This window comes from Cryptotermes secundus, unplaced genomic scaffold (assembly GCF_002891405.2).
Source record: "Cryptotermes secundus unplaced genomic scaffold, Csec_1.0 scaffold1920, whole genome shotgun sequence".
Taxonomy (NCBI): domain Eukaryota; kingdom Metazoa; phylum Arthropoda; class Insecta; order Blattodea; family Kalotermitidae; genus Cryptotermes; species Cryptotermes secundus.
The window spans coordinates 304,124-376,212 of NW_019733349.1; the positions used below are offsets into that span (position 1 = coordinate 304,124).

The 72,089-nt window shown below is 37.9% G+C and overlaps 2 protein-coding genes and 1 pseudogene across 4 annotated transcripts in view; 1 reads left to right on the top strand and 2 right to left on the bottom strand.

Moving 5' to 3' along the window:
• Positions 1-5,156: 5,156 nt before the first annotated feature.
• LOC111868135 (ras-related protein Rab-1A) lies at positions 5,157-29,730 on the bottom strand. Its single transcript, XM_023858542.2, has 7 exons — positions 29,576-29,730; positions 19,227-19,299; positions 17,543-17,590; positions 15,348-15,395; positions 13,000-13,227; positions 9,260-9,470; positions 5,157-7,012 (listed from the first exon to the last, which is right to left on the bottom strand). The coding sequence occupies exons 1-6, from the start codon at positions 29,596-29,598 to the stop codon at positions 9,273-9,275; spliced, it is 618 nt and encodes a 205-aa protein (XP_023714310.1). The 5' UTR covers positions 29,599-29,730; the 3' UTR covers positions 5,157-7,012; positions 9,260-9,272.
• An 8,159-nt stretch (positions 29,731-37,889) lies between these two features.
• LOC111868134 lies at positions 37,890-38,764 on the top strand (annotated as a pseudogene).
• A 3,723-nt stretch (positions 38,765-42,487) lies between these two features.
• LOC111868136 (DNA polymerase alpha subunit B) overlaps positions 42,488-72,089 on the bottom strand; it is a 37,614-nt gene continuing 8,012 nt past the window's right edge. For 2 of the 3 annotated variants that reach the window (XM_023858543.2, XM_023858545.2), the window contains exons 2-10: positions 62,540-62,765; positions 61,386-61,443; positions 55,561-55,661; positions 55,080-55,356; positions 53,889-54,147; positions 52,758-52,989; positions 47,153-47,356; positions 45,498-45,684; positions 42,488-42,757 (exon numbers count right to left, since the gene is read on the bottom strand). In XM_023858543.2, the coding sequence (XP_023714311.1) occupies positions 42,626-42,757; positions 45,498-45,684; positions 47,153-47,356; positions 52,758-52,989; positions 53,889-54,147; positions 55,080-55,356; positions 55,561-55,661; positions 61,386-61,443; positions 62,540-62,765 (1,676 nt within the window). In that variant the 3' untranslated portion in view covers positions 42,488-42,625. The remainder of the gene's footprint in view (positions 42,758-45,497; positions 45,685-47,152; positions 47,357-52,757; positions 52,990-53,888; positions 54,148-55,079; positions 55,357-55,560; positions 55,662-61,385; positions 61,444-62,539; positions 62,766-72,089) is intronic. The other variant, XM_023858546.2, reaches the window with a different exon arrangement.

Sequence of the window (72,089 nt, forward strand, 5' to 3'; positions counted from 1 at the left end):
AATAACTAATTCATACTTCAGTGTAATGTAAAAAAAGTATTAAGGTAGGCCTATAGTATTATGAAGGTACAGTATTACAGTACTACTTTTAATAAAATTTGTCTTAACCGGGTTTTCGATTAATCGTGATTTCCATCCCCACCATTATCCCGGATAATCGAGAGTTGAATGTGTATATATATATATAGATAGTTGTTTACTTGGTCCACTGATTTCTTGGTAATAAATATATTTTGAGGGCACTGAGTTTAACTCCCTGCTTACCCAGTAAGGCTGCTAAGCAATTCTTAGTAATGCAATAATGTGTGTGACCAAATCTATCATACTCCTGGAAAATGTTCTGTAACTGCATTACTGTTCTACACATTTTCTGCACTGTGGTATACCATACTACAGTGATCAAAGACTAGAATGTAAATAATTTCTATTCTATACCGCAACTTGCCCTACACCCTTGTTACCAGGGTCAACGGGATGCATACACAAGTGTATGGTCCTTTAAATGAGTTAACATAATTTAATATTTTGCTGTCTTCATACCCTGAATTAATAGTATAATTCATTTATATGAGATAAACTGTTATTATGTCATTTTAAACCATCATCCTGCTAATCACTGCAAATAAAATGACTTCAGTTGTCATGACATACATACTGACCATCAACAACAGTACACTTCACCTTTTGCTGTGTAGTAATTTCTAGATCTGTGGCTGTCAGCATGTGATGTAACAAGCACTAAATCTGACAAAAGATAGCTGTACTTTTGTCAAATCTTCAAGAAAATTTATCAGCAAGGATCTTTCAGGACTTCCAAACCTAATACAGAACCTGAAACATCAATTCCCCACTGATATACAGTAACTCAGTATGCTAAGCTGTAACATACTCATGAATAAGGCATAATGTAGTCTTATGAATATTATTTAACAAATAACATTAATAAGAAATAACTATTTTGAACTTAGAAGACTTCTTATAAAAGCTGTCCACTGTGTTGTAATTGAGTATAATGCTGTTCTTGACCAAATATCCCATCCTACTCAGATATACAAGCTCTCAAGAAAGAGCAATGTGTTATGAAGTCTGTTCTGTAGTCGTTTACGCCATGTAGCATAATTTATATTATGCTTGGTTTAGAATTATCAAGTACCAAAAGCATTTTTCCTCCATTCTCTGTTACTGTCATAATTTTCATAGCACATATATACATAAGTTCAAAGCAATAAATACAACCACCGGGAAAGGTTAGCTCAAGCGGTACCACAGCTGACTTCATGTTAAGCAAATACCCAACCTAAATATTTTCCACAGCATTTGCTACCGTGTCAGTCTTTTCAATCTTCCTTAGTCTCTTTACGGGAATGCCAAGTTCGTATCTTCTGAGAAGTAATGCCATTCCTCCCACAAGAGAACAGTTACTGGCATGAAGATTTTAAAAAGAAAGTTAATAAAGACAATCAAGAGTGTCAAAGTACCAACCTTTATACATCTGTGTAAATCTCTTCAAGGTAATGAATTACATCACACTGTAACCATCTAAGAGCCAAGGGTTGAACACAGAGGCTCCTAGGCAAAAATCTGTTGAAACTGTTTCTCTTTGTACACTTTGATGTAGTCCGACATACTTGTAGCTTTGATTCTAAAGATGCCTGCTTCATGAAATACAGATAAAAACTGTCATTTTCGAAAACTTCTGTAGCTATACTGAACTCAATTCCAGACAACAGATGCATTGAGCAGTTACAATGTGATGCTATGGTGGTAAATAACAGCATATTGGCGAATGGGAACTACCCATCTAGTCAAGAAAGATGAATGCATTCCTGATGCAGGGGTCCACACATGGAAAATTATGTTCCATTGCTAGTGTGATCATGCTAATGACAGTGGGTCAAAGGGGCCTATAGCTTAATCCAGCAGAGAGGATGGGAGTATCTGGTATTCTTCACATCCCCAAGTTTTTTCTTTTATAGAGGTGAAGATTTCAATCTGAACAGAATCATTCTCATACGTGTAGATCCGAATGCATATCAAACTCACAATCCTCCAAAACAGTATTAAGACCCATCAGCACCAGGTCCCCTCTATACAACAGTTATTCTGCTGTTGCTACGAGGGAGAGTTATTAAACAGGTCACAAATGGATATAAAACGTAAAATATGTGATATTCGAACCTGGAATAAAACATTTATTTCTTGACATATCCTCCACAAACACTGATACACTTGCCCTATCGCTTTACCAGTGCGTCGAACCCGCACATAGAAGCTCTTTGACTGTTGTCTCAGCCACTTCCACACCTCTTTTTCAACCTCTTCATTATCAGTGAAACGTTGCCACCAAGGTGGGTTTTCAGAAGGCCAAACAGACAAGTGTCACTAAGGGACAAGTTCAGGTTGTAAGGCAAGAAGGCAAGGCATTAGTTCTTGAATTTTCTCTTTGAGTTGCTTGGGCTGTATCAGGTTTGGCATTGTCATGATGCAGTACCCTTCTTCCAGTTGGTTTGTACGTTTTCTGCCAATTGATTCCCAAAGCTTCAACATAGCTTCATAGTAAAATGGAGAATTCACATTTTCATCAGGCTTCTGAAAATGGGCTAACAGTACTCCATAAGAATCCCAAAACACAGTAAGCATTACCGTCCCAGCTGATGGTGTAACTGCTCTTTCATTGAACAAGACGGTGAGGATGTTTCCATTGCATTGGCATACGCTGTGATTCAGGTTCATAGTCATGCACCCATGACTTGTCCCCAGTAACAATCATGTTAAGCTATCTTCTCCATCATCATCATCATCATACCATTACAGATGTTGCAAGGACAGACACATTCAGTTCATTTTTTCTCAAACGTTTTCTGGGCACCAACCATGCACTTTCCAAAATTTCAAACGATCATGCATCACCCTTGTGCAGTTGCTACACTGTCTACGGTTATCCTCCTGTCAGCTCAAATCAACTCTTCCACCAGCTGCAGACTTTTGAATGTCCTTAAGAGAATTTCTCAATCCAGCTGTGCACACCTTTACACAGCAAAACACTTCCTACCATAAACAGGAAGTATCCCTTTATGAATACGCTTTGAATTAATATGAATATCCTTTTGCCCAAAAAAATTGCCCAACAGAATGGTCTTCGGCAGTTCACTCCTCAAACACGGTTGCCATTTTTACTACTGAAACCAGCTTCTTAACATCCGCATGCGTGTCTGCTACCGAGACCGTCTCTTCCTCTCTCTCTTATATTGACTGACAACCTTATAATGTGATAACTGTGCAATGACACAGCAGGAATACACAACTGGTAAATGAAAATATATATTCAAAAGACTGTCATAATTATTTAATTATATCACTAACAAATGTCTGAGTAACGTATGGGCTCTTTTGCTAATTCAAACATAATTTTATGGAAGCAACGATTACAGCGAAGTGCATTATGTAACAGATCTACAAATGCATAAGACAGTTTTATTATCTGACTGGAATCGGTAGCTTATTAACATGCAGGGATAAAAAAAAACAAGCATTCAGATTTTGATTCTTGCACTTCTTACAAAATGGCAATACACAGTGTGATGGGCTATACTGTGCAGAAAATAATGAAGAATAGTGAATTTTCCTGGAGTAAATACAAACTTAGCATGTTCATGCTTTGAGCTTTCATAACAGAGTAACGTTTTTTTAATTCACAGAGAAACATGAGAAAACTCTAAAAACAGGTTAGTCAGTAAATGATATGAAAGACCACACCAAAATAACCTTCAACTTAGTTTTGCAAGGGACAAATTCTATTTGAAAAAAAAAAAATAAAACACTTGGCAGCATCAGAGTACATAAAAATTAATACAACAGATCTCATGGGCATGAAGTTGGATCATAATATGTGAATGCCTGGGAACTTCATTCACACAGCAATTTATATTAACAGGCATTAAGAAGACAGCAAATCTGGAAACCATTATGCTACACAAGGTGTCTAACTGCAGGCTGTGTTGTAAAATGCTGAGGGCATGAAGAAGAAACCTCAAGCGTGGACCATCAGCATTCAAATCCTGACAGGTTTAACATTTTCTTCTTTCCTGCCACATCTAGAACTAATCTGGGCCCTACCCTTCTATCCTATCCCAAATATACAAAAGTATCTTCCCCTTTTGGTTAAATGGGCATAGCATGAACTACCTACATCTACTACCAGGTATAGAACATAGAAGAAAGAATAGTTTACAGCAAAATTCCACGTAACACGTGCATCTCACATAGTGCAATCAAACCCATTTACAACATTTCTGAATGATCACGCAAAAAATCTTACGGCCAAAGAATCTTATATTGGGAAAGACATTGTATTCAAATAAACATAAGCATCAAGAAAAACATTATCATCAAAGAATGTATTATACAAGAAAATTATTAACTTAATTTATAAAATCTACAGCTCTGATTTTATCAAATGCTTCTGGTAGGAGTCCAATAGTTTACACAAGTTCTCTATATGTTTTCCTTTCTTAACACAGCAGATAACCAAACATTCAAATCCTACTAAGCATGTGTTTACTGTGACCTACCCCAACACGTGACATTACTTTCAGTATGTCTCCTTTAACTTGAATCTTCAAGGCATTAATGCTGTTTGTCATATAAACAACATCCCCCACAGAATCCAAGCAAGCCTGCAGACTGTGACAACTGCAGAATCTGATCTGCAAACCCATTTGCATTTTTCAAGCATTTTAAATAAATATGCTACCAACTGCCGACTTAAAAATAAACTTGGGAATATACTGCAGATGTTGGAGAGGGTTTGTTTTCATTGAAGTCACATCAACACTTTCTGAAGTTGTTAAGTTTCAGACATTCTGATACATCCCATTGCTAAGAATATGAGAACTGGTAGTTAAAAAAACACGGGAACTTTGATACAGCTCATCACTAAGAGATTCCTGGTATTCTGATTATATTCCAAATGATATTGCATGTTGTCTTCAGATCATTCCCATGCAAATTATGCACAAGTGAACTGGAAAGCAAAGACATCTTAGGTGCAAACAGTATGAGTAAAGTAGTTACCACAGCTAAGGTAATGCTGACACCCAACAAGGTTACTTGTGCATTTTTGAGTTCATAATCAGGAAAAATAAATAAGAAAACAAAACTGTTTATCAGATATAATTTTGAACAAGTACAACAAAAGCAATAATTTATTACATTCTGACTTTTCAGAACAATCTTTTCCTATAAATACAATATTCAAAAGACAATGTGGATCATTATCAAATTTTATTCAAAATTAAGAAAATGTGGACAGTGTCAATTTTTGAAAATGGATAAAATCTCCCTAAATAAGAAATTGTACCACTTGCAACATTACCACTAGTAAGTAAGATATATACTGTTACAATATTAAGTTATAATTTCTGAGAGTATAACATCAAAACATACTTTCTTCTCTAACCTGTACTTTCTGTAATTCTCATTCAGTCCTGCAGCGCTTGTTTTCATTAACACAAAGCCATAATAATAAGCATATTCATATACCACTCTTAAAAATTAATATCAAGTACTTGACATACAGACAGAACACTTTTTGCGGATTGGTGAGAAGGCAAAACAATTTTACTAATTAGATACAATATCACGCAAGCAGACCTGTTAAATATTTAGATTTACAATGTACTCTTGTGAAAACCAGGACTCAGCACTGAGCCTCAATTACCTACAAAACTGCATATTACTCAAGTATGCTCCTGATTATAAGCACATACCCTTTTGGCATGTTTTCAGTATTTCCTATATATATATAGTGATAAAACTAAAACAAATTTTTAATTTAACTAAATGTGATATACTTAGAGCCACTATTTTATTGTAACACACACAAATACATATTATTTATACAAACACCAAAACAGATCTGAGAAGTATTAAACTAGCAGCAACAATGCATACAATGTACACTTTTTACACATTTTCGATAAATAAATTTAACGTACTACCAAATCCAGAGACAATATGTGAAATTTGCATTCAGTTACTCTAACACATTCATTCAACAACATTTAAGGGATGCTTCTAGTATAACACTTGCAAACTTCAAGACCCACGTCCTTTATACAACACCCATTTCTTAAGATCTACATGACGGAGCTCATTTTAATTATGAATTAAACGCAATAAAAGAATGGACAATCCGGAAAACGGCTGTTTCAATACATTTAACAAAATGTACAAAAACACTGAATGGGATCATTGTTAATGAAAAGACAGCCTATTCTATATATTTAGAACATTTATTTTACTTCAATCAGGAGAAACAGACAGTTACAATAGTTCTTATAATTACGGAATGACAGACTTTTTAACTGTTACTCTGTACACCTCCATACAACACAGATTCATGAAAGAAAGCACTCTGTAGTTATATCCACTGGCAAAGATAAAGTAAACAAGATATAAATATTATACATAAAAAGCATTCAGACTGTGCAAACTCCCCCCCCCCCAAAATTGAATCTTAAATCTCCAAGAATGGTTCCTAAGTCACAAAAAGAAAGTTGTGTGTATATTATTTATATATATATGTATACTATGTATATTATTTTACATATGTGAAATGCTTAGAAATATCAACTTTTCTTACTAAATACAATTCAATAACCATACAATTTGGATGATGATCTTCAAACTGACATAAATTATGGAGTTATTCCAGTAGAAAGCACACCTCCCCCACCAGCATGATTTGCTCCAGATACAACTACAGACACACTTTGGAATAATAATGACACTAGAGCTAAAATTTGGTGCACAACTGCCTTCACTGCTACAAGTAACACTCCAGACCAAATCCTCCTCTCAGTTCATTATAAGTGGTAATCCAGTTACTCTTTGGACCGAATTCTATTTATGAAAATCTTTACACAGTTTGCTTAAATATCTGGAAAACCATGCCCCCTCTCACTTCTTGTATGACACTTCAGTATGGGCAACTGTTGCATCAGTTGTAAATCTGCAACAAAAATTTGCATAAAACGGGAACCGAGCACAAGGCAGACATGATACCAATCAAATAAATTCTTGTTATTACAAAAGAAAACATTCTCTTTGGTCCAGAAAACAAAATGGTAAGTCAATTGTCCATAATAACAAAATTTTGAACTCTGAATATATATAGTTATTCTCTGATAGCAAGAAAGACAGATCCTCAAGTCACTTTAAATGTATGGTGTACACTTTTAAACTTTGGTAGCATGTAACTATGACATTATGAATAATTTTGGAAAAGTGAAACAAAACTGTATGGAAGTCAAACTTTGGTAGCATGTAACTATGACATTATTAATAATTTTGGAAAAGTGAAACAAAACTGTATGGAAGTCAAACTTTGGTAGCATGTAACTATGACATTATGAATAATTTTGGAAAAGTGAAACAAAACTGTATGGAAGTCAGTATTATAACAATGTGCATCAAATATATACCACCACAATGGTAGCATCAGATGGCAGAACGAGTGAGACACGTTTACCATTATTACTACAAAGCATATGTAAGTAAAAGTATTGATGCACAAATAGTTCTAATAGCTGAAGTGTCTCAAATACCTCAGACAAGCCTGGTTCAAGCCTGATCACAAAATATTAAACTTATCACCAAAACAAACGTGTGAAGCCCCCAGGACAAGTTACATGTGCCTGTTTTCCATTATTTAAGAAGCATATTAATTTTTAAACATCTGAAAGACAGCAGCTAGCATCGATTTTGATGAACTTTTGATTGTTATATGACACTGTATTGTATTCATATATGAGGTCAGACAATAAAGGTCACAAACTCACATTGTGCTTGCAGTGGGAGCAGTGGACAGAAACCTCAATATGGTTTGATGATGTTGGCATATCAGCATCAACCAAGTTTACTGTTTGGAAGTACTGAAAAGCTGAATGAAAAAGTTAGATAGAAACCACCTGAACTTTCTGCCAACAATTCATGGATCTTGCATCATGAGAATGCACCTGCTCACATGGCACTGTCTGTGACGGAGATTTTAGCTAGTAAACAATAACTGTGCTGGAACACCCTCCCTATTCACTGGACCCAGCCCCCAGTGCCTTTTCTCTGTTCCCAAAGATGAAGGAAATATTGAAAGGAAGGCATTTAGATGACATTAGGAGTAATATGATGGCAATTCCACAAAACCAGTTCCAAAATTGTTTTGAAGGGTGAACTAGGCACTAGCATCGGTGCAGAGCTTCCCAGGGGGAGTACTTTGAAGGCGCCCACAGTGATATTCAGCAATAAGGTATACAGCACTTCCACCGTGATGAATTCGTGAACTTTATTGCCAGACCATTTATGTGGATATAAGGAATGAACTGTGGACAAACATATGTTGATCGATTTAAAATGTTCTAATACTTTACTATGTTTTCATTCAAAAACAAAAACAGCCAGTAAGTGTTCATATTCTACACTGCAACAATGCAAGAACTATTTAATTCAAATAAAGAAATAACAACAAAAAATTGCAATGCTTTTTTCTTCATGTTAAGTTTAACTAGTGATCAGACACAAATAACTACAGCTTTGTGTGAAACCAAATATTTTACCATGTGGTGAGCGGCACTATCCGGGCATAAAAGAGTTTTAGACAAAGACACCAAAGTTGTTTCCATGAACCACCTTTCCTCACCAAACAAGTGGCAAGTTTATGGTTATTTTCTACTGCAGGGAGTGTAGTGACATCAAGAAGAAAACTTACTTTCAACTAGTGTGAATGGCTTGTTCTCTTGAAGTCAAGGATATACAAAACATCATAAAAGCATTCCTATTTGTGTGGTTGTACTACTAAGAGTGCATTATTTATCTTATGATTTTTAAAACGCCAATTATGACAGGAATCATTTCTCAAGCCGACACTTCAATATCTGGCAAGAGTCATCTTATATGAATCTTTTATCATTCATAAAAATGAAGTTTTACATCCAGTACTCAATATATACACTATTTACGTTACACAAAATTCAGTATAGTATTGATTTATAATTTCATGTTTCACAGACTACAAATGAGTTGGAAGTTCAAAGAATAAGCCAAAGTTCAAAATCATATTCAGAATGATAACTGATGTCATCTGCATTTGAAAATTTCTAAGTTCACACATCCCTTGTATGAAGCTTTTATCATGCCTCGCTAACGACTGTAGTTTCAATCATCTGACAAAACTCCGCAAGCCAATTCAAATGACCTGACTCACATTAGTACTAGTTTCAGCAGCATCCAGATTTGGTTGTCTCTATTGGTTGTCCTTGGTCTATCTTAACTTTCTGAGCTGTTTCTGCTGCAGATGAAGGTGGTCCCACTCTGTTCTTGATTTCAGCAGCCATTGTCATGAATGCCTGTTCTACATTTGTTGCATTCTTAGCTGACGTCTCCAAAAATGGGATTCCAAGTTGGTCAGCATACTCCTAGAATCATTACAACCAGTACTATCAATTCTTCACCTACTACCATTAAAATTACCATGCACATGCATGCAGGTAACATTTACAAAATAAATTAATACTGCCACGAATTTAGGGGTGTGACCATAGACAGGGTATGGACTGGACACTGAATTTATCGACCACTTCACTTGTATGCACCACTTAAACCTACATTTTACAGATCACTGACAGAGAGTAGTTTTCTCAGTCTATTATAGTCTCCACTAGCCATTTTCTGGAAACAGATTTAACACAGGAACTGTAACAGCCTCACTGAATTACACACTCCAAATACCACACATGAAGTCTTCTTTTCACAGCAGCACTCTTGCAACTATCACTTCTCTTCACAGCCTCCCGTACAGAACTCCACTGAACTGCCAACCCTGAAGTAACTGGGAACCAGGCTGGTGGTCATTTCACACCTCCTAGTCTTCTTTTCACAGGCTGACTTTCAACTAACAAGTGAACTCTCTGACTCACCAACCACCTACCTACTTCACTCAACTGACCTGTACCACCAATTGTCTTCAAGATAACTCCTTGGCAGAGTCCACATAGAAAACAGAACACCTCTATTGCTGCCTGTAGAGGATAGTTTACTACACCGCTGTATGGCAGAAACAGTCACGGTGCGAACCACACAGAAAACACTGTTCTTCTATTGTTGGGTTGTGTGTTATGTTGTGGGCATTATTCAGAAATGACTGCTGATTACAGTGTCACTGCTTAGCAATATAAACTAAAGAAGGTGTTTCAGAATTCAAGAATTTAAAGTCATACACTTTTTATGTTCTCAAAACATGTAAACAAAGTCAGCATTTAATTTGTTTCATTCTGGTCCATCAAACTAACAATATTATAAAAAGTTAAACAGTTCGTCCAGTGTGACTGGTGAAGATTTTTCTTATTTCAATTCTTCATGCCCTTACATGTTTCAGTGTATATCCATCAAAACAATTCACACTATAGGTAAACTAATAAATGAAAAACAAGAAACAAACTCCTATGAACAAAGTGGGATATACAAAATAATCTGCCAAAGCTGCCATAAAGTATACATTGGCCAAACTGGTAGAAATCTAACAAGGTACAAGGAACACATAAGAAACGTAAGACTAAACAAAGATGAATCGGCATTTGCCCAACATATACTAAACACACCCCACCAGTACGGACTGATGACAGTAATCATGGAAATGGTTGAGAAAGCCAAAAAAGGTAGCATCATGAATATAAAAGAAAACTTCCACATACATATATATATATATATCTTTAATAAGCTCAACAAATTGATAGAACAAAAACACACAAAGGAAAGTAATAACCAGCGTAACATGTTTGACCTCATAATACATCATCAGTACACAACCACACTAACGTCATAGACACAAGTAGTATAAATATGCAGCACAACACACCCTAGAACAGTAAAAACAACACAGCACACCATGAACACCCACAGGACGACATCAAAGGTAGGACGAAACAACAAAAGCTCTTAAAAAAACATAATAGGGTTGCTGAAATAATAAAATATACACATAATATATTTGCAGAACCCTCTTCTCAAGAACAAGGCAGCACATGTTCAGCCCCTGTCAAGAGAAGTAATAAGAAAGAGGACATGAACCTACTTGGTTTATAAATTCTAACAAAATCTCAACAAACCAACTACAAAAAATTGTAATATATTAAGACAGCCTCTGTAGTTGTAAAAACTTTAAATTTTATATCCAATCCTATACTATCAACATTATATGTATATTTTAACACTCAGAACATATATTGTAACAGTAGCTTCCAACTGTACTGATGTCCCTCTGATGATGGTCTCTAAAGACCGAAAAATGCAAGGGCATGAAGAATTCAAATAAGAAAAATCTTCACCAGTCACACTGTACGGAACTGTTTAATAAAATCAACATTCTTTGCAACTGGGCCACAGAAGTTAACAGCACACATCAGCTAAGGAACTTATTATTCGCCTGCCCAACTATGGAAAAGTAATAACGGTTTTGCAACAAGAAACAATGTTATCACATAAAACATACATTTTATCACTTACATCTGTAATTATTGTATTATAAAAATAACAAATCAATGGTGCTAATATACTTTCAAGGTATTGTGATCCAGCAATTCAATCAATGGTTGGATTGTGGCATTTAAGCCTTGACACGAATACCTATGAATGAAACTCAAACACAATAATACTCATTTAACAGAAATACCATACTACAGTTTCATAAAAATGTGATGATGTGTGTGAAGAATTTGCACTTGTTAATTATATTAGAAGAGCTGTATATCTAACTTCTGTCAAAATCTAAATCCTTGAAAGGTACACACAAGTTCAAGTTCAATGGTGACCAGAAATAAAAAAAATGGATCTAAATGGCATGACATAATTCAAAGAAGTCTTTGATACAAACTTATCTAACCTCAGGTTGTTTGAATGCTCATACCCGAGATAAGTCGGGATTTAAAATATACTTTCCAAATGCATGTAAAGCCCAGTAACATAATATAAAATTCATGCAATGTCAAGCTATACCTATGTAACTACATATACAACAAGGCTATTTTACAAAATGAGTTTACTTCAGAAAAACATTTTCACTGGAAAGATACAAATGCCAATATGACTGAAATACCATAATTACACGAAAATATCACGTGCTGACTTAGAAACCAACAAACTGAAGCTATCATTATCTCTCACAATTTAAGCCTCAATTATAAAGACTAGTGAATAGTGGTGAGTGTTCGTAGCCTGCTGCATGGTACTCTCCTGAAGTGTGTCAAACAGGGCCAAGGAAAAGCACAGAAAACATCAATGTGTTCTCCAATAAGGATAGAATATTTTACAACTCTTGAGATGTGTAATACAGTTCAGTTACTAGAAATACAATTATTTTCATTACCTGTCCAATATAAATGCTTCCTTAAGAACAGATTTTTGTAACCTGCCTTATATAATTCTCATACAATTACTGTATTGCCACATTACATTTAAGCTATTAAATTCACCAAAACTTTGTACAGCAACTGAAATTTATGACTACCACCATATCAGCATATTCAGCAAATATGATACATTATATTGAGGAGCTGGGATAGTGACTAGCAACGGGCTGGACGACAGAGGGGTAACAGTTCCAAGTTCCAAAAGGGTCAAGAATTTTCTCTTCTCCACATCATCCAGGCCACCTCTAGGGTCCACCCAACCTCCTATCCAACTATCCAATAGGTACTGGGGATCATTCCCTGGGGGTAGAACAGCCAGGGCATGAAACTGACCACTCACCTTCAGCTACTGCCAAGGCCAAGAAAATGTGATCTATATATCCACTCCCCCCTACATCTTCATGACATAGTGCTTAATCAGTTAAGCACAGGGACAACTTTACTTTAATACATTATATTGAATTCAGATGGTATACAACACTACGTAGGAATGGACATTTTCTCCAAATTAATTGTGCTCTGCAGTAACAGTCTTACTCACCTTTGCGGTTGTATAATCGACAACCTTTTTGGTTGTGAGATCACATTTGTTTCCTACCAACAGTTTATTTACATTGTCACATGCGTAACGATCAATTTCTTCTAACCACTGCTTAACATTGATGAAAGATTCTTCATCTGTGCAGTCATACACCACAATAATACCATGTGCACCTCTGTAGTAACTTGATGTAATTGTTCGGAACCGTTCCTGTCCAGCAGTGTCCCACTGAAAGTCAAACCAAAAACATCAATATGCCTGATAATTTAACATCCAAATGGTGCACAGAAGTACACCATTTTTGTTAAAACAATTAAGCTGCACCCAGGGTACTACGTGGGGAAACTATGCCTGTCAACTACAAAGAAATCAAGATTAACTGAGAAGAGAGGGTTCGAACCAGCAGTTCAGTGGAAGCAGTTTCTCTCATGGGCAAATACACCTACATCAGAGTACATTAACAAGAGTTGTTCTGCCTAATGCAGTGGTTTCCAGATTTCTTCAGGCCACTAACCCTTGGTTCCATATACAAATCACAAGTGCCCCTTGATCTACACTACAAAAAGCATTCTTCAGAACAGCAGTTACACAACCCACTAACAGAAATGACAAAAGAAGATTCCACATTTAGTAACTACTTCACTGTCAGTCTATTCTTAATGCAATGGACAGGCCTGATGAAATGATACCAGTTTCTCCAATGTCTGGTCAAAAGTCCCTTCTATAAAAAATAAGCAAACACGCTCAGAGGGGCCCACCTGAAGCACCCCCCTCACCCCCTAGGAAGCAGTTCAGGCCACTTTAGGAACCACTGGCCTAATGGGTGAAGTTGGACATACACACAGGTTTTACACAAATGGCAAAAGGTACAATATACTAATGAGTGTAATTTAAATATAATAACAGCATATGTGAAGAATAAAAGCAGACAGACATCTGATATCTATATTTGTCTGCAAAATCACTTGGAACAGTTTATCTTGCAAAAAATGACCTGAAAACACTCCCATAAATGACGACCAACATCACACTTCCAGCAGTATAGAATTTAACTTGTTCACTGTCTGCCTCTGTACATACTGCAAGTTATCTGAGAAAGGCCTCACTTCAATTTATGGTGCCAAAATTATGTACAAAGAATGATCCCTTCTGTTTCTGATATTCTTATAGCACATCACTACGCACACATTTAAAACAATCCTAAAGAATAGTTACAGCATAATTTTTTTTACTGTTTTTGGCATAAATATGAGAATTCACTACTGCCAAATACTTTCCATTGTACTGTACAAGGGAGTAGGTAAACAGGTCACAAATGGAAGTAAAACAGCTGTAATGGACATGATAGGTTTTCAGTATGTATCACTAGGCAGCAGCACAGTCCAGCTTCATTATGGTCTAGGTAGCAAGAGCACGCGCGTGTTCACGGGCTGGTTTCAGTAGTCCAAATGGCAAATGTGCTTGAAGACTGTACTACCTGAGCAGTGTCTTTTATTGGCAAAAGGACTCAATGCAAAGCATATCCATAAAGGAATGATTCCTGCTTATGGTAGTGTTTGTCACATAAAGCAATTCACAGCTGGATCAGCATATTATCTCAAAGACATTCAAAAGTGACAGATGATGCCCAACCAGGTCCCCCTGTTAAGAATGCGACAGAAGCAATTGTGCAGCGGGCACTGAGTTGATTTGAACTGACAGGAGGATAACAGCAGACAGTGCAGCAACTGTATTAGGGTGTTCCAGTGGTTTAGTATACATCATGACACACAATCATTCAAAGTTTTCCAAAAGTGCACGCACAGAAGATGCCCAGAGAACTGAAGGGTCTGTCCTTGCAACATCTCTTACAGTATCCAGAGGAAGGAGATGACATGCTTAACAGGATTGTTACTGGGGACAAATCATGCATGCATGAACTACCTACCCAAATCAAAGTGGGCTTCAATCCAATGGAAACGTCGCAGTTCACATTCTCATTCATCCAAAAAGTTTAAGGTTACGCCATCAGCTGGGAAGGTTACGCTTACTGTGCTTTGGGATTCTCAGGCAGTATTGTTAGCCCATTTTCAAAAGCATGCTGAAAATGTGACTTCTTCATTGTACTGTGAAGTTCTGGTGAAGCTTCAAATGCAATTTGCAGAAAATGTACATGCCAACTGGAACACGGGTACTGCTTCATCATAACAATGCCACACCCCATACGGCCAGAACAACCCAGGAGAGAATTCAAAAGCTGTCCAATTAGAACAGGAAGTCCCACTTGCATTGCTCTTCAAACATATTATCAGCTTAAAAATGTACCTCTCCTTCACCAACTAAGCAAATAATCATATACAGATACTTACAATTTGGAGTTTTATCGTCTTTCCATCCAAATCAATAGTTCGTATTTTCTGAAACAAAGACTCACAGTCACAACCCACATATATAATACATGGCTACAGGTATGGTATGTTGAAAATGTTTCTGTAGAAGATGGCTTAGTCCACATTAAGTCATCATGTTATCTGTGGAGGATAATGATGGAACACTTGAACTGATAATTTAATATCACTCATCTAACATTATACAACACCAGGTCATTAAAATTTTCTTTTTTACATTCTATCCAACTTTTACTGGAAAAACTCAATGTTTACTATGTGCTTCTAGTCCATTTCCACAATTCTTGTGGTTTTAACTTCACAAGTACTGCCTGTGACTGTTCTGGAATTGAGATGTAAGATCTGCTAGCCTTCAGTGTCAATGTAAGTCTTGGGGAAAAAAAATCATATGGAGTACTGTGCGTGTCTCTGCAGTTCTTCTTGAGGGCCCTGAAATAAATACTGACTTAACTGTGTTTTCTCTTGTCAGTCAGCAAACAAGGAACAATTCTGCAACAATCCACAACATGTTCAGTTTTGTGTCAAAACGCTCTGGCATGATTCAAATGACACTTCCACCTCAATGGCCAAGTTGCAGCTAGTCAGTCTGTTTTCATGAACAAGTTCCTTGACACACATATTTTCATCTGTTTTGCTGAGGGACAGACTATAAGCATCCTTAACTGCCACTCCAATTTTTTTTGGCTTGGAAAGCCAACTAAATATTAGTTTGCCTTGATATTTCCTCTTGAAATCATCACAGAAATTTGTACCAGTTTTATCTAGTATGAATCAAAACTAATGTTCATGCATGTTCTTTGAAATTGCAGAAAGCACAACACACAACCTCATTTCACAAGATATTATTTCTGAATGACAACAATGGCAAACAAATCAGCACATTTTATTTTACCCCAATCTAATAGAGGAATTGTGTCATAAGTGCAGTACTGTCCAGAAACTAACTGACCACACCACATAACACTGTTAATTTACAGACACTGTTAATTTACTGACAGCTGTCGATATAAGAAACAATGAATGGAAATATATACCACTTTAATAGTAAGTTCAAGAATTCACCCGAAAGTCTGAGAAAACTGAGTTTGCATAACCTGCTGTAGGATTCTATCCAGTATCCACAAGAATGTAAGGCATTCACCCTGCAGAACAAATTCCCTCCTAATCGTACTGCACCGATGAAAATCTACTTCTCTATCATGTCCCAACATATATTTTTAAACAATTCCATCCAGCATTCTGAAATTTAACTGTTAACGTCACTTTGCACTTCTTAGTCAAAACATGACATCTTTCTTCCTCAAGAGAGCATCCATTCTTGTCATTTACAATGTTCACAGAAAGTTTACTTTAATTAGTAAATTTTAACTTGCACATTCAAAAAAAAAAAGTTGTATAAGATGCACATCTCCAGGGATGTGATGCTGAGAGATATGTAGAAGTTTATCAACATTTTTGATGATGCTCGACTGGCTTACTCTTTAACCTTTAATATGCAAGATATAGGTGATGTTCTTCTGATATGGCAGTAAACTTGTGTAAGACTACACTGTCATTCCCAGGCAAGCAACAAGATCTTCAAACCTGAATATGAACATGAATTCCTCTAAACTGTCAGTAAACTTCTACCAAACTAAACAACACCACAATGCAGAAGACAGTAAATACCCTTCCAAGTCACTGCTGTGAGAACTTCAAATCTAATACATGTACAAGATATAGATACAACTTGGTTTGGTAAGTCTTCTTAATATTCGTAACTGATCCATTGTTTTTATACTATGACTTTCCTTGAGCAACAAGACACCATAGCTGTCATTTACCAGTATGTTAACTCTTTTCTTCTTTTCAAGCAGTTTATTAGAACAGCACAATACATTTACAATATGAACAGTGCAGTGCAAAATATGGAAAAGCTGCATTCAGACTCAAATCATGACATCCAAAACACATCTAAGAAAGAACAGTGACAGCAAGAAAGTTATTATAATCTCACATCTTTACAGTATCAATCTTAGGAGAAATGAACAGATTCACACCATTAACAATCCCTGTTTAAGGGGAACAACCACACTGTAAAACGATACAAAGCATGAAAAAGCTGATAGCTTCCTCACTCTAAATATACTTCATACTGACTGATTCCAAATACTTACAAAGTCCACTCCAATTGTACTGATGTAACTCTCTGTGTATGTGTCATCCTGCAACAAACAAAATCTCACATCAATATCCAGACATAAGGAAGTCACAAGTGTAGACAGCCAAGGAAAGCCAAACCAAGCCAAGCCTTTGCTTTCTTCATACTGGTCACTTAACTTCTGGAAGAAATTGAATTAAAATATCTTGAATATACCACATTTATGTCCTGTCTTCTAATGCTCTGAAGACTAGTGACAGCTCACAAGTGACAGCTCACAAGATTAAGTATCAAACAGGTTACAGGTGTGACCCTGACCACTGCCCCTAATCTCCAAAATAAAATAAAATAAAAATATGTCACCATAACAACAAGGGGACCAAGCCACCCCACCTCTCCTCATGGCAGTCCCATGAAGCAACAGATTGGGATGGCTGACAAGTGACGGTGCCCTAAAGTAAAGTGTGAGCTACTGTGCCAAGGCTTGAACAGCACTGAGGAAGCAATGTGGTGAACAGTGCCCTTGAGATATAAGGTGACATCCCATTGTAAGCTAGCCTTCCCCCACATGCCAGGCCATGTGGGGGTGGGCAAATTTCCCTGCAGCAGCCAAAACCTCTCAGGGACTCTAATGATGGTCAAATGAGTGCAAGGCTTTCTGTCTGAGGCAGGGCAAACATCTTAACCACCAAAAAGTGGACTCTGATTGGCCAGCAGAAGCAGCAGCCAAGAGGATGAAGGCTCCCCCTCAAAAAAGAGAGAGAGAGAGAGACCTCAGCTGCGACTTGGTTACAGATCAAGTGGGGGCGTCAGCCGTCCCTATCAGTGACTGACAACTGATGGCTGTATACTTTCCACCACCAGTAATCCAAGAGGAAATGATCCTCTTGGACCAAGGGGCAAAATTATTAGCCCTGTTCTGAAGAAGCAGCCATTAGCTCTCAAGGGCTTTCATAATGGGCCTATATGGGTAAAACTAAATTAAGTGTCTTGATGGGGGAGAACAGACTGTCCATCAAGAGGAAATGTCTGACCAGCAGAAGAGGTCTGTTTGAGGGAAACAGGGTTTGGCTAGGGCCCTGGTGTGGGTTCAGCTGGGACCAGCAGTGGGGGCTCTCATGTCCCTGCTGGTCAATGACAGGAGGATTTCTTGCTGCCAGAAGTCCAAAAGATGATGGCATTACATCAGTGTCCAGCTTGGTTGGACATGCAACTACGACCTTTAGTTCTGCAAGTGTGGAGCCAATGGATATTAAGGGAGCTTTAATCTGCAGGGATTTGGCTCTAGATAAGTTGAGGCCCTTAAGGAACCCAAGCAATGCTAGTTGAGCACAATGGACCCCATAGAGGTCCAAGTGCTCAAGAGGGGCCTTGAAGTTGTTACCCCTACGTCAATAAAATACAATGACAACAAATATTAAAGACATGAGTACAGCCAACTTCCTAAATGTTGCATTTTTCATACATAGTTTAGAAAATGGCTACCTAACAATTATGGTATAATGAATCAACCACCACTACAAATGCGATGTAATGTAACAATCAGTGAATCAGCACTTTGCATATAGTAGTATTTACAACAGCAAAGTGAATAAACCTCAAAACTTTATACTGGACAAATAGGTAGCCAATTCTAAAATATACGCACTCTGTTCATTATGAATATGTAGAAAATGAGAATACTTATTAACTATACTTACTGCAAATCTAAGCAAGAGACAAGACTTTCCAACTCCTGAGTCACCAATCAACAGCAATTTGAACAGGTAATCACTAAAACAGAGTAAAGTTCATAAGCTACTGACAAAAAGGTATGAACTGCAGACACTACAAATGTGACCACTTCAGAGGCCATATAGGGGTACCACTTAAAAAACCTAACTCAAAATACAACAGTATAAGCAAGCTTACTGATTACATCAACATAATACAATGATATGGTAGTTTTTGTTTATTATCGAGTCACCCCTCTTCCTCACATTTCGGCCATATATGGCCATCATCACATGTCTATCTTGCTAAAATTGTTGCACTGTATGTCAAAATTACATATCAGGTATGAACACATTATTTCCTAATTAAAATAAATTAACATCTTATGTTGTGAACTACTCCAGCAACATGGATAAACCTACAGCCAATGGTGCATACATAAAGGAACTGATAACACCACATCAACATCCTTACAAACTGCACAGGTAACACACATAATACCCACACCACAAAGAAAATGCTGTGCAAATGAATCCAAAACAAAAAATACTCGAGCAAATATCTTTTAAAAAAAATTGATTATGACCACAATGAAGAACATTAAGATGTTAATCAAGAGTCCGTCTTCGTGGTAACTCATTCCATATCCCGTTGCCCAACAACGGTTTGACATGTCACGATATTAATTGTGGTTAATTTATTCTGATTAGGAAATATCATGCACACATGCAATATGAAATTCTGACACACAATGCAACAACTTTAGGTAGACAGACAACACCTGATGATGGCCATATACAGCCAAAGCATGAAGTGAGGAAGAAGGGTGGCTCGATAATAAGATGCATTTAGCACAGAAATGTGTGTACAAAAGATATACTAAGCAACAGGTTGCTTAAATACAATAATGCCAAAAAATGTTTGACGATGGACATGTAGACCACCAATATTTTCTGTATCCCAGAATGTTACCAGCTGGCGTACCGCCATCTTATTCATTACTTTCTTGTCAGAATACAAACTGATAAACATTTCATGAACAGAAGCAAAAAATGTTATGTGAAATAATGTTCAAGAACGAACACATATTCCACCTGTGACTGCATTATGCTTGCCATCTGCAGTGTCAGCACAACCGGTCAGACCAATAACTCTGTACATATGATTAGTACAAGAAGGAATGACCACCATATACCTACAACACATTTATGATCCTATCAGAGAGGGCTGTATTATTCAGGCATCAAGCTATTGCTAGATTATTTTCAGCTATTGTTTCAATGTTCACTATGTAGCCAATCACACATTTACGCTGTCCTCAACACTGATGCCTAAATCCATTTCTATTTACACAATAAATCTAAGTTTGAAATGAATCTAGTCAACCACAACAATGACACAATGCACAGTATGCTCTTGTAACTGCAGAGAAGAGGTTAGTCATGTAGATGAGGTATTCCTCCTTGTCCACAGAGCTCCTTACAGTAACCAAGCAATTTAATAACTTCAGCAAAGACAGCTCATTCAGAGGAGCCAGGATAGCGTAGTTGGTATTGCAACTGGCTATGGGCTGGTAGACCAAGGGGTCAGAGTTCAAGTCCCAGTAGGGTCAAGAATTTTCTCTTCTCCACGTTGTCCAAACCAACTCTGGAGTCCACCAAACCTCCTATCCATTGGGTACCACTGGCTCTTTCCCCAGAAGTAAAGTGGCCAGGGTGTGAAGTTGACCACACACCTCCAGCTAGTGCTGAGGTCAAGAAAATGTGGACCTATACATCCACTCCCCATGTGCCTTCATGGCATAGTGCTTAGTTAAGTTCAGGGACAACTTTACCTTTACAGCTCATCTGGTACAGCAACTAGGTTATGGGCTGGGCAATATAGTTTAGATTCCTGGCAGGGGCTAGAGATTTTTCTCTTTTCCATGTCAGCCAGACCGGCTCTTGGGACCACCCAGCTTCCTATCCAATCAGTACCTGGGGTAAAGTGGCAGAGGCATCAAGCTGACCTCTCCCATGCAGAGCTAATTCCAAAAATGGTGCTCCTATACCTTCACTCCCTTATATGGCTTCATGTCATAATGTATAATTAAGTAGAGCGATAACTTTCTTAATTTCATAATCATAAAATTCAATTTATAGACTTTTATAATAACACTGGTCAAGCTCCTTTAGTGTATCTAGTGATCACTGTTGGCAAAATCATAATACTTAACATCAAATTTTCTGTTAAACTTTCAGCTTCTGGACAACAATGTATGACAGAAATTAAGAAGGCAAAGACAGTTTTTTCTCTTATTATCTCTACAGAAAACAAAGAGGCAAATGAGTAACGCAATTTTTCAATGTAATACCCTTGCTTCTCCAAACACACACGCCACTAGTCCACAAGCTCCTAGATGCTGCTTGAGAACAATATTTTCAGTTGCTCCTGATGAAAAATATGGACAACTTATTACAAAATGAAAATCAGCAACCATGTAATACCGTTCAGCAATACAAAAAAAAAAAAGTGAGTCACATGGGACATGATGAAGCAGCTCAAAGTTTCTAAACCATCAACCAAAATCAAACCATAGCATAATGCTTACTGATGGTGCAATCTAACAGCAGAGTCAACATGTTTATACTACAGCTGCAGGAAACACACTAAATGCACGCGAAAGTGTACTTTGCACAATATCCAGAGCATGTTCTGACACTCACAGGGTTGTGCAAGCTAACCGCATTTACTTTTCAAATTGACCTCATGGAAGCCAACACTAAAAAGTACACAGGGTCTGTAATAGTAATGACTGGTTTAGTAACTTTCTTTAAAGCAGAAGATAAAATCCAAAAATACTATTTCACCCCATAACAGCATATCTCTGACATCTACGTATAGTTCATTTTATGATTCTGTCAACTACTCAAGACTATACAGTGTCCAATGATATGATGATTTGTGAATAAAAAATTCCGAAAAGATGTGGAAGCATGTAGTCATGGTACTATTCTGGCATTTACCACTAGGAATTGTGACAACCACAAAAAACCCTCAGCCACAATAACTGGCCTTTGGGCCAAAAATGCAAGATCTCCTGATACATAGCAAGTAAAATATAATAAAAGGGGGGGGGGGCAAAGTTGTCCCTGTGCTTAACAATTAAGCACTACACCATGAAGGTATATAGGGAAGTGGATGTATAGATCCGCATTTTCTTGACCTCAGCACTAGCTGGAGGTGAGCGGTCAGCTTCACGCCCCTGCCGCTTTACTCCCGGTACCCACTGGATAGGTAGCTGGGTGGGCCCCAGAGCTGATCTGCATAATACGGAGAAGAGAAAATTCTTGAGACCCTACCTGGACTCAAACTCCGACCCGCCAATCGTTCAGCCCGTAGGCAGTCACTATACCAACTGTGCTACCCAAGCTATCTAATCTACATGATGGTGCCATTCCATCTAGGATCTTTTTAAAAGGTGTAAATTTACATGGACATTTGGAATTTGATTTCCATGCTCTTGATTTAACACACTCTTTTAGTTAACCACCTACAGTCACTGTGTTACATTTCTTCGACATCAGACACTATGCTTTGCCAAATCCAACTGAAATGCTTACTGACACTTGTAAATCCTTTGAAAATGTGACAGAGTTCAGTAACTTTATATGTTCATAACAAAAAAAATATATATATATTTATAATGCAATCAGGAACACATGTTTGGGAAACAGCCTACCATTCAGTTCAGAATTCAGAAACAGAATGTGATGATGTGACCTAGACTGAACTGATTCCATAACAGATTAACCTAATTATTTTATAATGGGATTTAGTACAACTTTATTCAACTTGTCTCATGAAGTGTTCCCCGTTCATCCTTCAAAATAAACAACACCCTATATACTAATCTGTCAATAACTGTGGGAATGAGTTATGTACTGTATTTCAGAGTTATTTCATTTTAATAAATGTCACAGGTAGTCAGACTTTGATGTTTTTACCGAAGCTGACTCCAATAGTGGCAGTTCATTACTCACTGCTTCCAGCAAATGCATTTCTGCCACTGGAAGATGCTACCAAGCAACGACTAGGGAAGACTGAGAAGACTTTGTGTGTGCTGTAGTTAGAGTGAGCTTTGGAGTGTTTAACTCAGTGAGACTGTGGTAGTTATTCGTAGTTACGTTCTGTAAGTGTTCAATAAATCTGATTATAATTCCAAAACCCATCTATAGTGACTCTATATGTGACAACTGCTAGACAGCAATTGCAAGACAGAAGGCTGCACAAAAGCCATTGTTAAGTAACAGCTCCACAAACAAGCACGTTTCCACGACAATAACTGCATACAGCAAAGAAGCAGTGTTTTCTGTGCTGTCCGTGCCTAGACAATGAGTGAGTTTGTCTATGTACATCTGACAAAGACAAAACCTATTCATAGGAGACAAACCCGTCACCTTACAAGAGAGGATGTTACATAAAGGCTATGACCGCAGGGGTTCAGTTGCAAAGAAAATGTCTCTGGTTGTGACCCTCAAGGGGTTTGGTGCCAAGACAAACTGACTAGCAGTAAACTGCCCATCTTAAAGTATCTCTGATTCTGAGTGAGTCAGTCAGATAACTGCTGGTACTCAGCTGTTGTGAGTCATTGCTGTAAGAAACTGGTAGCTTAGGCCAAGGATAGTTTGGCAACACATACAAAGGGGAATGTCTGTTGTTGGAAGCCACTACTAAGCAACAGCTAGTGGAAACATAGTAAGAACACTACTGTGTGTGTGACACGTGATCTGTCAAGTGTAATCACAAGTTGTGTTTTAAAGAGTTCAACAGAACCCATCATCAATCCAAACCCCATCTATAGTCACACTGCATACATGTGACAATATATTTCATGCCTGCTAATAAGTAGTGAATTATGCGAGAATATCCAGCACAAAGTACTTTAATCTTCGGATGTTTTGTAAGGGTATTATATTTCCAGTGAATGTTATATTCTAACGTGTCTCAAATCTGCTTAGTAAAATCTACATAATTCTGACCATCTACCTACCTACACTTGCACATCAAGTGAATGTATGTAGCCGTACCACTGACACCACCACCTTTATGTGTAATCAAGATTTCTTTTTATAGTAATCACGCATAGGATGTAGTAAGGAACATTCAAGGGTGACTTAGCCCGATTCTTGGTTTCAAGAATAGGGCCTCCTTCACTGCTACAAAGACCAGGCAGGAAACACCCCGCAGAGTTTTCCTGGAAATTCAGTTCGAGAGTTGACTGGTGGGATCCTTTGGTTAAAGTTACACTTGACAGGTTTTGAACCCCGTAAGTCAAAAGTGGGAAGGCCAGCAACCCACACTACTGGTATAATTTTTCAAGCAGCTGTCAAAAACGACGTTACGACTTTAAGGTCCAAAGTCCCAAACTAAAGCTAGGTGACTGGAGCAGTGAGAATTATGGTTAACTCCCTAAATTTGAATTGTTCCAATCAGCCGTAATTAGGGTAGTAACTTGGAGGCGTAGTTGAAGCTGTGAAGATTTCTTGCTTCAAAGCAGAGTCAGTCTGCTAAAGCAGTCTCTGAACAACTCTCCAAGTGCACAGCTGAAAAATTAGCATCACTGGCAGCTTGGTTCAAAAGTCAAATTAAAAAAAAAAAAAAAAATATGTTTAAGTGTGTTACTGGAACAATCTCTGAATAACTCTGCAAAATTAATTAGATACAAAAATTTGTGTGAATCTTAATTTGGCTTAAAAGTTTAAGTGAAAGTGTAATCACTTCTAAGTGCTGTGCTAAAAAAGCAGTCGCTAAATAACTACCCAGGGATCCAGTCACAAAAGTTTAAGTGATTTCAAGTTGGTTTAAGGGATTAAGGACAAGTGCTGTTACCTGTGTATGAAGAACTTCTCATTAGTGCCTAGCTATAAACACTCATATCTTTCCCGCTGACGCGAGGCCCGTATGCACCCTGAGACAGAATCTTATCGCTCTAGAGCGAATGCAGTACCTATCACCTGTAGTTTCCGGTTCATCCCCCCTTTTTCCTGAAAAGTAAGCCTTTATAGTAAGCTTACTGGTGCCCATCATTCATGTAACCCATATCCCGCAAACATCAAATATCCACAACACCAACAAAAAAGGAAAGAATTGGACAAGGATGCAGCAGCAACCTGCAAATTCGGAGTAACAACAGGTGAGAGGGAAAGGCTAGAGCAGCAGCTGCAACCAGCAACCAAGGGGCCAAAAGAACGTTAAGACAGCAGATGGCACCAAAGTAAGGGCTGGACGGTTATATGTAATACAGCCTACAATGAATTCTGCAAGTATTCCTACTGAGAAGAAAATTAACATCCTGATACAATTCATGGTTACAGTACTGATTAGGATACTAACTCCACCCTTCTAGCATTAGCACCACTCCTCACCAGTAACACCAAGATACAAACACAAGGAAAATACTTTAGTAATGCCAACAATTGAAACAATATTGGTACTACTGATGCAGTCTCCTGTTTTTGATCATATACAAGCATTACCTCCTCAAAAAGAATCTCTGGCATCTATCATGTCAGTGATAACGCTAAAGTTAATTAAACTGTTTACACCAGCCAGTACTATTTTTGTGCATATGGTGCATGTTTTTTTTTCTTTTTCTAAAGTCAGTCCACACCTTTTAACACATTCAAATACTGTGCACTCTTATTACAGTGTTATAATTTTTAATAAAAACTAAACATGGTATTTCTATCATGAACAGTGATTGCTGTAAATCACTGTGACATACTGCAACCTCCTCCTCCTCCCTCTGGTTACAGAAGAAAGAAAGAAACAGCATAAGCAAAGATTCTCATGCAGCATGAGAAACGCCACGAGTCAAATGACATGTCAGGGGAACTGGTAACCTAATTTAATTAGCTTTATTTACATCAGCATAAACAAAACTTACCTCAACTCATCCAGGTGACAGTTTACACATATCTCATAAGCACGATAACCCTAATATATATATCACATTTATTAGCAAGCTGCTGGGTTTCTGACCATTGTTTTTAACGGTGTTATAAAAAGGTAACAAAAGAGGAAAGATTACAGTAAACATTCTAATATTATTAAATTAACATAAAATACTTAATATATAAAAAACTCTGTGGCCTGTAGTCCGCAAGCGAACTATACCGACCAAGCAACCACTGCTTGTCAGCGAAGTTATTGCCAACTTTTGTGGATAGATGATGTCATGTGGTCAGCACAACTGATTGCCACAGCTGTTAATTTCAGTTTTCTAGACTGGCGCAGCTATTTCCTTGAAATAGCTCAATTATCCTCACTAGACTGAGTATACCCTGGTCCAGACCCACTACTTCTCAGAAAATCTGGTAGCACCGGGAATTGAACCCAGGACCTCTGGATCTGTAGCCAGGAACTCTGACGCACTAGACCACAGATTACTTTTAGATTCAAGAGCACTCTCTAGCCTTGGATTGAAACAAAAATTAGGATTCTAATACTAAACATTACTGCTATGGTACTACTACTCCTTGAAAAATTCTGGAAAGCAGTACAGAACTACGCTGGTTCATGTAAAGTATAAAAATTACCGTGAAAAGTTAAACAGTTCCATCTAGTGAGACTGGTGAAGATTTTTCTGATTTCAATTACTTATGCCCTTACATGTTTCGATCTTCAGAGACCATCATCAGAGGGACAGCTTTACATCAATATGGTTGGAAGTTACTATTACAATGTATGTTCTGAACATTAAAATATATACATATAATATTAATAATATACAATTAGGTATAAAGTCTAAAGTATATTATTATATATTATTAATATTATATGTATATATTTTAATGTTCAGAACATATATTGTAATAGTAACTTCCAACTGTATTGATGTAAAAGTGTCCTTCTGATGATGGTCTCTGAAGACCAAAATATGTAAGGGCATAAATAATTGAAATAAGAAAAATCTTCACTAGTCACACTAGACAGAACTGTTTAAATATTCATCATATTGTTAGTGTGATGAATCAGAGTGAAACAAATCAAATATAAAAATTAAAATAGCAGGTGACTGGTCAAGAAAACTACAGATGCTAAATCGGCTTCCTTTTCTGAAGGGGTGTGACAATGTTGTATAACATTCAGGATTACTGGGTTTTTAGACTTTGTCCATTGTCCAGTATTCTAAAGAACACAGTTAAGAAACTGGATCTGTTTCCAGCCTCAGGCAAACGGGTGGAAGGCACCTAGACTGTTGAATCTGTTACAAAAAGCTAACCTCAATCACTGGAGAGTGATTCACCAGATAACTATAAAAGAATGATTGTTGTAAGAAAAGGTATTACTGAACTATAATTCATGGCTTGCTAATCATACATTTAGTCAAACTGTGCTTATTCAGCCTCAGAAACCTTATGAAAGAAAGGACACAACAGTTATATCATGAATTTGTTAAAACTAAAATTCATGAAAAGCAAACATTTTGCCCACAACTTCATTACAAAAACAATAAATGTGCATCATCTTCTGAAATACAAATGCTTGTGTGCCTTAAACCAACAATGTACCACACAATACAAAGAGAAAAGATGACTTGTTCATAGTGCCATGTAATACGAGTCTATACAAAAACATTCAATAATATTGGACTTCGTATGTTAAATCAACTGCCCAATATATTAAAGAGATACCAGTAATAAACAAGTTTAAAAAGACTTTGAAAACATTCCTACTTATCATTGTTTCTATATTATAGACAAGTTTCTCTTGTTTGGGGACAAATCCTAGTTCGAATCCCTTGTAAACATATATTTCAAGAATAATTAAATTGTAATTTTAATATTAGTACATGTTATACACATAGGAATGCCTACTGCCTTGTTCTGTATCTTTTTATTATAGGAACAAGATCGAGGATACCAGGGTATTTGTGCCAGGATAGAAGGATCGGGTCTTGAGGCGTACAGCGGTGTCGTGTGTTAAATGAGTATATCAGTTCTATTATTAGAATCATTTTATTATTATCTNCTGCAACATTTGTTTATTCACTACTTAATTATAAATTTTACTTAACATTATACACTTTGACACTACATGTTTCTGCCCCAAACGACCATTTTCAGGTGTCTTGATATGTTACAAATATTTTATTAAATTATGCTAAACTGCTACACTGTGTTAGTCCGTGTTAAAATCACACGTTCTAGTTATCTTTTCAAGGTAAAACAAGATAAAATCCATTAAGTTTCTATTATACCCATGTTGTTTTGGTGCATTTTATTTCACCTCACAAGGGGTGTCGTCCATTGTTAATAAATGTATGTCTGTCCAGGGTGTTTTGTTTCAGCAGCTTGCCCCTCACATTTGTAGCCTACTTTTCGGTTATGACTGCCATATGCCCCTGGTTTGCGTGTTTCCTCCACAGCATGTGGTGTTCTCTACTAGTGCACTAAACTAAAAATTAAAATTAAGTAGTGAATAAACAAGCGTTGCAATACTGATGGACGATAAATACATGACGTTAAGTTAAAGAATTGCAACAGAATGCAAAAATACAGAATTACAAATTTATTAAATCTAACAAAACCTACTAGATATATGAAAACAGTATGGTTAAGTAACATACTCATGAGTGAACCTCTTAGTGATTTCATGTTTTGCATTCAAAAGAACAAAGTGAAAATTCTAATGTAAACAATGAACCATAATTGTTTGATGTCAATACAATACTGAATGTAACTGCTACCAAATAAATGAATTACTCACTTCCTCCACAACAAAATAAAATTCAAACTGGATAGCTTCAATATCGAAGGTATGAAGATTTCAATCAACTACAACACAAAAAGTTATATATAATACACGTCGGTACTGGTCTACCTATTATCCATAGCTTACTACTGGCTTCAAAGATCAGCTGATTAGGCCACAGATCCAATAGGCCTCAAATGCAGCTGATTATTTCTTTCTATATAACAAAATCTTAATGGGCCAAAGTACATGGCGTTTCATTTTAGTGCGCAATATTTTTAAGACTTTACGAATTGAAAAATTCGTCATGGTCGACAATGACTCATGATTAGTACGTACAGCACTTGCAACACCCATTTCTGCAGCAGGGTTGAAGCTCAATGTGCAGTTTAATTTTAATTAACTCCTAATTGTATACGGCCGTCTTTATGAATGTACCACCTATAATAACTCTAGGAATAAAGGAATTCTTAGAAATGTCTACATTTCTCAGACATTAAGAGGGTATTTTACACGACAAATTGAAATTCAAAGACGCAAAAAATAATCTAAGTACACAATTTGTGACAAAGAAACTTCAGCAAACATCAATACTTACTATTCGGGATTCATTGTAGACATTACCTATTCCCTACACACTTAAATTAAGATTTGAGACGGCACAAACCAATGTAAACCCTTACTAATCTCAGAGAACACCTAAAACTCCAAACACCAACAATGGCTGCCTTCCCAGACCGAGCAATATAATCCTATAGGGGTCTAGAGCATTGACGTAATGCCACAGTGGCAAGGAGTATGAAAACAAATTATTACAAAATATATGGGCTGTATTCAGAAAGCAAGGAAAACTTTTTCTACCATAATAAATCATTAATAAAACGCTCATTAAATTCGTCTCTGTACAATACTAATAAAATCGTTGCCTTCTATTTGAGACGATAAAGGAAATAAGTGGAATACTTTCAAGGAAGTATCTTAGTTATTATTATAAGGTTCCAGTTTAATCTTTTCGAACAATTGCCGCTATGGCGCTAGAAGCGAATATAACACGTGTTTCACTAACACTACGAGCGCGAGTATTTTAGCTTCTCGTTGTACAGGTCCCAGTTATGCATGAGTGATCTGTGTTACGAAAAATGGGACTGAAGCAATTATTTAGCCAGGTTACTTCAGTTTTCGCTTATCAAGCGCCATTTAACAGAGCTGATCCATTTAGTTCTTTGCCCTCTAATAAGTCACATGGCATGACCCACCAGCGATTCTTGCAGTCACAAAATTTTGCCACACACGCAGAAGAAATTGACCATATTTTGATGGAAATGAGACGGCATTCAAGTATACTTGATACCCGATCGTTCAGGGGAGCAGACTATGATACTGACCAGTACTGACCACTATCTGGTGGTGGCAAAAGTTAGGGAGACATGCAGTGAGTAAACAACCAAGGCATCAATTTCGTATGAAGAAGTTCAATCTCATGAAATTAAACGAGGTAGAGGCTAAAGAACGGTATCAGGTTGAGATCTCAAATAGGTTCGAAGCTTTGGAAACCTAAGACGGTGAGGTGGATATTAACAGAGCTGGGAAAACTACTAGAGAGAATATCAGAATTTCAGCCAAGGAGAGACTTGGTTATATTGAACTGAAGAAGCATAAGCCGTGGTTTGACAGAGGATGTTCAAAACTATCAGATCATGGGAAACAAGGAAAACTGCCAGCAGGCATTTCAGAAGGGGGGGGGGGGGAAGAAGGAAAAAAAAAAAAAAGGAATATCTGAGAGACAAAATTAATGAGCTTACAATGAAGAGTATGAACATAAGAATAACAACATTTAGAGACCTGTACAGAGGAATAAATGAATTTTAGAGGGGGTTACAACCTAGAAATAACTTGAATGAATGAATGCATAAGGAGTGGGCAATAATAATCTGGCCCTAGCACTGCAACCTTCAATGATCTATTGTGCTTTAAAAGTAGGATGAGATTGGTGATCTGCTTGAAGATTCCCACAACACTTTGAATAGGTGGAAGAACTACTTCTCTGTTACTGAATGTACATAGGGTCAGTGATGTTGGGGAGATAGTAATACATACAACTGAGCTGTTAGTCCGTGATTTGAATGCTTTAGAGGTTCTAATTGCTATTTCAAAATTGACGAGGTATAAACTGGTAGGTAGTGATCACATTTCAGCATAAGTGATTCAAACAGGAAGTGAAACATTACAATCTGAGATCCATAAACTCATTCATTCTGTTTGCAATAAGGAAGGATTGCCTGATCAGTGGAAGGAATCTATTATTGTACAAATTTACAAGGCGATACAATGGACTGCAATAATTATTGTGGGATATCAACTGCTGTCAACTTCATACAAAGTTTTATAAAATATCATTCTCTCAAGGTGAAGCCCATATATAGATGAAATTATTGTGAATCATAAGTGTGAGTTTTGACATAACAGATGAACTACTGGCCACATTTTTTGCATTCATCAGATAATGGAGAAAAAAACTGGAGTAGAAGAGACAGTTCAGCTATTCATAGATTTCAAGAAGCATGATTCAGTTTCTTTTTTATTGCTAGTAGGGTAGGACCAAGTCCCTTGTACTGCAGCCACTTCTGGCCTATTGTACCAGCCCAAGATGATAGGTGAGGGTGATTGTGGAGCAATTGGTGGAATGAAGACTGGCAGGGGAAACCAAAGTACTCGGAGAAATTAAGAGGAGATTGAATTTGAGTAATGCTTGCTACTTTTTAGTCCAGAACCTTTTGTCTTCTTATCTTCTGTCTAAACACATAAAAATTAGAATATACAAATATACACTTTTGCCTATCATTTTGCATGGGTGTGAAACTTAGTCTCTTGACATTAAGAGAAGAACAAAAACTGAAGGTGTCTGAGAACAGGTTGCTGAGGAGAATACCTGGCCTGAAGAGGGATGATGATATAGTAGGCTGGAGAAAACCGCACAAGGAGCTTCATAGCGTGTACTCTTCACCTAGTATAATCAGAATGATCAAGTCGAGGTGGATGCAACGGGCAGGGCATGTATCATGAATGGAGCCGTACAGGAATGCATATAGGATACTGAACGGAAAGCCAGATGGAAATGGACCTCTAGGAAGGCCTAAATGTACGTTGGAGGATAATATAGAAATTGATCTTCAAGAGACAGGATGGGGTGGTATGGACTGGGTTGATCTGGCTCAGGATAGGGAGCAGTGGAGGTCTCTTATGAACACAATAATGAGCATTCAGGTTCCATAAAATACTGGGCAATCCTTATGTAGCTACGCCACTGGTGGCTTCTCAAGGACTCAGCTCCATGGAGTTGGTTACTTTATGCTTATATGAAAAAAATTATATGGTACAAAAATTGAGTTTCTGATTTTATGTTTGTCATGCATTATTCTAAATTGAGATTCTGAACAGCAAAAATGCTTACTTAATCACATACTTTTCACAAAAGGAATTGCAGTTTCAGCTGCTTAAAATAGGTGTTCATTTTCAATAGTTTGCATCAGAACTTCTAACATATGCCACATAATTCTCAAAATTATAACTAAAGGAAATTATTTTTATAAGCCACGAGTTAGAAAAGTGGAAGAGGACAAAAATATTTATTCAGCAACATTTATCACAGGATGCTAATAATATTTTTACAAGAATCTCATCGTCCAAACTCATAGCATGAGATAAAATTGGCAACAGAGACCAGCATTTATTTTCATCCATTTTTTTCCTATAAAAATAAGAATAGTGAATTCTTAATTTCAATTAAGGTGGCATTAATCTTGTGTACATGAAACTTATTTTCTCAATTGCATGTCACAAACAGAAAGAATAAGTTTTTTACATAATGTATATCAGATATCCTGTTGAATTTCACACAGCATAAAGGAGCACATTTTGTTCTTTCTACTTACTGCATCAAAATCTGTGTGCTATCCTCATAATAGCATTGATTTTCAAGTAAGATCTTGCACCATGGAAGGAGCAGTAGGACATGAGCAGATAAAAGAAAGTTTGATTTGAGGTTCTCACAGTGGTGACTATGAATATTTCTATCTTCTGGGATGTAACACCAATGAAACTCTACCATGTTCCCAGGAAATGCCAGATGACTTTCACTAGGCTATATGAGTTATATCCCAAGAGACAGAACATTTCATGTAAAAGAAACTTAATTTGGACACATACAGTATTGTTTCTTGGGGATATAATTATTTACATAACAATGCCTTTTTATTTCATTCCTGTATCTGTGGTGATAACAGCAGAGCTTAGAGCATTATGAAACATAATAGAGTACACAATTTTAAAGCCAAGATTCAGTAGCAACATGTTGATCAATGAAGGTCAATTGCAGGAAGACAAAGAAAAAAAATACAAGTAATCTATGTTATTTTATCTGTTAATTTTTAAACTAATGTTGTACAAATGAAATCTCATATTAAATGTATAATAATAATCTCCATTCACTTAAAAACTTTACACAAAGTGATTATGATTGATTATTAACAACATTTCATAAACTTCGAAACAAATGATCTGTCTCTAATAACTATGTGTCAGACTTGATATTGTACCATAAGCTAGAGGTAAAATCAATTCTGTGCCTTTCCAGCAGGCCATCAAGTGTTACAGGAGATCGGACATTAGGCTCCATAATTTTCTGACTTTGGTAATGGTGGAGGCTCACAATCCCAACAGCTTTCAGCCCCAACAAGGCAGGAAAGTATAAACAAACTGAACAATTAAAATAACAACAGAAAAATCACATGGGATGTTACCAATGTATGTAACATGACTAGAAAACACTTTATGTCTGGGTTATAACAAAGTATCAGGCCATGAAACCTGGAAGAACCTGTTATCTTACAGACTGCAAACTGTATTCTCATACAATAACATTCTTTCTCATTTACACATTCATATTATCCATCTACAGTACTTCAGTATGTGTAATGTAATGCATTCTACAATGATTTAGGAAGCACAATATGAAACTTTCATACACCAATCAGACATAACATCTTAAGGCACTCAGGTATAAACTTCATCGCATTAAAAACAACTTCTACTTAAATATAACATAAACATATTCACTCAAATAATTTCATTATACATTCTATTCTTATTTTAAATGTAATTACTGAATAAATTAAAAAAGATTCAAGATGCAAAATAACAAATACAATAGAGAATAAAATGCATACCTGTTCCAGCAGGCTCATTATTTCAGTAACACTGGCTACTTTATTAGACTTCCAAAACTTACTAAATGTACTCAACCATGACTCTTGCACAAACATAGAGAGCAATTCACAAATATATAAACTACATAACATTACAGATTAAAAAGGAACTCTTGAATAGCATATTTTACAAACTTCATTACATATATACATTTCATAAGTTTTTCTTTATGGTATCTATATTATCACTCAGTAGATTCACGTCATTGGCACAGCTCAACAGCTGTTGTGTCCCATTTAATTTCAGTGCCACCTCATTTTCCTGGACCTTCCTAACGGTATATTCTAAAGCAAAGCTGAAAAGGAGTGGCGATAAAGCATCTACTTGCTATAGACCATTCTGGATTGGAAATTTATCACACAAATGTTAACTATACAGACTTTACTATACATTTTGTTTAAATATATTTTAATCAGCCTAACTAGTTTCATAAAATGAATCTTAACACCATACAGTGTATAATCTGCCCTTCTTATGAACCTTAATTTGATGAGTTCAGTAATTAAAAATATAACTAATTCCAGAAGGGAGTCCTTGAAATACTATCAGAAATTCAGCTAGTCAATTAATTTCCCACCTATCGAGGAACCCAAATTGTCATTACCGTTTACAAAAACCTGCCAAATTAGAAAGACAGATTAAAATCAACCAGTTCCATACATAAAACAGAGGGTCAAAAACAAATTTTCCAATTTTGTAGTTTGGCTGTTACTGAAACAAATTAACTTACACTCCCTGTCTGCCTGTATCTGGATTTATAGAATGTAAATAAATTGAACAATTGAACAGAATGATTTTTTATGGTCGATGTAAACCAGAATGGTAGCAATAATTCTAATAAGTTTGTCACACANGAAAACATAATACTCTTAAAATTCAATGGCATCACTGTAATAACAGAACATGCTAAGACACTGATTTATGAACTGAAGGAAGAGCCTGGTTCACAAGTATTGTATAAAGCAAATTCACCAATAAGGACATGTCTTCTTCCAACTTTAAAATTTGTAGTGAAATTCGTGTAGCTGATTTAAGACTTAACATATGATATATCATCCTCTGACATGTCATTATACTAAGGTTAAAAACAAAAGTAATAACAGTTATTATGTCAATCCATTACAGTCTTCTTTTCTTCTCCTATACTGATGCTGCTTCATACCATGATCTGAAGTGCCGGTACACCTGCCTTCGCTGCCAACATTACAAATATAGAACCAACCAATAAAAGGGATGATGCTTGCACGAAAATGAGCCCTTGGTTGTGACTTTGTACACAACAACAGTATCCAAAAGAATTGTAAATATGGTATACAACCCAGTAACACCCACACACTAAATGGTATATCGGCAAGATGATGCCACACTACTGCTGCTGCTAAATCTTTCTTCTTCTCCTCCGACACCGAATGAAATATTTTTGTATGCTCCAGTGTGTAGGAGCCGTAATGATCCGACAGGTCGAATATGTAATACATGACAACTAACGTTCCACCAAGATAAATAAACAAAAGGATCCAAGCAAATCTCTGTCTAAAGTTCATTCTAATACGTGGAACCATTACAACATTGAAAACGTACTGTGATTTTCTATCAAAATTAGAGCCATGATACAAATCATTTTTCCCACATCTGAGTTCTTATGCTTCGGCAGGGACAACTTCACATTTATCATTTGGCAATTTGACTTCAACACAGCATCACCAGTAATTTAACATTAAACTGATATGACGGTATTCTCTCATAATCCCTTTCCATGACTAACTTCGGCCTACACCAACACGTAGAAAAATCTGAACACATTCTTCAGATTCTTCAGCTTCTTCAGCATGTTCAGTATCGCGCTGTACAGTTCAGCTGTTTCAACTGGGTGTCAAAAGAACGTCCTCGTAGACTTCCAGTTCATTCGCTCAGAAAACAAGAACCTGCTTTAAAATTAATAAACAGCTTAAAAAAGAAAATTTTTTATGTTCATTAACGCACGCATAAGTGTACTATTCTGCGACATACTACTGTTTTCCATTCTATCAGCTGTGTACATGTCCGGAAATATTACAGCGCGGCAATTATAACTGATTCATGATTATAACATTGCCGAACAGGAGATAGAAATATCTGCCGCAAAGTACCGTGAACATTTAGTAACAAGAGTGTGTTAATATACAGTGTACACTTAACACGCGCATTCAGCATAAGGAATTATTGACAAGCTAACAAGTATTATCTTGAAATTACTTAGGAAAGAATGTGTGGAAACTGCCCACATTCAAGCAAATGTTACAGTGACAGCTCAGCAAGTAAACAGTCGTTGCTATGTAAGGTCTACAGCAATATGTGACTATGGGAAGCACCCATAGTGGATTGAGTGTTAGCCAATTGCAAGCTAGAAACCATTCGCTGCCTAGAAATGGCTAGGTCGCGAGTCCCAAGGGACTCATACCCTAGAAAGACTGCGCTGGCAAGGGCCAGCAGCATATACAAGACAGACCCGTCCTCTAGTCAGAGAGGGTGCTCCACAAAAACAAGACCGTAACTGTCAAATAGTAATAAATATTCTGGGGCTCAACGCCAAGAATTACTGACTGACTGTCAGTCATAATGGGACTTCAGCTTTGACTTTGAAAATTCCAGTTCAGAATTGCGTTTCAATATAACATTCAAGGTGTTACAAGAGTTCACTACTGTTATAATATTATTAGTCTTCAATTCTTCAAACCGAAGTTCATTTGTCTCTTATTATAAATTGGTTCACAGCTAATAAGTTGGCTTTAAATATCACTAAAACTAACATTATTAGGTTTGCTCTAAAACAGTCCTATAACTCTCTGGCAGTTGCTAGTGGGAATCTGTTTATAAATGAAGTTTCTGTGATAAAATTTTTGGGTCTGCAAATTGATAATAATTTAGACTGGAAGAGTCATGTAGAGTATATTCTCCCTAAACTTAGTTCAGCTATTTTTGTAATTAGGAGTTTATCTTATTTTATGAGTAAAAAAAATTTACGACTGGTGTATTTTTCTTATTTCCACTCTATTCTTAAGTATGGAATAATTTTTTGGGGCAACTCAACGAATAATGTTAGAGTTTTTAAATTACAAAAAAAAAAAAAAGTAATAAGGATTATATCTGGAGTGGGACCTAGAGACTCATGTAGGGATCTTTTTAGGAAATTGAATATACTGCCATTGTCATGTGAATACATTCTCTCGTTGATGACATTTGTGATTGATAACCAAACTAAATTTTGTTCAGGTTTAGATGTTCATGGTTTGAATACAAGAAATCGAAAGCAATTATATTTGCCAAACTCGAATCTTTCTGCTTTTCAGAAAGGTACTATGTTTACTGCTATTAAACTATTCAACAGATTGCCCATAACCATTCAAAGCCTTAAAGAGGATAGAATTAGGTTTAAAAATAGGCTGTTTTTATATCTTATGAATAATTCCTTTTATACAGTTTCTGAATATGTGGAGCATAACATAAATAATTAGTTTTAATTATTTTGTTATCTGTGTGTTTGTTTAAATTTTGTATGACGACCTTCATGTCCATTTGTTTGCACTTGTGAAATGAAATGTATGTATGTGTGTACTGTGCAGCTATAATAGATATTATAGAATAGTTCCACAAGTGGCTGAATAAACATGTCTGAGAAGTCTGTAAATCCTGTAAAATATTTATCTGGTGGGTTTGGTGGAGTATGTACAGTTGTTGCAGGGCATCCCTTAAATACCATCAAGGTGAGACTGCAGACTATGACCAAACCTGCTCCTGGTGAAGCTCCAGCATATACAGGGACATGGGACTGTGCCAAGAAGACAATCGAAAGACAAGGATTTTTGGGATTGTATAAAGGAATGGGTACGCCAAATGCAGGAGTTGCACCAATATTTGCAATTTGCTTCAAGAGGTTTGGAGTTGGAAAACGAATGCAAATGAAGTCTTCTGACGATGAACTGACTCTGACACAGCTATTTCTTGCTGTGGCCTTCTCAGGAATCTTTACTACTGCTATTATAACCCCAGGAGAACATATTAAGTGTTTGCTTCAGATTCAGCAAGGTGGTACCGCTCCTCCCAAATATGCTGGTCCAGTTGATGTATAGAGGCATTAGGAGCATTTATAAGGGAACTTTTGCCACCTTGCTGAGAGATGTTCCAGCTAGCAAGCAGCATGTACTTCATGACATATGAATTAGTTCAGAGAATCCTTACACAGCATTCAGAAAGTGGTGAGATTGGAGTCCTGAGCACTATCTTTGCAGGAGGAAGTGCTGGCATTGCTAACTGGCTGGTGGCAATGCCTGCAGATGTTCTGAAGTGTAGACTGCAGACAGCTCCAGAAGGCACATTTCCTAATGGGATGCGAGATGTCTTCAAAGTCTTGATGAAAGAAGGACTTATAGCTCTGTACAAGGGAGTGGTTCCTGTAACATTACGAGCCTTTTCTGCCAATGCAGCTTGTTTTATAGGTTTTGAGTCGTGCATGAAGTTTCTCAGTTTTGTGGCACCTAACTAATGACCTTGATGGAGGCCTTATAAATATAATTGCTCATTGCCTTCTTCGGTATCATTGGTATTTGGCAGTCTTCTCAAAGAAACTCAACCCTGCCCAGCAAAAATACAGTGCATATGACCGCGAGCTGCTAGCCATCTACGAGGCCGTAAAGCATTTCTACCATATGCTGGAAGCACGCCACTTCAGCATCTTCACAGATAACAAACCTATCACCTACACCTTTCAACAGAAAAAGGACAAAAGCTCACCAAGGCAATTCAACCACCTGGATTTCATAGCACATTTCACTACTGACATCCGACACATCTGTGGACAGGACAATGTTGTTGCCAACGCTCTCTCCCACATCAAGTCCATCACTGCACCACCATCCTACGACACATTGACCATGGGACAGCGGTGATGAGCAACAAGTCTCTTCATATATTGACAAAGCACAAAGGAAACAAAACGTAGGTAAATGCGAGAGAGGGGAGTGTCATTCACTAAATATGTCAATACCTTCTTACAGACAACCTGAACAATTCTGACTACTATTGTATATTGTGTATCATTTTGTACATTTTTAAGAGTTGTTGACTCGTAGTGTTTTAGATGACTTAAACTGACTTGTCCAATTGTACTTGTGTAACAGTTTATGGATGTAAATTATGAAATATGATTAAAAGGCTTAAACTTGGCAGCCGTCAGGCCTATGACCGTTCAGCTGACTAACTACAGTTTCAGAGCAGTTACGTAAATTAAGAGACAACATGCTGCACAAGCCTTTCACAGAAAACTTCTGTATGTCATATAAATGTTACTTAGTATAGTGCAGTGAGAAAGCGTGCACAGAAACCATAGTGACCTGGATGCTGTGACAGGGCAGATGTACTCGTGCTGAAACTACGGTGCAACAAACATAGCACCTAGATAGAAAGACCGACCCCTCCTTCGTCTAAGAGGAGAATTTAATCATGGAGCTTCATGGACATCATTAATGGTATGCAATAACTAAAATCCTTTATGCAAAGTATAATGACAAAAACTGTCAATTTTTAGTGGCTTCAAGCTTGCATTTGTACAAGAAAAAGGTAACGCTATCCCTGTAGCAGGCCGTGAATGCTCATAGTGTTGTGAGACATCAAGGCTTCCACATTTTCTTTAGACAATAGGCAGCATAATGTAACTTTTACCTACCTCTTCATAAGTAGCTAAATCTCCTCCCCGACTTTAACGGTTACAATCTCAATAAACTCATGTTTGAGATGCAATAACACAATGTTTTGTTATGACATACAATGTTCCTTAATCCTTTCTGCCATCACTATGGACATCTCCAGACTAACAATATTTTTTAAGAGATATGGTATCATATTTAAGGACACATAATTAATATAACACTGACCAAAAAGATGACATACCTTATTTGTGCTTTAAGTCTGTACCAAAGACACATAACTAGAAGGATGGGAACGATCACAGAATCTTGTGCAAGTGACAACTAATAACATAATTACCAGACACTGTGGCAAAAACTGTCATTGGTGTCATAATTCTTGAAAGTTTTATTTATATTTTTGCAGAACATGTTTACATTACTATCTATCAATGGCCACAACATGAACAGAACACCAACAGAAATTAAATTTCATTAAAGAAAAAACAAAGAGGTTTGTATGATTTGCATGGTGGCCTCGATTTCTTGTGCCATGGCTCTGACCCTGCCAATACCTATGGGAAAGAATGGGGGTCATAAACTCATAAATTAACTTGACAGGCTATGACTTTCAACCCAGTTTGAAAACTTTTATTAGCATCATTAAAATAATATGTAAAATTATTCCTGTCATACATTTTATGCCATGAAGGCACAAAATCTTGACGCTGGGCAGAAAATGTGGTTAGCTATGAACTTCAGTTATTTTATACTAAAAAGAAAAGAGTCCATGTCATTATTTGATGAGGCAGTATTAACCCCAGAGCCATTCTGAATGTGTCTTCCAAGAGAAAAATTCCCGACACCTGTAAAGATCATGTGAATCCCATAACCTAATTGAGTTACTGCCAAGTGTAACCATTATAATGCAGGCAGTCCTTGTTATATGCAAGTTCAAAAAATGTGATTTCATTCTATGCGATCAACTGATTTAGGCCAATTTCAATGAAGAGAGCTCACTTTAATAAAAACTGTTTTTAGGCCTATCGAGAATGGCAGAGTGAAGGGGGAGTAGATTATGTGTGGCATTGAGCTGACTGTCTAGATAATGTGGCACTCTCAATGTCTCACAACCCTATGGGCCTTCATGGCCTGGTACAGGGATAGCTTTACTCAATTTATAGGAGGAATCCAAGGTAAAAAAGGAAAATTATGCTTGATTTATGTTCTTCAAATTTTTTTGAAACATGATCATATGAGGTGTTTGATAACATGCATGCTTACATAGCGTTGCCAATTAGACAATTCTTGGCAAAACATTTAATTCCTACTCTTCCACAACACTCCTAATCACCTGACGTTCATCCCTGCTAACTTTTTTCCATTCCCTAAACTCAAAATTACCATTAAAGAAAGATTTCAGAAATGGAAGACATCACTAATGCGATGAATGACTTGAGGGTGATACTGCCAACATCCTCTGAACAGTTCTTCCGAAAGTTGGAAAGACAGTGGGGCAGGTTCATTGCTCTGCAAAGGGACCATTTTGAGGGGGGAAATATTTTAATAACCCCTAAGCAGAGATATTTTACACACAACTCGTATTAGAGTAACTGTCTGCTAATAGGTTCTGTAGCATCACATACTTCTCTCAGGAAGGAAGTGTTTGCATTTCATACAAACGTAGTAAACATTTAATTTCAAACAAGGAATTCTGAAAAAAAGAAAGAAAAAACTTCCAATATCTACTCTCTTTCAGATACTTCAATGTACACAGTCTTAACTGGAATTATGTATATAATTTAGTTGTCTATTTTTTATTGTTATTTCCACTAGCATAAATTCCAGCTACCAGAAATCCACACTATTTCTCATCTAACAAAAATCTACATTCACTTCAACATGAGATTCTTAATCTGCAGATGGACTGTGGCAGCAGTTGCAGTCTATTTTTAAAAACAATATTTGGCAGCACCTTTCACAGGAAATTTGACTGCCAGGATTTGAATTACAGATTTAAGAGTGTGTATATAATATGTACATTGTAACACAGCAAACAGTTATCTGCAAGTGCTGAATATAACGAGTCTTCAAGCAGTTAACAGCTATATTAAGACTATTTTGTCGCTTCCTTCACTGTCCATGGAATTGGATGGGGCTGTTTAAAATGAGTGTATTCAGGAAGTGCTTGGTTCAAATCTTGGCCATAACACTACATGATAGATTTTTACAGTTTACCTCAGATCCTCCATGCAAATACCATGGAAGTACAATTAGGCTATGACAGTCTCCTTTCCATTTCACTATTCACCAACCGCCCTATCATTCAATGATATACAGCCTGAGATACTGACGGCAGGGCAAAATAGCCACAAATCCATATATTCATACCAGACATACAAAGACCATGAATAAGGCGCAAAACTTCAAATATACTCACACATTTCTTAGCTTCATTTGCAGTCCACCAATAATTAGCACAAACAAGAGAGAAAGTTACATGTAACGCAAATATTACTCAGTTACTTGTATTCTTTGCAGGATAAGAGGGAAGAGAAAGCAGAAAGAATATGCAGTACCACAAATCAAATACAAATGAAATTTATTAAAATAGCACATTTCAAACTGAACTGCCACAATCATATAATTAATGGAACATCCATTATGCGGTGAACCCTCTTGGAAAAATCATGAACCGTGCCAGCAGTCTACTCATTTTACTGTTATATCTTCACTATTTGCGCATTGACATTAACATCGCCTTTTGCACAAGACACTTCCAAACGAGCAAAGTTGCCACCAACCAATCCTTTAGCCAGCCGCTCAGGGTTAACAATTACACAGCCATTCAAGTTCTGTAACACAAACACAAATCATAATTACTGAATATGTCACAAAAAGCTTACAAGGGATGTAAGCATACAATAAGCTTACATACAGAAGTACAAAAAATGGGCCAGAACAAAAATATTCGTATTGTGCAAACTTAAATCAAGGTTAACTCCTGCAGTGTAATAGGATTCAAGTGTTCCAATGTATGACAATTATACCCATTTCAGATTACTATGTACAATTATGCCCAGATTTATACATAGTTACAGGTTCAGAACTTAGACATGGTTCAGACTGATAGCTGAATTACACACTTAGTGCTCGTAACTACAGATAATTACTGATGCTCCTCAGGTTATGGAAGACCCTACTTATGCAAATCAGTCCATAATGAATGCAAAACACAAAAAATCCAGTGTGTGGATAAGTACTGCCAAGTCACTTTCACTAAGTCAAAACAAAACTAGGATCAAAAGCACAATATATAAATGAAACTGCTATTGTAAATGCCAGTTTTCTCTGATTAGAATTATATTCTTCAGTGCATTCACTTCTTTTCATGTTTCAATATTTATTTCTACAAAACACAAATACACATGTATGTACATTACAGTAACAATTTCTACTTACACAAAATTTGGGTTAGGCATGACCTTCCAGAGTAGAAGTACTGTGTTAAGTTGGGAAGGATCTGTGCAACATTTTTGTTATTGAAGAAGGCAGTCTTCTGGGATTTGGCACCGTGTATATGTGGTGTTAACCGACGTTTCGGAGGAACGTATCGCCTCCATCTTCAGGGTAGAAGAAAAAATATATAAGAAATCTGCAAGCAAAGAGACCGTGAGAACCGGTAAAAGCAGNCTTCCCAGTCTGCCATATATTTTCAACTACTCACTTAGTTAACAGCTTACAATAACTGGAACTCTCAATCATTGTTCCATTTTGATGGCTCCCTGGATTTAATCTCACTGGCTGTTTATATAACCTTGTCACGGAAACGTAATGTGGTTTAACAACCTGTCTGCGAGAAGCTTCACAGAAACCAGGCTTTCAGACATGTCAATTTGTGAATAACTGAACTGTCTTGTGGGTCTTTATCATTGTATACATAAAATCCTCATTTAAGCATCTTTTGGGAACAGTGGGGTTTAACACTAAACTGAGGAATGTCTTAGATGGAGGTAATTTATCACTGAAATCATACTCCACATAACAGAAATAGAATACTGAAGTTTTCTTTTATGCATGAAAGCAGTGATTTGCACTGCATTTCTTGAATGCAACACACTTCACATTCTCAGACGTGACACTGTGTTGAATGATAGAGGTTTACTGACATTTTGGAGGAACGTACTTGTCTCCATTTTCAGGGTCATAGAGTAACCCTAGCACACAACACTGAAGCACAGACAAATCTAATGACAAATTTCTATCTAGTGATGACAATAAATTCCCATATTACAAGTGTTGTTCATATGAAACTGGTTAAGCACTGTTCTCACAAAAGGAGCAAAGGCCATTAAAACCACTAACACTGAGGCAAGCATCCCACTAACACACAATACACTAGATCCCCTTCTCAAAGAACTCCTATTAGAAACACCCCATCTTTCCTTGACTGAATCAATGGCTTTTATCACTTTTTTGGGGGGAAGAGGATGTTGAACACATGAAAGTCAGACAGTAATGGGACTGGGCTTTACGACAGGCAGTCCAGTACCTTCCAGTGACTGGGACACTGGGTATCTTGGATAATGGGAGTGACATGGGGATGGGTTTTGTTATGAACATATCAGGTTGCTCTCCCTTGACAGCGGTACATAGGCCCTGGAGGAGTTCCACAACAGCAGTATGTGTTGATGTTGATATCACAATCCAAGGACCACAGATTCCAATTGGATAAAGATGTGAAGGATGCAGCACTTCCTGGAGTTCTTTGTTGAGGGATCCACTGACTGATGTGATGTCTATTCAAAGCCCATCTGGACTATTTTTAATGGTTTCTATTCCTCTGCTGAGAACAATTCTTGAATGGGTTTCATTTGGAAAAGCCTTGTTCGTATAAGTATAGTTCATGTCCTGTAATGTACGTGTCCCTCTTCTACTACTTCCATTTACATACTACCACCACCATTACTGTAACTGTTACTACTAAGAGACTAATCCTGTCTCACTGACATGCCTTGTCACTCACATCTTTGAACTTCTGATCTCTTCTTTCCATTCAGAATTTTGTGTAGGACACAGACCTAGGTAATTAAGCTATATCCCATGAAGATGTATGGGGGAGTGCATGTACAGATCCGTGTCTTCTTGACCTTGGCACTATTTGAAGGTGAGCTGTCAGCTTCACACCCCAGTCACTTTACCCCTGGTACCCACTGCATAGGAGGCTGGGTGGGTCCCAGAACCAGTCTGGATGACATGGAGAAAATTCCTGACCCTACCAAGAATCAAAATCCAACCCACTATACTGACTGTGCTATCCATAACAATACATAATTCTGGGCCAAATTAATATATTTAAAATGGCATGTAAAGATGAAGATAAAACTGCAATAGTGCTAATTCCCCTGTTATGGTCCCACATGTACCTCCTCACGACTGACTGGACCCTGCAATAGCATACTAGCCAACTGCTTAACCCATAGCATGGCCAAGTAGCAAGATAACGATATTAAAACAGGCTTTAACAATAAAACACAGTTCAATCGGTGACTACTGAAAAGTGTTATGAATTTCATGTTCAAGATATATGCTTACCTTGACAAAGCAACGAAGGTCTGATGGCAGAATTAATATATGTGGTGTAACTTCCAGCACTGCATAATTTGCCCATAACTCTAGATCAAGGTTCATTTCTTCTGCTGGTGGATACAGAGGGTAGAAGCTCTGCTGGGATAAGATGTGGCCAGCAATACGCCCCAACCTGTCCAAACTCAGTTGTACCCTGAAACATTCAGGTGGCCTTACAGGAGTTGTTCTCCAAATCTATCTTCACCGACTCGCTCCAGTCGATACATAATGGATGATGAAATAGGGGCCAACACATATATATTAAATATGCAATGAGGCTTTGGAGGGGAGGGGGGATACGTATATAACATTTAAATTCGTAAGGACCTATAGTTTTGTAAATCTTAAATTAGGAGGGGGGGTTTCGTTTTCCTTTCAGAAAAAAATATAACAGTTTTAACTTCCGACATGAGACCAGTGCAACAGAAAAAGGGATGCAACACAGAAATTCACAACAAATTTTTCTGACAAGCTGATTCATGCTAGTGTTGCTAACCATCACAAGTAGATTCTAAAGGGTTCTGACGATGGTGGATGACACACATAATTACTGGGGTTTTGGACTTTACCATTGTCCAGGAATTTTAGGTAATAGAGGACACGAAGTTTCGGAAACTGGATCTGTTTCCGTCTTCAGGTGAGAAAGGAAGACATCTACTCAGTTGGGCCCCTTAGAAAGAGCCAATCTCAATCACTGGACAACTACTGTCAGATTTACCCAGCTATTTCAACATATAGGACTAGGCTAGTTCAGTGGGCAATAACAAGAAACCATAAAATAAAAAGTGTGATAGAGCAAGCACATGCATGGAACTAGGATAGAAAAGGAGGTAGAAATTTGTGCTAGAAATCTAGCTGACAGAAACTAAGTGCACAAGCACCAATGCGAAGAAATGGGGAAAAAACTGTGAAGACATGTAATATCTACCTCCTTTTCTACCCTAGTTCCACGTATGTGTGCGCTCAATCACAATTTTTATTTTATGGTTTCTTGTTATTGCCCACTGAACTAGCCTAGTCCTATATGTTGAAATAGCTGGGTAAATCTGACTGGAGTTGTCCTCTATTACCTAAAATTTCAGATGACAGAAAAAGTCTAAAACCCCAGTAATTCTGTGCATCACAATTTTGTTGGACAGGGTTAGTTTGTGATACTGCACAAAGCAGTAACAGTTATTCGAAATTTCTCTACGCCTGGGTTAAAAATTAACATTTTAAAACTTTTTCTTCAATTCTATCTTGAAAATCTCGAGATCCACACACTCAGAAAACACAATTAATTGGAACATACACAACAGTTTGCTTGAAAAATCCAATAAAATTTTACAGTACTTTTCTTCTAAACCTCTGCCAACACATCACCCAGCACACGCTGCAGAACTTCATGTCACACTTCTATTTAGTACCAAAATATGAATGTCCGACTACTCACCATCTTAATACGTTTCATATCTGGACTTGACTGTACTCTACTGTTGCCCATGTAAAGAAACAACTTAAGGGGGCTTCAACAAAATCAAATATACTACATTTGATAGAGAAAAAAACATTCTTACATACATCAATGTTTCTGTTGCAATGCTCTATCTACAGAAAAATTAGTGTGTAAACAAGTAACTTACTGAAATATTTCCTCTTTACCCAAATGAAGCAATATATCTGTAGATGTTGCACCAATTACAAGACCATGAATATCAACTACACAGGGATCAGGTGCAAGGATGAGTTTTGCATACTGTTTCCGAAGCACAAATGGTAGAACTGGATACACTGCATGGTGGTGGGCATCACGCCATGAAGGTATCATCAGAACTTGTGTATTCAGCCTAAAAACAGAAGGGGGGAAAAAACAAGACCTCCCAATACAGAACTTGCACATCTTCGGAAGCAACACACAGTAAGGCACATTTCAGCAACACTGCATATAACGTTCATTCAGGTGATATGAAGGTGGACATAGCAATGTTTAGAGAATACTACACATACAGCATGGATAGTGAGGTAAGTAAAACTGTGACATTCCATTGCTACTTTTGTAACATTTCTTACAATCTCCAGACAACTGAAAGAAACATGTAAATTTAACAATAGTTTTGTCCCCATCTTTTTCATTTTTATTTTTAATGTTTGCAGCCTGTTGCGTTGAGTATAACAACACAATTTCCACTGTCAACACAACTATAATTAACCTATGTTCCACTACATGTTTCGACCCTCGTAGGGTCATTCTCAGGTGCTGTGATTTACACATTTTCATAATTGAACTGTACGAGGGGGTACCCAAAAGAAACCGAACTTATTTTTTTTAACTTTTTATTCAAATTTTAAGCACAAACCTTCAATCCCCTTCAAAGTTCTCTCCACTTACACTAATACACTTGTCTAGTCTTTTATTCCATTTTTCAAAACATTGTCTAAATTCATCTTTTGAGATGCTTGACAGCGCCTTCGTCGTTTTTTCCTTTCATGTCTCTTTTCATTCGAGGAAACNGTCGATCTTCCTTGATGATTTCACGAATTTTTTCAACATTTTCATGTGTTCAGGCCGCAGAAGGACGACCAGAACGAGGTTTGTCATCAATTGACATTTCACCATTTTTGAAACGGGAAAACCACTCAAACACTTGAGTTTTCCCCATAGCATCGTCCTTGTACACCATTCTTAACATTTCAAGAGTTCCTGTTCCACTTTTCCCGAGCAAAAAGCAGAATTTCACTGCCGCACGCTGTTCACGAAAATCAGCCACTGCAAAAACGACGATCACACAAAACAGTTGTCACTATAAACTCTGCCGAAACTAGTCCTTACCGTCTGAAGCAACAGTAGTCGGCTTATCGACTCAGGAATGTTAGCTCTATGCGCTCATAGCGGCAAAATGCGGTACTACAAAAGCTCTGCCCACAAAAAAAATATTTCAGTTTCTTTTGGGTACTCCATCGTAAGTGTGAATTCACATTTGCATTCACAGCCCTAAATTGGCTACTTTCTATGTACATTTATATTCTTATTACTAAATGTAGTAGTCACTTTAAGTTTATGTATGTAAATATGAACGCACACAATTCGATAAGGAAAATGTGTAAATCACAGCACCTGATGACTCTATATGGGTCAAAACACATAATGGGAAATAAGCTAATAAACTACAGTGGCACTGATGGTGGAATTTGGATTATTAGTTATGTCACGTGTATATGACCTGCAGAGGCAACACTGTAGAAGTAATGATAAAATATTACTGAGTATGCACAACAGAGCAAAATGTGTCATGAGTTGAACAATTTCAAAGTGCTATGAAAATTCGACAATAGTACCTACACCTCTTACCACCAGAATACTGTATGTCATCAAGTGTGAGCACACAGTAAAATGTGACATTTATTGTGCAATTTCAAAAGTGTCACAAAATTACAATAACATTACTGACATGTGCCATGTTCATGAAGCCCCTTCACACTGAAATATCCACAAATGGTGTCAAATGTCTTAGGAAACTGGCTCTATTATAAACAAGCACTGTCAAGACAAAAACTTATGAAGTTCAAAACCAAGTCTGGCATACTAATTTTTGTTCTGCATGGGGCCACTTAACTAGAGAATCACATGAAAACTGCAGGGGCAGTACCATGGAGATAGGTGGGACAGGCGTTTATAAAGTGTAATTGACCTTAATATATTTGAGCCAAGACAGCCCAGTCAGTACAGCAAATGGATATAGGCTGGATGTCAGAGAGGTCAGAGTTTAAGTCTGGAAGGGGACGTTTCTCTTCACATCCAGACTGGATCTGGGTTCCATTGAGCCTTCTATCCAAATGGTACTTGGGGCTTTCTCCAGGGGTGAAGTGGCACGAGCTTGAAGCAGACCACTAACCTCCAAATGGTGCCAAGGCCAAGAATAAGTGAATCTATACACCCACTCTACCATATGCCTTTATGACATAGTCAAGCACAGGGAGCTTTACACCTAAACGAGGATTATAGGGTGAATATGGGTATTACACGATCCATGTTCATTATACAAAGGAAGGGCCAGTAATGAAGATGAAGAGATGAACATTACACACAGCAGAGAACAGCACAGTGAGTACAGCAACTCGCCATGAGCTGGATAACCGAGAGGTCAGAGTTCAAGTTCTGGTGGGGGTAAGAATTTTCACTTCTCCACGTCCTCCAGACCAGCTCGAGGGTCCACCCAACCTCCTATCAAGTGGGTACCAGGGGCTCTTTCCACAGGGGTAAAGCTGCCAAGGCATGAAGCTGACCACTCACCTCCAAGTGTCGAGGTGAAGAAAATGTGGATCTATACATCCACTCTCCCATATAACTTCATGGTATAGTGCTTAATTAGTTAAGCACAGGGACATTTACCTCATTAGGATGTGTACAAACATATTACTATGGCAAAAATTGAGAAGGAAATATAAATAGCACAATCTCCTAAACAGGGAAAAAGTCTAAAAAGTTTATACAGCCGAATCCCAAACTCAAGGTTTTCTACATTTGGTGTTCGGTGTACATACAGTGCACAGATTACCCAATTCTAGTATTTCTCAATTTAAGGTTTTACTCACATTGAGCCCATATGCAAAGTCTGCACCATGATTCAGCATTCATGTTACACATAAAGGTCATAATTTGCCCAATTCTGATTTACACAAGCTACTGTTTGAACAAAGTCATCTTCTGTGCAGTAAGTTGGTCAACTTGTGAACAATTTGTGTGGGTGTCCATTGACCCTGAGCAACTTGAAGAAAGGTGTCACACAACACCTACTGTATTTCACTGGTCGCTATATTACCACATGTGCTGTGTACTGCTTGCAGTATATGTATATAAATGTGTCTAAAATTGGTATGTTTAATAACATTTAAATGTGTAAACAATATACAGGATGATTCACGAAGTTTTACCCCCACTTAGGGAGAGCATTCCTGAGGTAATTTGGAATAAAAAATGTTAATATACTAACGGTATCCAACTCATAATTAAAGAGATACAGTGATTTGAAAACTGGTGAAAAATCTCTTTTTCTTCGAATTTCAGTCAAAACAAATTAGAAATACAATACAAACACTATTTAAATCGTTAATGTTTTAGGAAAGAAGCATTCTAAAACCAAACTTTTTTTTTCAATTTCTTTATTTTGCATTGTGCAACATTTTTCATCGATTTTGTTATAAATTTACATTATTTTCAGCATCCCATTCTGTAAACATACCAATGGTTGCATTTCACACCCTTCTATCAATGTTTCCTTTAAACTGTAGTGCTTTAGAAGACGACTGGATTTATATAAGATTTTCAAAAATGTCTCCACGCACGTCAACACAATGCGTTACATGTGTATGAACCGCGCTCATATCATTTCGCAGTTCCACACATTTGTTCCTTATTGTCATCGCCGCATCCAGTATACGCTCAAACAACGCTTCACATGTTTGTACCTTTACCTGGTACACAATGCCTTTCATCCAGCCCCAAATGCAATAACCTAACGGTGTTAGATCTGGCGACCTGGGAGGCCAGGCTTTACGGCCTCTGCGACCAATCCACAACTGTGGGAAATGCTGATCCAAGTGAGCTGCTACTGCGTGGGAGAAGTGAGGAGGCGCCCCATCATGCTGAAAGTACATCCGGCATCTTGTTGCCAGAGGAACATCTTCAAGTAACTGTGGTAATTCTTCTTCTAAGAAGTGGAGGTAAATCTCACCAGTTAAGCGGCCAGGAAAAATGAACGGCCCGATTAGCTGATCATACAGAACACCACACCAGATATCGACACTGAATCGGTGTTGAAAATTCGATTCTATCGTGGCACGGGGATTATTTTCTGCCCAAACGTGTAAGTTGTGACTGTTGTTGACACCGTCCTGTGTAAACTGTGCCTCATCGCAGAACATTATAAAGCGGTACAACTGCCGATTTCCATTTAACCGGTTGTAGAACTGCAGACGAAGAGCACAGTCTCCTGGTTGTAGATGTTGTACTTGCTGTAAATGGTAAGGATGCAGCCCATTCTCATGAAGAGTCTTCCACGACATGGATTGAGAAACATCGAACCGCCGAGCTAGACAGACATCTAGTACTGGCACGCGGACTGCGCTCTACAGCATCGAGAATGGTTTCTTCTTCGCACAGTTCATGTTGAGGATTTTGTTCATAATGTATACGAACGCTGGGGAGAGAACCAGTTTGTCTTAATATGTTGAATGTACTGCTAATGGATTTAGGATTCAGAATCCTGCGATTAGGATAACGCCGGTAATATTCAGCAGCAGCAGCTCTTGCATTTCCATCACATACACCCAAAACAAACACCATATCGGTATATTCCTCAGTGGAAAATGTGTACGACATCTTAACTTCACAGTCACCAACATAATGTCCTGTTCACTACTGGATCGCGCAACATTCCAGCCAGTCAGCTTATCTGCTGACTGGAACGCAAGGTCGCCCAGGAGGGGAGCAAAGCACTGCATTCACAATGATGCATTTCGAAAATCTATTGTTACTCCGTAACTATTGAAAATCGACCAAAAGTTTATATGGAAATTTTGCAGGAAATAACCCCAGGAATATGTACCATAAGCCGGGGTAAAACTTCGTGAATCACCCTGTATATGTTTACACATGTGCATATTTCTGTGCATCAATAAATTATTTTTAAAACTGAATGTGATCAGCAAATAGAAGCCTATCTGAAATGTTCCATGCATTAAAGCAAGTATTTGATATGAACACCGAAGTATAATTTTCTGTCCAAATTTCATATAACCCCTGCTTAAGAAATTTCCTGATTTAAGGTTCAGAAATTCTGCCCACAAGACAATCATTTAAACAGGGGTTCCACGGTGTAATTCTGTACTACAAAATTAAAAAAATCTAAAACCAAGCAACAAATTTTGTTAGTCTATTTTCAGTGTGTATGGAACAGTTCTCTATGAAATCACAAAATTAATTTTGCAGAAAATTAAAAACCCTGAAGATCTCCAGTATATAAAAATACATTCCATTTTATTCATATGGCAAAAAGAATTCAACAGAGAGGGCCTATAAATATAATGAACTATAACAGCAAACATGGGGAATGAAATCAACACCAGATAATCAGTTTAATTAAACTTCAAAATTGTTACTATGGAGGACTCCAGTAACACTTTCAGTTTCTCATTACCAAGTGTCTTTGACGTGGTTACCTAATACTGATGAGTTCTCATGAACCTTACGTTTCCAGAGGCTGCATAATCCCATCAACAATCCTCTCAAAGAAAGCTTGAAAAGTTTCTGCAAGTATTCCTTCAATCACATGTGGATGTGTGGCATCAATAAATGGACCAATTAAAATGACCAAGTGTGGGCTATGTTCCTGAATATATTCCACTAAGTCCTCCAACGGCTGGTACGTCAAAGTATCAGATTGTGTAAATGGACCAGCTGCCACAACAATCTGTATTGGACCTGAAACAAAAGTACATTGCAATGCAAATGCTATACTGCAGGATACTGATGACAAGAAGCCAACTGCACAAACTGTACTGCATCCATACAACAATGTCCAGCCATGATTAATGATTCAAAATCAGTATTCAGGCTGTCTGCCTCAAACAGCACTGGTATGTACTCTGAATGCTCCTTGCTTCTGAATACACTCTTTGACGTCTGAAGGTGAAATTATGATCTCAGAAGCGCAACATTCTTACATCCAAGCAGGGTTTTACTACGTTACATGAAGGTAGATATGAGAATCAGTAACTTGTGGCTCCATTATAACGTAAAAACTAATTCACAGAGTGAAATCTGGAATACTCTTTCTGTAAAATTTGTTACATATGCTAGTTAATTATGAAGTTAAGCGGCCTCCATAGTCTAGAGGTAACGTTCCCACCTCATGACTCGTAGTACGCGGGTTCAAGTACCCAGTGGAGGTCGTCGAATTTTTAAGGGCAGAAAAATTCAGGGAACAAGTCCTCCGGGTCCCGTGTTGTAGCTTTACGGCACGTAAAAGAACCTCATATCTCCAAAGGAGGTCACTGAGCCAAATTAACGGACATTTCACGCCCAACAGCAGTTTCTAATACCTCTGGTAGATGGGGGAAGCATTATAGATACCTCTCAGCTAGTAGAGCCGGTCTCACTGGCTGGGCGGGACTGATGGTAAGCACCAGTACCGGTAGGATATAGAGTCTGGTAGAAATCATAGAGGAAAGCACAATGGACCAATACAGGTCTCAGTGCATGGGGAAACCTACCATCTCCAATAACTAACTAACTAACTAATTATGAAGATGTTAAGACCCACATAAACCAGTAGCACAGGTGACCAAGATATCAACAGCTGGTCATACAAGTCCATTTACCATTTTCTTCTGATGACAGAGATGGTCTTTGGGGTAATGGCAAGGAAGTATCAGTGTAGATCTGTTTAGCAGACAGCTTACTCCCTAGTGGGTTCTCTCCTTCAACTGCAATTACTTGTCCAGGAAACAATGAAAAACTTTCAACCTGCGATACATCCATGGGAACTGTCTTGCCAGAAAAGCTTTCAAGTATTAAAGATTTAGCATTAAGGCGCCCGTTGCTGTCACAGCACACACGACCCACACCAACAAATTGGTTCTGCAACAATACCACAGCATTTGTTATCACTAACTTAAGACTCTTCATTTTCAACACAAAAGTGCGTAACGGTTCACCTTCAATAGCATGCAACTATATTTAAATGTGCTTATGGAAAAACAAGGCAAATGGTTTAGGCATGTTTCAGTTAAATGTGTGAGAGTTCACCATCCGATTTACAAACTGCAGGAGTATAGTGCACAACGAACATACTTCTGCCAGACAGCATGAACACAGGGCTGAGTAACACTTCCAATGACCAATGAATACCTATAAGTTTTATTCAGGATATTTTTCTCCTCAATGAATACTGGGTATACCAATAAGAACAGTAATATCCTCAGCAAACTATAAGAAGTAGACAAATTAGAGATTTCAAGAAAGTAAGAAATGAAATTCAACTCTTCAATTTGCCCTGTATTCGCTAATGTGGAAATGGCTCTAACAGTCTTCAGCTGGAACTGACTGACCTGCAGTCTTACAGAATTAACAAAAGAACTCAATCCTACGGAGTATGCCCTTTTGGATTGTTGTGGTTCAAAATACAGCAATTTAAAATACTTCTTAAAGAAGTTATCAACCTTTGTGCTCACACACAATTGTAAACATTTAATGAAGATAAACAAATCAAATTTAAGAGTATAAATGACAGGAGAATTTGGCTTTAGCTTTGTCCACTGCCAACATCAGTATTTGAACCAGATAAGAGAAAACTTCTCACCAACTTTAAGCAACACCATTATCACATTAACTTGACAAACAATAACAATAAATCATATAATGTGGAGTTTTCTGGTTTTTATTCTCCCTCTGAAGATACATACTTAAAATAACTCACTTGATATCATCCCTTTCTGGCTGAGCAAAACAAAACTTCCCATTTGGCTCTTCAACCAGAAAGTTAGCACACTTGTGTTCTGTCCACTGCTTACCTGGTGAGGTTGGTTTATTGCCTGGGGCTCCTGCAATGCAAACTTCTTAAGTATCATTTGTCCCACGTGATGAACAGTTTCATTCAGCACCTGAGCCATGTCTCGCATTTGGTTGAACATAAAACATGTATTGGCTTGCATGTGTGAAGATGCTAACTGTACAAGTGGTTGAAAGTGACTATTTTGTGGGTGCCAATCTGTTTCACATTTCTCACCATACACACACACTGCATCGCCCTTGTTGGTGCGAGCCCTGTACTTGCTGGATGGTGTTGCACTGTCAATAACAAAAAAAAGTTATTACTTGCAGTCAGTGTATAAAGCAGGACAAGAAAGGAAATGGACATTTGTGAAATGTTGAAATTTTATACATGGTAAAGAAAACTTTCCTTAAGTTGATTACTCAACAGTGCTGTATCGACACTATAGCACTAAAAATATTCTTTTATTTTTTTTTACTACAAGGTCTGACTTTACATACGCAGTAGGCGAGAAGCTGGCAGGAGAGAATATGGCTCTAGGGCTGCGACCACGTCCTGGTCCAGCATCAGGTGTGTGTTCATCCTTCTTTCCATCTCTGTTCTGCAATAAAAAGCAGTTCAGTTTTAAATGAATGACCTGTCATTCTTCATACACTGACATGCAATTAATTTTGAACATAATAGTCTCCTTGGGAGAATGAAAATCCATTTTGGATATCAACATATGTCCAACACACTCAAAAAAGACAACAATTTACTTCATATCTGGTCAGTTGAAAAGGACAAGTACATGCGAGCGTGCGCACATGAACACACACACATACACTTATCGATCATGCTGTCACATTTTTTTTTGTATAATGTCTAAAAACCTACATCTTCTGCACACTGATGCAATGCAGGAAACAACATCTTAAGATTACAGAACATAAAATACTTTCAAAGCATAATAAACTGACTTCAAGATTAATGCTGCAGACACTAATCACAGTAGACGAGTATGGATCTAGTCACGTTTCATACCACGTCATCTAGATCCAGACCCACCAGCTGTAAGCAGTTTCTTCACTCGCAGGTGCCAGGTGGTGCTACTGAAGCTGGGAAGCCCTGAAACTAAGGTAGAATGTAAAGTTGCGCTATTCATATTGGAGATTGTGGGCATAGTTCCACACACATTTAACCCAAGCACTAAATGCAGGTTAGTGGTCAGTTTCATGTTCTGGCTGCTGGATGGGTCCCAGAGGCTGCCTAAATGCTGACAAGAGAAAAATTTCTTGCCCTTGCTGGGAATCAAACACTGGCTCCCTGGTTTTCAGCCGACATCCTAGTTGCTGTACCAAATAAACTACCACAGATCTGGAGTACAGAGTACAATAGTAAACTCCCATACACTTGACCCAGTGCTGCAGTCTGTCACTGAAGTCTAAAGAGGTGGCACAAATCTGACATGCAGTTTGTTTCCAAATATCTTGGTAAGAGAAGTAAAAACTTCAGATATTCCTATATTCTTACAATGCTGAGATACCAGAAGGGGGCCGATAGCGAGCACCAGTATTGGAAGGGCACGGCAACAGTAGAAATTAAAGGGGGATGCATAATGGATCAACAACTGGTCATAGTGCATGGGGAAAACCCACCCCCTCCAATAATAATAATAATAAACTGTCACAACACAAGAAAATAACAAATTGATATTTGTTGTGTTGTGACGGTTAATATAGAGGTCATATTCTACAGAGTTAGTATACATTTTGTTTTACTAATTTGTGCCACATATACAGACCAATGCAACACTACAGATGATAAAATTATACACACCAACTGAGCAGTTAATAGTCTCTTATCAACTAAAAAGACTGCCCACCTTTTACGGAACCACAAAGTTCACTACCTGCTCACTACTCTTAATTCTAAGCCAGCTGAATCCTATAGACATCCTTAGAACTTGCTTAATTAAAATTCATTATAATATTATCCTTTTATGTACATGGTGTGTCCAGGATCCGTTAGGACTCATTTTTTTTATTTTGCCCTGCAAAGCCATCTGTTGGCGAGTTGTAGCGTTAAGATTCTTGAAGTTTCAACTGTGGCTGTTTTATAATTTCAAAGCGCAAACATCGCTGCATCATGCGTTCTGACCTTGAATGTAACAGTACTGTTCTGACGCTCACTGGAAAATGGTGGTTGAACAGAGAGCCAACATCAAATTTTGAAGTCAGGCAAAACAGCCAGAGATGCGTACAAAATGATGAAAAGTGTGTATGGTAGTGATTGAGTCGCTCGAACATTTTTCGATGGTATGCTGTCTTTTGTGATAGCAGGGAGGACACTGAAGACACTCTATGTGCATCAAAGCCGAGAACAAGTTGTACTGAAGAAAATGTGAAAAAAGTGGCCGAAATCCTTGCATCAGACAGATGTGTTTCTGCAAGACTCATCGAGGAGCTTTTGGGAATACAAAAAAGTACTGTGCATCAAATTTTGACCGAGGATTTGGGCAAATGGAAGGTCTGTGCGCGGTTTGTACCGCATGCGCTGTCAGGCGACGAAAAACATGCCAGAGTGGAACACTGCAAAGACATGTTACAGTCAGCACAAAGTGATACAAAATTTACAAAATCAATTGTTACTGGTGACGAGACATGGTGTTTTCAATATGAGCCTCTCACAAAGCAGCAGAGTGCAGCGTGGCTGAGCCCAAAGAAAGTGCACATGCAAAAGAGTTGAGCAGACACTGCTATCCGTTTTCTTCGATTTGATTCTAAAGGAATCATTCACAAGGAATTTCTGCCAGAAGGTCAAACAGTGAATTCTGATTATTATCTCGGAGTCAATTGTTTGTGGGCAAGAATTCTTTGAATTCGACCTGAATATCGAGAGCAAGGTTCCTGATCACTCCTCCATGACAATGCCCCACCCCACAAATCGAAGATCGTGGGCGAATTTTTGGCCAGAAAAGGGATCACAGTCCTTGATCATTATCCATATTCACCAGATTTGGCTCCGGCACATTTCTGGTTCCCAAAAGTTAAGTTGGTGATTAAAGGAGACTGTCACGGCACCATCCAGGACATCCAAAGGGAGTCTACTGCAGTTTTAAATGCGATTCCACAAAAGGAGTACAGTGACTGTTTTCAAAAACTTTTCAATCGATTCCAGCTATGTATTAATTCAGAAGACCATTTTGAATAAAAAGAGTGAAATTTTGAAAATAATTCACATCTTTTATTTTTAATTAACACAGTCCTAACAGAACCTGGACACACTGTGTATGTCTGGGTTTCCCAAGTGGTGTCTTCTTTCAACACTTCTGGGCTAAATGATTGTAGATGCATTGCCCCTATGTAAGTTACATGCCTCCCCATCTCGTTCTCTTCGATTTCATCACCCTGATCACAGACTGAAGTGTACATGCTACAGCATTCTTTATGCAACTTACTCTAGCCTGCCATTACTTCCTCTGATCAGTACAAACCTTCTCTGCAGCACCTCTACAACGAGGGATTACGTTTAATATTTGCATAAAATAGATATTATAGGTTTGTAGATTTTTTAATTGTATATACTTAGCTTACTTTCTTATATTCTGGAAATAAAGGAGACCTATGCTGTCTTCCCCCCTCAATTCCGTTTCTGAAAAGGCGATTGAATTTCATGAAATTTGGTATAGATGTTATGCCATCAGAGGTTTCTCCATCTTCGTGCTTTCCAATTTCCTACAGTCAGCAAGTAATAACAACATGGCAGATGTAAGAACTTGTAGGGTTGGAATGATAATGGTGCCACTTACACCCATGGTTCCAAAATTGTGTGGTAACAGACCTTAAAAAATATGAATCTTTTGTTGAAAATTTTTCTTTGCATAAAACAAAACAAAATGGTGGCTACACAGAATCTATCTTCAGGCTTCAGCTTAATGGTGATAACTAATGAATCAGAGTTGGTGTGAAAATTCAATATGACATACTGTCCACCAATTGGAGCAACTACAAACAGGGCAATGAAACAAATATTTTATATTATGCTGAAAAAAATTAACACAGAAAAAATCTGGACTTGAAGATAATATGACCAACTACACAAGCCCAGGATACTAGCCCATCAGCTGAACTGAATTTCATTGCTGGGTTATAAATTTACATTACTTAAATACAACTTCAATTACAAAAATGATTTGTGGAACAAGACAAACAAAGATTCCTTGAATTTAATCTGCTCTTGGTTTCTCCAAGAATGTCATACTATTTTAACTTTGGCACATTTTTAAAGGATATACAAGTTATTTTGATATTATGATAATGCTCTGCTTTCTAGCGATGAGAAATGAGGCACATTTACTTCTAGACCTATCTCCTTACTAGTGGCAAGGTGTCTGTGATAATACCCAGAAAGTGATCACTGATCACAAGCTGATGTGTCTCTTTCAACTTCATATACCTCCCCACTTTCTTGGTTATTATTAATCCTATATTCTAGGGTAAATATGAAAAGCAATGACAATACATCTTGTTTCAGACTATTCTGAACAGAAAATATATGCTACGCTGACATAATCTAAGCAAACACGATTTTCGTTACCTTTCTGGCAGTGGCAACTGTTGAAATACAGAAGTTTAATGCCCAGTTTTTCATATGACGTACTAGAATGGAGGATATCAGATGTCATTCACATGAAAGCATTCAAAATACCAACAAAATACATAAATCATGTACACAGTGCTATAAACTTTACAACACTACAGGGCATGCCTCGGTTCCCTTGATGAGTGTGGATCTAGTCACGATTGCTGTATCACGTGCACCAGACCTACACCCACCAGGAGCCTCGAAAACTTCTCATCCTGCAAATGTGAAACCTGATGACACCAACACCACAGAAACATCTTTGTTTTGAATTCATTCACATTTCCAACAACAAAAATGGAACACCTTTTCTGAATTCTTATTGCACTGTATCAGTTCTTGCTCACAATAAGAATATAATTTGCATACCTTGCAATGAGAAATGGTATGTGTAATGCCGTAAAAAAATTAACAGTGCCTGAAAAACGACTAATTCGAAAATTAATTTAATGAAAAACCTAATTTCGACTCACTTCAAATGTCACTAAAGTGTGGACAAAATGAAAGAGATGCAGAAAAAAAAAGTGGCACACTCAGTGCAACAATAAGATCTCACAAGACAATTGCAAGTACTAATCCAAACATTCGTCTGAAGGAACTATACAACACCCCAAAAAAACCCCTAGCCACTACAGCCAGTTTTGAGACCAAGATCTGAACCTAGGACCCTCTGAATGTACAACTGTAATGTTCAGTTACACAACACTGTCCACGAAGTCAGAAAATCACTAAAGCTGCCAAAAAGCAACTGTCATCTTAAAACCCACTGTATCGTTAAGATGGGCCATACGTCAACAGAGTAGTCATAAACACAGCCCTTTTTTATTCTTGGTCAACCCTTCAATTTTTTAGGCTGAGGACGTTTAACTCTCTTCTAGCATTTCAGTGTACTTCCTCTTCCTTTTCTGGGTATTTTCATGACATAAAACTGAATACATGAAAGCTTCATATATGTGTGAACAATCAAACTGAAAACAATATACATGACATACAGTTAATACAACTGCTAACTAAATCACATTTTTCAACAAAAATATTCATCCCTGTTCAGGATGTTAATAGGACTGAAGGGTTAAATTTTCAAATTAAAATTGGTTTTAACGTATCGTTTCAAATCATCCATAAAACTTTTAACATCTTTCAGACACTGCATTCAATGCCGCTAAAGGCAAAAAACACTTTTACTGTATACGTTATCGGTCTTGCTTGTTGGGGAATGAATTCCGACATACCTTTAATCATACACGTTGTGCCCTAAGAAATGAACCATCCTTTACGTCGGGTCCTCGCAATTGTAAGAACAGGTCAGTCACTCCACGGACGCGGCAACGCAGCAGACGGACTTACCAGTGACACCGCCTGACCCCATCTACAGAAAACCCCACAACGCTACCAGAAACGCCAAGCGTCCTTCTCTTGTCAAAGACGCTACTGACCTTGGCTTCCTTGGTCTCAACCTCTCACAAGACAACCCACGCCACTGCTCTCTCAACAGTTCGCAATACTTAAGAATCAATATAAAACATGGCAACATCGCCAACAGAACTGGTTTCCCCCGCCTCTCTCCTCCAGGAGGCTGGTTTGGTTGGAGCATCTACCTTTTCATTTTCTTCCAACCCCCCCTCTGGGCACATACAATATGGCGGCGGTACATCATTAAAACATTCCACTTGAATATTGTGGTCAGAACACAAAATCTTACCTTTGCTTTGGGAGTTGAGCTGTATGCATCCAGAATGTCATCTCCATCGTCGGGTTCGCTAATATCAAAGTTAAGGATATGTACCTGTAATCAACCAATAACCAACACTACAGGCACACCAAGTCTTCATTAATACAGTAAAATTAAAGTCGTGTTTGCCGAAAGGCTTCGACACGGATGACGGTATCCATGAACTAGAGACTAAGTAATATACATAATATATGAACGTAACACATGTAACGGTATATTCGCACGGATGGTCTGAGGAATATGCGAAGATGGCCGAACAATGGATCAGATCCTGGGAACTGAAGAATGGAAATCCAGAGGGCCAAGTACCAATAGTGGAAGTTCCTACTCAAAACGACAGTATTCTACCAGATGAAAACACGTTTAGTAACCGGGAAAGAAGTTCCGAGGTGTGCGTAACGGTTTTTCCCAACGAAAGCACACTATTACGAAAATACGTCATGCCAACTCCCATGCACCAACTTTTATCATGTGGGAAATGTCACCTATCGTTGTCCAACACCGGAGCCGTTTCGTTTTCACTTTTTTGTTCCCCCCTTCCTTTACACGGCATGTTTAATTATTTAATTACTCATAACTATGTTGTCTACCTTTCTCCGATTCTCACCGTTCGTGGATTTCCTCAGTTCCGCCGGACAAACGCCGCGATAGTACTTCAAAATTGACCATGATCGATTTCTTCCAAATACTTCGCAATTCCAGTCACATTACTCAACGCTATGCTGTATATAATGAATCGACTAACCGATTACTTACGATCCACTTTAGTATTATACACACACAGGAGACCCCCCCCCCCTTGCAGGCTGACCGCGTGGCCTTCCATTTCGGGACGCAACCCTCACTTCTCCGCACGATCTTGAACCAACCGATTAATACTCATCTAGAAGCACGACAATACAAAAATACAACATACGCTTAGCAAATATTGGAAAAAATCCTTCATGCCCGCATCCCCCATCTCGAAGTACAGCCTCTGATGGCGCTCCTTGGATGGAAAATGCTGTTCCGAGTGACAAAACTCGACGCTACATAATAAATACGTGAAGTTTGCATGCACTACTATCTCTAAACTCTAAAACTAATTGTAGCAATACTACTGAAGTGCTGTATACAAAGGATACGTAGACTCCTTGCCCAGGTATATGACTAGCGAGTTCTCTTGTGACCTTGTAGACTGCTTCTGGGGTTGGGGCTGCAACTCCTGCTTCTTGCTGAACTCTCTGCGTTCCATCTGAACGAGCGTATCTAGCGTGGGGTCGGCACCCCTCAGGTGCGACACGCTGAAGGCCATCCATACCTCCACCAACTCTTCCTCGTCTATTCCATTGGAGATGCATATTTCTGCACCTACAATGAATAATACCTTCCTTCTACAGCAGGTCTAAATATTCACTAACTTCTGCCACGGCTATTTTCACTCTCCCTGTGTTTGCTGACCACGCTCGCTGCGTTCATACCATGTACTTCTGCTACGTGGACAATTTTCATGATTACTAAGCTAACACACAAGAATTCCTTACGAATAATATTTCCACTTCTCCGCTATTCCCAAGTGAATACATATATATGCTCGTAACTCGGTGAATCCTTGTTACTTTCGTCCCCGTTGAACTAACAGAACTCAAAGTATCTTTTCCTACTGTAGACTTCCGTGCTACAAATCTTAATGTCACAATTGTGTGATGTTAATTTATACCACAAGAAGGTGGAAAATGAATGCATGGTGTCACAATTTTGACGCGTTCGCTGGCATCTCCATATTTTCAGTTGAAAAATGCTCTCTTACACAGGCCATAAAACAGGGTGGGCATGAGCATGGGAAGGGCTTATACGATTCCGTATTTCGGCTAGGATCTCTTCTACTGCTCCAATCTTTATGAAATCTGCGATGGTTGAAAATATTTGTGCACTAATCTCGACCTAATATCTGTAACATCAGCCTAATGGTTCTCGAGTTATGACACAGCAACATAAACATTCCCTTTTAATTACCTCTGAAACCACAAGAGACACATAAAATGCCTTTCCTCCACGTTAGCTTCGATGCAAACAAGCTCGAGATGCATGAAAAGCGAAATTCTTCTTGAAAAGTGCTCATTATTGTTGTTCGAATTACGAAAGTGTAATATGTTAAAGGTATAATCCTCCCCACCAAATAACTTACTTAATCATGGAGCTGACACCTTCCTCACCCAGATCAATTCAATTCAGTCCATATCATCCCATCCTATCTCTCTAAGATTCATTTTAATATTGTCCACCCACCTACTCCTTGGTCTTCCCAGTGGTCTCTTTCTTTCCAGCTTTCCAACCAATATTCTATATGCAGTCCTCCTCTCCCCCATTCACCTTACTTGCCCTGCCCATCTTGTCCTCCTTGACTTGATCATTCTATTTCTACTTGGGGAAGAGTAAAAGTTATGAAGCTCCTCATTATGCAGTTTTCTCCAACCTCCTGTTACTTCATCTCTCTTTGGTCCAAATATTCTCAACACCCGGTTCTCAAACACCCTCAGTCTATGTTCCTCCCTTAATGTCATAAACCAGTTCACACTCATACAGAACCACAGGTAAAATTATAGTTCGGTATATTCTAATTTTAATGTTTTTGGACAGCGAGAAGACAAAAGGTTCTGGACTGAATGGTGATTTTCATTCCCCCCTTCCATAGAAAAATATATATTCGCCTGCTAGTTTGATGCTACCTCCGTCCCATCTGACCTCCTGTACTCCCGCTAAATCTAACTATTTCGAGATTTCCACCAAATAACAATTTCATAAACATTCATTTCGAGTTTCTCAACAAGTGGTCGCATGAAGACACTGTTATGCAAAAGGAGCATCTATAATTCTTTTTGTGAATAAGCCAAGACTGCAGTGCAATTTTGCTCATGGGCTACAGTGCTGATGGCCCAAAATTGTATCCAAGATGGGTCAAAATTTGATTGCTGCTTTTAATTGTGTGTTACAAAATATTATTGGCAAATAGTATTATTTCGTTTTGCGAATAACTTATCACCTCAGTACACATTCTATGTTAAATCTGTCACTTAGGCGGCCCATACACGTACGAGTCTGGCTCGGATTAATTTCACCACACACGTACGAGCGTGGCGACCCACACACGGACGAGTTTGGGCTCATTGCAATCCGAGCCGTAATGGTAATCTACAACAGTTCATTTCATACAGCTATAAAACCGAGAGCTGAACACCGATTTCATGCCAAGCTGTTTCGCGTTATGTGAAGTATATAGCTAATTAAAGTTGCATATGATTTGAAGCATTATTACATAATTTTACCATAATTAAGCAGCTATTACCATCAAAGGAAATGCTAATTTACCTAAATAAATGTTCCTCATTGTTGACAGGTCTATTTCTAACAAAATTTTAAGGTCCTAGAAGCGCAGTTCACAGTTTATCATAGTACTATTAGTACTGTAGCCGCCCGCCAACGTACAGCTGCCACGACTATTACTCGAGATGAGTTCTTTATCTGATGGATACGGGTACTTCGGATATGGAAGTGGAACACACTTCGGGGTTCATGAATCCGGAGTCTCCAGATCACACTGTGTATTGCAGTCTTAATTTAATATTTCATACAGTGATCAGTCTTTATATTATTCCTCCAAGCTAGCCGCTCCATTTAACCTTTGTACAACAATTTGCACCCAGCTCACTGACCATACACGCCACTCGTTAGTTACCCTCCTTTAACTCCCTTTTTCAACTGTCCATCTCCGCTCCCTGTAAACAACTGCCCTCTCTTTAAAAGTCCCCCTGTGGGTATAAAAACAAGAAAATAAAAAGAGAAAGCCAGGGGTCCAGCCTGGCATCTGTCCTACATTCGTATTTTTCGAGACGCCCATAAACTTTTTTAGGTCTTCAAGACACACGAGCAGGGAACCCATGACCCCTCCTGGCCGTCTCGCAAAATGTCAGTTCATGGGTTTATGACACTAGAAGCAAACTGGCGACTTTAGGGACAACAGTGAGACCCTAAGCCTAAGGAAGACAATAGTTGAATTAAAACTAGACGGTCCCGGGATGGTACCTCGCCGGATGAGCGTCTCTCAGGGTGTGAAACGACGCATAAATTCGTCATGCCCTTAATTAAATAATTTTGGCGAGGGTCATACGGTTACAGTACTAACAATAAAGTAAGCAGCACAAAGGCAGAGTGACAACTGGTGGCATGTTGTTTGTATGAAATACAGTATTAGGAAAAAATGTCACATAGTTCAGGCATCGGGGGCCTGTCAAAAGGGCATACCATACACTATTTTCTTCATAAAATAATACAAGAAGACTGAAAGTAATTAGTGACATGAATAGAACCAGTCATATATATTTTGTGATAGACGGCATCATTTAAAAATATTTCATAAAATGAATGTAAACACGAAACTGAGAATCATTTCAATAAAATAAACTTCCATCGTAAATTAGTCTTTATGCAACAAACTATTTTGTAGATGAGTGTCCTTACTAGCAAGGTTAATCGGGACATTTTATTTACTAAGTGTCCACTTACTGTGTACAACTTCCTAGCTCACAGATCCTAAGAGTTCTGACAGTGGTGTTTACCACTAATAATTACTGGGCTTTTGGATGATGGGCAAAGACTGAAAACCCTGTTAATTCTTCCTGGTCTATTATATTCCAGCATATAAGTTTCTTGTTCGAAACACCTACAATTTGCATGTCTCTTATAACCTAAATATACCTCAAGTTGTTTTCTTAAAATGTTCTCTCTAAAATCTTACCACCTTCAAAGCAAAATCATTAAGCCATTACTGCTGGTATTTACATTCACAGAACTTGTTTAGCTGGTTTATTATTGAACTCTGCATGAACATAAACACCATGACAGTGGAGTGAGTCTGAGATTTAATTAATAAGTTGGTTGTAACCCTCAAGGTCATATATGTGACCCAAATTCTCATTTTGTAAACTATCCTACTTATGCTTGAATAATCACAGACCCTTACACCATATATTGTAGCTGAATTCATGATTTTGTACTCCACTTGGTCAAGTATTTCTTTTACAACACACAGGCTGGTTGCAATCCAGCAGAGGTAGGATTCTTTACCTCTTGGCCCTCTGGCATAGCCTCTTTCATGATTGTGATAAAACGTTTCACGTTGCACCATCAGAAATATGTTAGGACTCTTCAAAAACTTAACTTCAATGTTATTAAATGGACCAGCCAAAATATGATTACAGTATTTCAGTCAAATCAGATAACAACTGTCCATCCAGGGTCTAAATCCTGACCATAAAAAATGTTATGAAATGTTACAACAGGACCCTGGACTTGGGCAGATCTTTGGAGCAACCCAACTCCATGGCCTGTAGTATGCAAGCGAACTATACCGACCAAGCAACCGCCTCATGTCGGCAAAGTTAGTCCCAACTTTAGTGGATACAGAGTGTCGCATGGTCAGTGCAACGAATCCCCACGGCCGTTAATTTTAGTTTTCTAGGCTGGAGCCGCTATTTCCTTGAAACAGTTCCTCAATTATCCTCATGAGGATGAGTGAGTTCCTAACCCACTACTTCTCAGAAAATCTGGTAGTGCCAGGAATAGAACCAGGAACTCCAACCGCTAGACCACAGAGGCAGCCAGAACAACCTAAGCAAACGAAAATGGACATGGAATTTGGAATGCGGAATGTAGGAAGACTCGATAGGGCAGGTTCAACGAAAAATATTCACTGAACCAGAAGCTACACAAATGTTCATAAAAATGGGAACTAGAATCATGAATTATGAACAGGATTTTTTTTTTAAGATTTGAGGTTTTCATGGCAGTGACTATGAAGAAAGCAGTCTTCTGGGATGTGGCGCCGTGTAGATGTGGTGTTAACAGACTTTTTTCTTGTACCCAAGGGAATTCTATCAGCAAATTATGAGGGTTGGTTGGTTAAAGGATGTAACACAAGAGAGACACTGCTGTGATATTACTGTTCTACACTTTCACACACCAACAGCAGATAAAACTTACACAAAAACATTAGTTTCTATGAGAAACTAGGATGTGTACTGAATCAATTCCTTATGCAATACATAAAAATTGTGTTAGAAGAGACAAAGCAAGCACTGAAGATACTTTCAAGTCAGTAACTGGGAATAAGAGTATACAAAATCAGTAATGATAATGCGAGTAGCAAACTTTACAACATTAAAAAAATCTGTCAAAGTTCAATATTCCCACATCTCAATATTCATAAATATACTTGGACATCTCCTTATTGAGACACATTCAGACTAATTATATTTTGCTGTGCAGACATCCCATGTTTCACAGGAGCTGACTGTGATACTGATCAATATCTGGTGATTGTGGAAATTAGGTATTCTGTTAAATGAGCAAGCAAAAGTTTTACATGCAGACATTTAATCTCAAGAAGCTAACTGTCGTGGAAGGTAACGAGTATCAGATTTAAATTTCAAACAGGTTTGCAACATTGGAAAACTTAGATGATGTGGACAACAATAGGGCCTGGGAAAGTATTTTCAGAAATATAAAAATTTCAGCCTATGTTATTACAAACTGAAGCAGCATAAGCCATGGTTTCACAAAGAACGTTCAGAAGTAGTACACCTGAGAAGGTAAAGTGCATTGGCTGCAGGAGCCCAGGCAGGCCAAGTGAATAGTGATAAATCTCAATAATGTTAGTTGTAAAGCTAGCAGACATTTCAGGAACGAAAAGGGAACACATGTAAGACAAAAGAAATTACTTTTGAAACCCTAAGGAAAACAATATTTAACACCTGTATAGAGGCATAAAAGAATTTAAAAATTTACCAACACAGATCTAACTGGGCAAACGATGAGAACAGTGATCTGCTTGCAGATTCCTGCATTATGAATATGTGGAAGAATTACTTCTCCCAGCTAGTGAATGTACATGGAGTTAATAGCATTAGGAAGACTGAAATACAAGTTGCGCCAATTTAATTCCCAGACTGGCACAGTGAAAGCAAAATTTTGTGCACTAGCGGCTACTGTCGACTTCGAAATACTCTCCTTGTGAAGCTACACACTTTGTGAGAAGACAGTGCCACTGCCAGAAACAGTCTTGAAAATCGTTTTCCTCGCAGTAACTTTTATCATGTTGCGCTGGATGTCAGGAATGTCAGCAAATCTTTGCCCCTTCAGGGCACTTCTTAATTTTGGAAAGAGCCAAAAATCGCAGGGCACTAAGCAAGGTGAATAGTCCATTTTTGTAATGGATTTCTTAACCAGGAACTAACTCATGAACTCTTTAACACATCAAGCGCAGGGGCACTGCCATGGTGAAGAATCCATTTGTAAGGCCAATGTTCGGTTATTTTCCTCTGAACAGATTTCCGTAACCTTGTCAGCACTTCCAAATAACAGTGCTGATTCACCATCTGTTCTTGTTCAATAAATTCACAGTGAATTACCCCTTGTGATTGAAGAAACGCTCATGCATCGTCTTTTTTGGCCGAGATGAATTCTGTGTTTTGCACTGCAAGCTCTGGCATTTTGTTTCCAGGTCATATTGAAAATACCATGTTTCATCACCGGTAATGACCTTATCAAACATTTGCGTAAAAATCAGATGAAATGTGAAGATGACGTCGTTCCTGGTCATCTGTCAAGATTCGAGGCATCATCCTTGTGGAAATTATTCTTATTCCCAAATCATCCATGTCACAGGTTCCCTATTCATATTCAAATCTTCTGTTATTGGTCTCACACCTAATCTTCGATCTGTCCACATTTGCATCTGTCCTTTGTGTTTTTGGCTGCCCACTTCTTGGGACATTTCGCATATCTTCTCGCCCTTCCTTGAACACCTATACCATTCAAAAACACTCAGTTTCTTCATAGTGTATTCACCATCAGCCACTGTTAATAGGGCTGAAGTTTCACTAGCACTTCTACAAATCTTCCCACAAAACTTGATGTTTATCCACTCCTCTAGATGCTTGTCACTCATATTTCTGCAAACACTATACCACAGACACTACTTCCTCTGCTGCTTGGGAATGAACAATTCATTTGATCTTTCGCTCTTGTAAACACAAGCTGGAACATGTCCACACATGCTTGGATACATGAGTTTACCTGACTCAACACCCCAGCAACACGCTGCACCCATTCCAGGAATGAAATTGTCATACCTTGTACATACAGCTGAGTCATTACTATATCTAAGCTCCATCCTTCTGAGGCTGAGACTGCTACCAATAAGTTTAAAGGATACAAGTGACCATGAACTGACCAAATTCTGGCCGAATTGATTCATGGAAGTGAAACAGTTATGATACTTGTTAACTCTGTTTGGAACAAGGAAGAACTGTCTCAGCAGTGAGGAATTACTGTACCTACATACAAGGATGACGACTGACTGTAGTAATTTCTGAGGCATACCATTACCAACTAAATACAAAGTGTTATCCAACATTGTTTTCAAATTTGAACCCACATTTATGTGAAAGTAGTGGGGATCATCAATGTGTATTTTCAAGGAACAGATCAACTACATCAGATTTATTTCTGCATCTACCATATAACCGAAACTACTCTAACTTAATTCAGCCAAGCCCTCCTTGAGAAGCCACCAGTTGTATAGCTATTCAAGAACTCCCCAGCATTTTATGAAACCCAAAGATTCTTTACCACATTCACAACAGCACTCCACTGGTCCCTATCCTGAGCCAGACCAGTACACTCCAACAAGCTCATCTTATCTCTCTAAGATCCATTTCAACATTATCCACCCAACCATGACTTGGTTTTCCTAGTGTTTTCTTTCCATCTGGCTTTTACCTTCAGTATTCTATATGCATTCCTCTTCGACCCCATTTGTGATACATGCCCTACCCATCGCATCCTCCTCAACTTGATCATTCTAATTACACTTGGCAAAGAGTACGAGTTGTGAAGCTCCTCCTTATTCAGATTTCTCCAACCTCCTGTCACTTCATCTCTCTTTGGTTCAAATATTCTTCTCAACACCCTGCTCTCAAACACACTAAGTCTATGTTCCTCCCTTAATGTCAGAGATCAAGTTTCACACCCATACAGAACAAGAGGCAAAACTACAGTTTTGTATATTCTAATTTTTATGTCTTCTTGACAGCAGACAAGAAGACAAAAAGTTCTAGACTGAATGGTAGCAAGCATTAACAGAGTTAAATCTCCTCTTAATTTCCTCCCGAATCAGGTTTTGATTTATCGTCATTCCCAAATATCTGAAATGTGCCACGTTTTCAAAACATCTGTTTCCTATCTTTACGTCATTATTTTGCTCTGCATTTTGGTGATGAGACAGCGACATATACTTAATTTTCTTTGTGTTTACTTCTAGACCAACCTCCTTACTAGTGTCAATTAAAGTTCCCGTGTTTTTCTTTATGGTATCTGTTATCACCCAGTAGATTCACATCATCAGCATAGACCAGAAGCTGATGTGCCCAATTTCATTTNTCCCATTTTTTCTATATATATATAAACCTGATCAATAGTTGATCTGTTACATCAAAACCCACACTGATGGCCCCCAATAATTTCATCTATATATGGACTTAACACTGAGAGAAGGATACTGGATAAAATACGAAGTCATTAGCAGTCATATCCCACAATATTTACTACAGTCAGTTTCATCACCCTTCTTGTGAACTGGTACAATAATACACTCCTTCCAGTGATCTGGCAATTATTCCTTATTCCAAATAAAATTAATGATTTTATGCATCTCAGCTCAGACTGTAATCTCTCACCTGCTGCATGAACCAGTTCTGCCAAGATTTAATCGTTACTTGGCAATTTATACCTTTTCAACTTTGCAATAGCAAATTTCAAACTCATTAAGACTAGGATCAGGTACTAATACTAACCGCTCAGATGTATGTACTTCTATCTGCCTAACATCACTGACCCCATGTACATTCAATAACTGAGAGAAGTAGTTCTTCACACATTCAAAATATTGTGGGAATCCATCTGCAAGCGGATCACCATTCTCACCCTTCACTAAGTTACTTCTAGACTGGTAATCCTTCTTATTTAATTTATTCCTCTATACAAGTCTCTAATGTTCTTGTCCTTACTGTTCAATGCAAGCTAATTAATTTTGTCTTTCAGATATTCCATCTTTTAATTCTTGAAATACCTGCTGGTTTCACGTCTTATATTGTTCAGATTATCCCCATTTACTTCCCTTCGATCCTGTAAAACTACAATTTGGCTTCTTTCCTTTGATCTAATAATTCTGAGCATCCTTCATCCAACCATGGCTTATGCTTCTTCAATTCATAATAACCTACACTCTCTTTGGCTGAAATTTTAATATTCTAATAGCTTCCCAAGCTCTGTTAATATCAACCTTAGGATCTAAGTTTTCCAGAGTGTGAACATATTTGAGATTTCAACAAGAAACTGCTCTTTACCCTCTACCTAGCTTAACTTCTTGAGATCGAACCTCTTCACATGAACTCTGTGTGTTGTTTGTTCACTGCCAGCCTCTCCCTAACTTTTGCCACCAACAGATAGTGGTATCATAATTTGGTGCCCTGAACAGACATCAAGCACACTTGAATACTGTCTCCTATCTATCAAACTATGGTCAATTTGATAGGCAGTCTTTCCATCAGGAGATGTCCAGTAAATTTATGAATGATG

Coding starts and splice junctions, on each gene's coding strand:
- LOC111868135 (XM_023858542.2), bottom strand. CDS start 29,598: ATGTCTACAATGAATCCCGAATA. Junction 19,300..29,575: donor TCTACAATGAATCCCGAATA/GTAAGTATTGAT, acceptor ACTCTGTTTTAG/TGATTACCTGTTCAAATTGC. Junction 13,228..15,347: donor AGACGATAAAACTCCAAATT/GTAAGTATCTGT, acceptor TTTGACTTTCAG/TGGGACACTGCTGGACAGGA.